At 51.6% G+C, this 63730-nt stretch overlaps 9 protein-coding genes across 9 annotated transcripts in view; 4 read left to right on the top strand and 5 right to left on the bottom strand.

Moving 5' to 3' along the window:
* Positions 1–3880: 3880 nt before the first annotated feature.
* Positions 3881–4435, bottom strand: IUM83_17929 (Secreted protein; the record flags this gene model as incomplete). Its single annotated transcript, XM_067942899.1, has 1 exon — positions 3881–4435. The coding sequence occupies one exon, from the start codon at positions 4433–4435 to the stop codon at positions 3881–3883; it is 555 nt and encodes a 184-aa protein (XP_067795925.1).
* Positions 4436–14334: 9899 nt separating this feature from the next.
* On the top strand, positions 14335–14823 carry IUM83_17930 (Tigger transposable element-derived protein 6; the record flags this gene model as incomplete). Its single annotated transcript, XM_067942900.1, has 1 exon — positions 14335–14823. One exon carries the CDS (start codon positions 14335–14337, stop codon positions 14821–14823), a length of 489 nt encoding a protein of 162 aa, XP_067795929.1.
* A 21592-nt stretch (positions 14824–36415) lies between these two features.
* IUM83_17931 (uncharacterized protein) lies at positions 36416–36655 on the top strand (the record flags this gene model as incomplete). The annotated part of the gene is made up of 1 exon (XM_067942901.1): positions 36416–36655. The coding sequence occupies one exon, from the start codon at positions 36416–36418 to the stop codon at positions 36653–36655; it is 240 nt and encodes a 79-aa protein (XP_067795935.1).
* Positions 36656–42191: 5536 nt separating this feature from the next.
* Positions 42192–43394, bottom strand: IUM83_17932 (uncharacterized protein; the record flags this gene model as incomplete). Its single annotated transcript, XM_067942902.1, has 1 exon — positions 42192–43394. One exon carries the CDS (start codon positions 43392–43394, stop codon positions 42192–42194), a length of 1203 nt encoding a protein of 400 aa, XP_067795970.1.
* Positions 43395–44605: 1211 nt separating this feature from the next.
* Positions 44606–45013, top strand: IUM83_17933 (uncharacterized protein; the record flags this gene model as incomplete). Its single annotated transcript, XM_067942903.1, has 1 exon — positions 44606–45013. The coding sequence occupies one exon, from the start codon at positions 44606–44608 to the stop codon at positions 45011–45013; it is 408 nt and encodes a 135-aa protein (XP_067795934.1).
* A 7097-nt stretch (positions 45014–52110) lies between these two features.
* On the bottom strand, positions 52111–53448 carry IUM83_17934 (uncharacterized protein; the record flags this gene model as incomplete). The annotated part of the gene is made up of 1 exon (XM_067942904.1): positions 52111–53448. One exon carries the CDS (start codon positions 53446–53448, stop codon positions 52111–52113), a length of 1338 nt encoding a protein of 445 aa, XP_067795928.1.
* Positions 53449–54233: 785 nt separating this feature from the next.
* Positions 54234–55673, top strand: IUM83_17935 (Avirulence (Avh) protein; the record flags this gene model as incomplete). The annotated part of the gene is made up of 1 exon (XM_067942905.1): positions 54234–55673. The coding sequence occupies one exon, from the start codon at positions 54234–54236 to the stop codon at positions 55671–55673; it is 1440 nt and encodes a 479-aa protein (XP_067795967.1).
* Positions 55674–55949: 276 nt separating this feature from the next.
* On the bottom strand, positions 55950–57837 carry IUM83_17936 (Pyruvate kinase; the record flags this gene model as incomplete). Its single annotated transcript, XM_067942906.1, has 3 exons — positions 55950–56010; positions 56073–56114; positions 56600–57837. 3 exons carry the CDS (start codon positions 57835–57837, stop codon positions 55950–55952), a joined length of 1341 nt encoding a protein of 446 aa, XP_067795927.1.
* A 4726-nt stretch (positions 57838–62563) lies between these two features.
* Positions 62564–63730, bottom strand: part of IUM83_17937 (E3 ubiquitin ligase) — a gene marked incomplete at both ends in the record, with an annotated part of 1182 nt that continues 15 nt past the window's right edge. The window contains one exon of the mRNA XM_067942907.1: positions 62564–63730. This exon is cut by the window's right edge and continues 15 nt beyond it. Within this exon, the coding sequence (XP_067795966.1) occupies positions 62564–63730 (1167 nt within the window).

A 63730-nucleotide genomic window follows, 5' to 3' on the forward strand; every position in this document is an offset into this window, starting at 1 on the left:
AGGGGGCATGGGAGCTGTGCACTCCCGTGCAAAGTGACCGATCCTTCCGCAACGGAAGCATCACACGTTACCTCCCCTGCTGCTGGTAACCAGCAGTTGTTGCGTTCGAGAGGTCCATTGGTTCTGGACCTCCCGTCTCGCTACCGGGCGCGATTGCGGCCTCGGTACATTACATGGAGTTTAGCCTGTCGCAGGCTAAACTCTTCTTGCATGGCAAGGGTGATTGCAGCTTCGAGAGTACTCGGGTACTCTCGGAAGAGATAGGTCTTCACGGGCCCATCTCTAAGCCCCTTGATGAACGTGACGACCTTGGTCGCCTCGTCAATCGGGTTAGTCACGATATTTGATACCAAATATCGTTCGCGCTGCGCGTAAGCATGGACGTCATGCTTACCCTGCTGAAGGTCGAGGAACTCCGCCCTCGACCGGAACTCGTTTTGCGGGGGCTCAAACGCTTGTTTGAGCTCCTCTTTGAACACTTCGTACGTGCTGAAGCACGTGGGATCGGAGAGTCGGCGTCCATACGCCCAACTCCTTGCGCGTCCGCCAAGGCAGGACATGGCGAACGCGACCTTCGACAGCGGGTCGACGATGCGTCGAGCCGCTATGGCTGTGTCGAGCTCGACAAGCCATCGGAGGAGAGGCTCGCCCTCTCTTCCCACGTAATTGCTTACGCTCAACTTTAATGGTTGAGCACGCGGTGTCGTCCCTGACGACGCCGTCACTGAGGAAGCAGCGTCACGCTGCTCCTTCATGATGAACCCCAGAGCAACACCATGTTGCTCCGTCGGCGATAGCGTACGCAGCATTGTAGCTATCGCCGCTTCTCCAATGACTGTTGACAGTCGTTGGAAGGCCTCCCACTCTGGGTCAGACAGGTGGGGGCAATCAGCGCGTACAACATGCGTTGCAGGCGTGTTGGAGCTCTCCATGGGCACCTCCGTGCTCATGGGGTTCTCGGCTCCGCGTTCGTACACCGCGTACGAACGTCAAGCAGTCGGTCGTTGGACAGACTACAAAGTGCTACCAGGTGTAGTGGGTCTAACTTGACTCACTACTTCAGCTTACACGTTGCGCAACGTGTATGATGAAGCGTAAGTACTTAGTAATTACTTAGGTTAATTATATTTGAATACACAAATATAAGTTAACTTAGACAAGACTCCAAGTAGCTAGTTTAAGGTAAAATGAGAACTGTATTGTTTGTAAATTGATCTTCCTCTAAAATCTGCTAAAAACTGTTTATCATCTATGAAAGGGTTGGCAGCGGCTGGCTGGCAGAGCCCCGCTAATATGCACGTCTCTGATTGGTAGAAAGATGCTGCTTTCTACCAATAGGATCTTTGGGTATGTGTGGACCACTCTTTGTGGTGGTCCACTTCAATGTATCCATTGGTGTGTCTTACACCAAGGCGAGGAAGTATCTAAAACTTTTAACAGATAACCTATCTGTTAAATTCACAAGTGGCTTGTAGCCACTTGTGCGTGTAACCCCGTTACAAAATTGAACTCTGTTTTGGTTATCGACTACACTATCACTTCTCTCTTCTGCACTCTTCTTCGGGCAAATGTCTTCGGTTCACTATGCTTCCGGTCGAATATCTTGGCTTCAGTATACATTGGGTTCAGAGGTCCTGACTAGTGACGACTTCGTCGTCGCACCTTCGTCGTGGGTTAACAAATGACTTGGTTTCACCATGCAGCGAGTCCGTTGTCTTGGTTACAGTATAGTGTGAGCACTCTCCTTCTTCCCTTCGAAAAAGTCGAGACGACAGGTCTTAGTGGATTCTCGACTGTTCTTCAAGCCACACATCACTTGATTGCAAACTGGCCTCAAACTGGCTCCGAACTTGCTTCGCATTCACACTCAGAATTCCACTTGGTATCTTGGGTGATTCTTGGAATCTTGGCATAACTTGGTGAATCTTGGCGTAACTTGGTGAATCTTGGATGTCGGCTTGGGAGATACTTGGTTGTTGTATAGGGCGTCTGGATTCACGGTCCAATCCCAGGATTCCATCTTGAAATCCTGGGCACTTGTCTTCACACAAGTGACTCTTGGGTTTCCGTGGTGCACTCAGGGTGCAAACTCTTCTTCATCACAGACTAGCGTGTATCTCCACAAACATCAACTTGTACGACTTCCAGCGCGTGATCATGGTGGTAGTGGGTGTTTCTTGGTACTTGATCCATCTTGTCGCTCTGGACCACAGCAAGACGAGGTGTACTCTGGGATACGTTCTCCAGAGACACTTTCCGCCAGCCTTTAGGCACTCGTTGTAAGGGAAAGTCCGGTGGCTGGACTGAATGCACTTGTTGAATCCTGGGTGTGCACGCCCAGGATTTCACACCTCCAGCCGGTTGGGCCCATCTGCGGTCAGGCGCGGGATTCCTTCCACAAGAACACGCCCCATCCCTGTCCCCACTCATATCACACGGGTACGGCCGCGCCGCATCCTCTCTCTCCACCAATCACAACTCAATACAGACTCTAAGTCAAACCAGTGACGGTTCGTCGTCAGCGAAAATCTGGGGCCGCTATGTGTCAGTCGTCGTCGAAGTCGACGACGTCGCCGTACTTCGCCTTCTGACGCTCGAAGTAGTCGTCGATGGAGAGATGACTCCCCACCGACTTCGAGGTCTTCTTCTGAGGCGCGCTCATCGTTGAATGATCGCGGATTTCTTCTCCAAACGCGGAGAATTGACGAGTGGTCAATTCCGAAGATTGACGTGCGGAGACCCCGCGCGTCTAACCTTAAGGGGGGATGGTGTAACGGGGTTACACGTACAAGTGGCTACAAGCCACTTGTGAATTTAACAGATAGGATATCTGTTAAAGTTTTAGATACTTCCTCACCTTGGTGTATGGTATGACACACCAATGGATACATTGAAGTGGACCACCACAAAGAGTGGTCCACACATACCCAAAGATCCTATTGGTAGAAAGCAGCATCTTTCTACCAATCAGAGACATGCATATTAGCGGGGCTCTGCCAGCCAGCCGCTGCCAACCCTTTCATAGATGATAAACAGTTTTTTAGCAGATTTTAGAGGAAAATCAATTTACAAAACAATACAGTTCTCATTTTACCTTAAACTAGCTACTTGGAGTCTTGTCTAAGTTTACTTATATTTATGTATTCAAATATAATTAACCTAAGTCATTACTAAGTACTTACGCTTCCTCATACACGTTGGGTAACGTGTAAGCCAAAGTAGTGAGTCAAGTTAGACCCACTACAGTCGGCGATAGCGTACGCAGCATCGTAGCTATCGCCGCTTCTCCAATGACTGTTGACAGTCGTTGGACGGCTTCCTACTCTGGGTCAGACACACTTTCCGCGCTCATGTGGTTCTCGGCTCCGCGTTCGTACACCTCGTACGAACGTCAAGCAGTCGGTCGTTGGACGGACTACAAAGTGCTACCAGGTGTAGTGGGTCTAACTTGACTCACTACTTTAGCTTACACGTTGCGCAACGTGTATGATGAAGCGTAAGTACTTAGTAATTACTTAGGTTAATTATATTTGAATACACAAATATAAGTTAACTTAGACAAGACTCCAAGTAGCTAGTTTAAGGTAAAATGAGAACTGTATTGTTTGTAAATTGATCTTCCTCTAAAATCTGCTAAAAACTGTTTATCATCAATGAAAGGGGTTGACAGCGGCTGGCTGTACGTCTCTAATTGATAGAAAGATGCTGCTTTCTACCAATAGGATCTTTGGGTATGTGTGGACAACTCATTGTGGTGGACCACTTCAATGTATCCATTGGTGTGACTTACACCAAGGTGAGGAAGTATTTAAAACTTTTAACAGATATTTTATCTGTTAAAATCACAAGTGGCTTGTAGCCACTTGTACGTGTAACCCCGTTACAGGTGCGCCTGTGGCGGGTTGTAGTCCCCCTTGGCCTTTTTCGTCCATTCCGGGAAGCTCGCAGTCGTAAACTGCCGAAGCTCCAGCGGTGGCAGCTCGCGTCGCGTGTTCGGCTCCGTGGTGGCTCCGGGGCTCACGAAGCCTCTGGCCGTCGGGTCTTGAGCTGCTACGAGCCCGCGCAGGCGACGAACCTCCTCTCTGAGTGCCTGCAGCTCCGCGGTCATATCAGGGCAAGACGATGCTGTTGGCGTGTCGCGATCGGGTCTTGAGGGCGCGTCTGCCACACCACTGCGCCCGGGCTGGTAGGACGCCATGAACGTCGTAAGGTCGAAGCCTTGGTCGGACCTGGGTGCGGCTGGACGCTTGGGCTCCGCGGCAGCTGAAGCTCTTGGGGCGGCGGCCTTCCACGTCTTCTTCGACAGCGGAGGCGCAGCTTTTTCCTCAAGGTTGCTGTCGGAGTCTCGCGCGGTGTCGCGTGTAACGGGCTTCAGCTGGAGCGGCAGTCGGTCGCTTGGCCTTCTTCTTCTTGTCCTTGCGCGCTTCTGCCGCATTCGTGTCCGCCGCGCTCCGTGCCGACACTCGCTTGCTCGATCGCAGCGGGGGAGGGTCAGACGTGCGCATCGCGGAGGTCGCTGTCCAGTGCTCTTCCTCGCCGGTCACGTCGACGACGACGACAGCGGTGTCAGCGGGTGGCTCGCTATCGGAAGGAGCTGTTGCGCCACGGGATGAAGGCGAGGTAGGGGCGCTGGCGGACTCAGGAGCTCCACGGGTGATCATGGTGTAGATTGGTGGAGTAGAGACCCCCCTTTCTTGGTCGGTTTGTTGCTTGTTCTTCTGGAAGCGAAGTGAGGGAGGAGAACGGCATACCTGACGATGTGCAACCGGTACAAGTACCGGTATATCGGTACCGCATCGCCCCTGTCCTAAGCGAACTGCAATGTATGCAGTTTACGGTACATATGTTGCCAAGTCTCAGAATTAAATGATAAAAAGTAAAAGTTATAATAATTCTTAGTACTTTGGACCAATCAAAAAGTATGGACGCGGCGGGAATTGAAACCGCGTCCATCCGCATAAAATCGCGGTGCTCTTTCCCAATTGAGCTACGTGTCCAAGCGATCTTGGTTACCTTCGCAATTAAGTCTCATCAAAGTAATGTGTTGTATTGTGCATCTAGAAAAACTTATCGTCGGAGCTGCTGGAATAATCATCATATCTACAAACCTGTTTTCCTGCTGCAATTTGGGTAGAAGAGTGCAATAGCTTCGTTTACAGAATAGCCAGCAGCCAGGAATTCGAGAAGGCGGCGCTTGTGCGTATAGTCGACTGCAATGCGGGTGTAGCGCTTTGGTTTTTTGCCGGTTCCTGTGGTGCGTGGTCTACCCATAGCACTTTGAATACTGAGACCGAATGGCTGGTGGCAGCCTATAATTAGCTGGTCAACATGGAATTTTAACTACAGACATCCGGTGTCAATGCATTGTTTTCATTGGCTAAAATAAAAATTCGCTTGGGACAAAACTTCGCCTAGGACAGGGGCGATGCGGTACTGGTATTTCATGTGGAAAACATAATTCCCTTGGCTTCGCATGGGAATAAGGGGATTTGCCAATTTAGTGCATTTTTGAAAGGGCATCAGTCAAGGCGCGGTAGCCGAAAATCTACTGTGAGTTTCAGTGTGCAATATGCATGCCCAGACAGGTGTTTGTTTACTCTCTTTCACAGATTAATTCTGGTATGGAGAGGCTTTTATTGGGTAGTTTGGATGGATTGTAGTGAATGGTCTATTTCCTGCTGATTGCCAGTTTAGTGCTCCTTTTTATCTTAGTATTTGTATGAACCAGCAATTCTCAAACTGGGACAGTGTTTCTTTCGTTCAGTGGTTAGGTAACCTATAATACACGATAAAAACGCAAGCACATCAGTATTGAAAGGATATGTATCTTGGAAATAATGTGTCATTTCGACAGTGCTGACAGCTCAGTCGGTTAACGCCGCTGGCTTAATGAGGGCTCTACGGGGAGCAGAGTTGTCGCGGGTTCGAGTCCCCTCGGACACCTTAATTCTCCGCACTGTTATAAAGGTACGATTATCTGCTCAATTGTGTGTGCAATTGACTTACAGTAACTAACATTGTTTTGCCTGTCTGTCTTATCTCTTGACTAAACTATCGCTTCAAACAGCGATTGCTCGGGTGCGCCTGGAGTATTTTCAACCTCCGTATGAACCGGTGTCAGTCGGGAACCTTTTGCCGTGCCTTTCGAGGCTTTGCTTGTAGGTTCTCTACAGTAGTAGTTCACGGGTTCGCAATCGCCCACCAACTGTCGCTGTCTTCGGCTTCCTGCCTTTCGTGCGTGGTGGTGGGAGGACGAGAAGCTGTTGTTGGACGGTTTTCTTCACGTGAAGCCAAGCGGCTTGCTTAATCGACGCCGGCGCCGCTTCATAAAGCGCCTGTACCAGCCGCTACCAACGCCAGTGCCCGTAGTCATCTCAGCGATCGTGCTGGCCTTGGCAATGATTTCCCCACGCTTGGCCGGCTTCCCGATAAGCTGTCGCCCCATTATCCACTCACAAAGGTTTTGCTCTGCCTCAGCTGTCAGGCGTGGTTGAGGGCCACGTCACTGAGACTCCATCGATTCGCCTTTCTTGCGCTTGCCTACCCACTTAATTAGCGTGCGGTAGAGTTTAGCTTGCTTTTGGTGTAGTCTCTGCGCTTCTAGGTCATGATTCTCGGGGCGAGGTCAATTTGGTAGTGATAGTCAAATAGTTAAGCTCATGCCACTAGTACTAACTGCAAAAGCAAACGAGACAAATCGGGTGGTCGAGAGTTAACCAACAGGAGCTGTATACATAATGGCAGGTTTTACGGTTTCGAATATTTCATCCAGTAATATACCAGAGCTCGTAGGGTTTTGGCGTGATTGGTCGTTTCTATTAGTGCACTAATATGCTTCTAGTGCACTAAAGTGGCAGATTCCCTTACACCTAATCGACCACGGAAATTTCGAATGGAACGCGCAATACAAACTACGCGTAGACCGATTGAAAAGGCAACACTCTACACTTCCTTACGAAAACCCGCGGCTGCTTTGCTTCATTGCCAAAATGGCAGACCCTACTACAAAAACACAGTCAACGTTTGGCAACGCTCGCTTCGTCCTGGATGCATTCGATGTCGACGCTGCTGTTGCGCTGGGGCTTCTACGAAGGGACGTTGCAATTGAAACCTCGGATCCTACCAGCTCCAAGTATGGTGTTGCGTACAATCAGCGCCGCAACATTGCAGACACTTTATTTCCGTCACAACAAGCAGCTAGGTCCGGCAGGATGCTGTGTTCACGCTGTGTGTGCAGCTACAAACGACGGAAAAAGGCTGCAGGAGCTGTACGATTCAATTCGCATGTCGATTGAACACTTCCAAGCAACATACAGCGTTCCCTATCTACCGTGGCCTACGACGGTGTCGCTTGCAATCGATAAGACAATTCGTGTACCGGCACTTGCAGCAGCTCCTGAGAGGTTGGGCAAAAGAGGGCTTAAGCCGGAACCACGCCCAAAGCACAGTCGAAAACAGGCAAAAAAAAACGCTTTGTAAATGGTAGTTACCATACTCGATATTGCACAATGCCTATTAAAAATATATCTTTGTGGGAGCTTTCAGCAAAAAGGGTAAAAACGCGTAATCTGATATTGTGATCCGATACACTTGTAGGAATGGACAACAGAAGTATATCCCCAAAAGTTCATCAAACAACTCGTTCAAACCACAGAGTAGATAGAACTCTACGCTTGTACCGAATGGATGGTACCGCAAAATCGCTTTGTGCGGTTTAAAATTCATTAAAATAAGAAATTCGAAATACAATGAAAAATGATCCTTAGAATTGCGTTTTTCATGGTTTTGTAATGCGCCAGCAAAGTAATACCTGTTGGTTTGTGTATTGGAGGCCCGCCAACGGCGAAGTTGAAGGTTGGGCCTGGGACCTGGACCAGTGGTAGGACATGCAGCAGTAGGAGATTTCAGAGTACAGTGTTTTGCCTCAATAGCGCAGCCATCACATCTAATAACCTCGCAGACTATATATAATCACCCTATTTTTCACGAACAGCAAGATTCAGCCAATCACGCCATCGACAGTATGGTTCCGCCAATCAAATTACCACAACCGAGGACATAGGGGAAAACGTCAAAACAAAAAGCGTCACACTCATGTCATTGCGCGCCAAGATCACCTTGGTCGGTCGGAGCGACCGGAGCGACTCGCTCCTCATTCTTTCATTAGCCAAGCCTAACCAAGTCTACAAGTATCGAGTCTGCAATGCCGTCTCTTCCGAAGCCTTTCCAGAAGCGCCAACGCCTCACGAAGCAGCAGGAGCTGCAGATTTGTGACCTCCGCCGCCAGCTGCCTGCCATTACCAACGTTGAGCTCGCTGTGGTGGCCAAAACCAAACTCTCCCTATTAATACCGAAGCAGCCGTCGCCCCACGTCATTGCTCGTGTATTGAAGGCGGAGACTATGCTAAGGAGCCTTCCGGTCGACTGCTTGGCGCGCAAGAAAATTCGCCCGCGCTTCCAATGCGAACTGGACCATTGCGTTGTTGAGTACGTCCTCATGTGCGAGGACATCCAAGTGTCGCTTACTGGCGAGATGATCATCATGCGGGCTCGCAAAATCGCCAGGCTTCCAGAAATTCCGCCGTCGTCACTACCAAGCTTTACCTGGTCTTGGCTACGCCACGTGCAATCTCGCTACGGGATTCGCTGGAAGAGAGCTCACGGCGAGTCGGGTGCGGTCGACTTAGAGGCTGCAGCGCCTGAAGTTGAGCGCTTGCGCGGCATCATTGCGACCTACTCCCACTCGTAGTCGACTAGTAAAACCTCTGTCACCCCATTTACTTGAGAAATTGTATACAAAGTACGACTGCGCTATTGAGGCAAAACACTGTACCAGGTTTCTGTATGAGAAAGGGGCACAGGCCATAGGAACTGGTAGTAGCTCAACCATTCTTCATTTTACCCGATGCCTTCACTAAACCCGCGACAGCGTCACGCCAGGAACTTCAACCGTCGTCTAGACGGCCCGTTTTGGGAGCTACGTCTAAACCGCGAATTGTATTTGCGCGAAAATACTGACCAAGGACGCCAAGTTGGTGGAAGCCTTCTCGAACAACGCCATTGAGGCGGTGGACTCCACGGTAGCGACGGCCGTGCTCGCCGTGGGGGGGGGGGGGGGGAGCTATTCAACGTCGAAAGAATTTGGGCAACGCGGCGGGTTAACACAAGCGTCTACTATCTGCTTCAGTGGATGGGCTACCGCGAGCTCACTTGGGAGCCTTCTCAAAACATCACATGGCAACTAAGAGTTAGCTTCGAGCGAGAAGCTGTTGACTTCATCTGGGTGTACCAGCCAACGAGAGGAAGGCGCAGGCGGCGCCGACCGCACACACTTCCAAGTAGACGAAGCACTAGGGTAAACCTACGCCGCGGCTAAATACATAACGAACTTACACGGCTAAATACGTTTTTGCTTTGATGAACGAACTTAGTAACTACTGGGACAGTACTGCATTTGTCTGCACCTGGTGGGAAACAAAACAGTAGTTTTCTACTGTATTATGGATATTCCTCCAATGCCACCCCTCCCGCACAAAAACACGACCAACATACAGTTGCAACTACTGTACATGCGAATTACGCTGTGCAAAATTACTGAGGAACAATTTTGGAGGTATTATACCTGTATCGTTAATGGCCCATGAATCACGATTTTGCTAGCAACGCCAGCGAGCGACGTATGTTGCTGTCTCACATCATCGGTAAGGCGTCGGAAATGGTGGGTAGTGACTCCATCATTAGCGGCTACAGAAAGGCAAACCATATTCCGGTGGGCCATTGCAACGTGAACGGTAGATCCAAGACGCACTTGATGTCTTTCCGCAAGATGCTGTGGGAGCCAATCAAAAAACAGGCGGAGGGATACCCGAGTAACTTCATAATACATATTTCGTCTGGTATCCATTATTTTATAGAGGTTTTATGCGCATCGGATGGTGTGTCACCCTGTGTTGCTCTCGTGGCGTATGTGACATACCGTATTTATCGGATCGAGTGAGATATACGGTCCATATGTGCACTATTGATAGGATGTGGGATGGTACTCAAGTATTCAGAAGAGAGGCTTTGGCGGGGCGATCAGGAGCATCACTCAGGGCCGTACTTAAGTTCCCGCTCCCACGTTCCGGGACTAAATAACGCATTGTGATTGGTCCACGCATCCGGTTGGCAGGGGGAGGCACCTCCCAATCCCGAGTTTTTTTCGCGTCGTTGGGAGCGGGACGAGTGGTGGGAAACAGCGTTCACCCCCCCCAACCATACAAGTTGTATTGTGGGTTTATGATATTAGTACGGTTTGTGTACAAAACACAAAATTCCCACTTGCCATCATTATTTTTCCCGGGATTCGTCCCGGGAACTTAAGAACGGCCCTCAGTGCGGTCACTAATTCTCAACACCCGCCGCTTATTAGGCGGGGGCATGTTTGCCCGAGCGAATGGAAGCGTTGCAACCCGATATTTCGTTTTAGACACCGCGTCTGGCCGAGTCGAGAACTTCTAGTGAGGCGAATGAGCAGCCCCCCTCCCGAAGAGAAGCGTGAGAGGGGGGGGGAGGGGGCACGCGTCGAAGTTCACGGACGAGAGTCAACGCGCGAGTGTTCGCCCTACATGTATTACTGTACAGCAATAAACATGTCCATTCTTTGCCAGATCTACATAAGCTGTGGCGTGATTACTTCAGTACAGAGGGACGGGGTGGCTTCAAGAAACTGTGCAGATCTACATACATGTAAGCTGTGGTGTGAATCACACCGCCGTGTGATTACGGTATTTGTTGGATCGAGTGAGACATAGGTACATGAATAGATCTGAACAGTTTCTTGAAGCCACTGTACTGAAGTAATCACGCCACAGCTTATGTAGATCTGGCAAAGAATGGACATGTTTATTGCTGTACAGTAATACATGTAGGGCGAACACTCGCGCGTTGACTCTCGTCCGTGAACTTCGACGCGTGCCCCCTCCCCCCCCCTCTCACGCTTCTCTTCGGGAGGGGGGCTGCTCATTCGCCTCACTAGAAGTTCTCGACTCGGCCAGACGCGGTGTCTAAAACGAAATATCGGGTTGCAACGCTTCCATTCGCTCGGGCAAACATGCCCCCGCCTGATAAGCGGCGGGTGTTGAGAATTAGTGACCGCACTGAGGGCCGTTCTTAAGTTCCCGCTCCCACGTCCCGAGACTAAATAACGCATTGTGATTGACTAATCACCCAATCACAACGCGTTATTTAGTCTCGGAACGTGGGAGCGGGAACTTAAGAACGGCCCTGAGTGATGCTCCTGATCGCCCCGCCAAAGCCTCTCTTCTGAATACTTGAGTACCATCCCACATCCTATCAATAGTGCACATATCGACCTTTGTCCCATACAGACTGTATGGGGCAGATGTACAGTTGCCTATGTTTACTGTGCATGAAGCGTTGTGGTGCACAATCATATTGTCTTCTAAAGGTAGTACTCAAAAGTACTCAAAAGCATATAGAATACGAACAGCAAGCGTAGCGATTGCATCTGATTGGCTCCCAGGATGACTTACTGTAAATGTGCAAGGTTTTTTGCGTTGCCGGTTCAATCCGTCGTTATCTATTATAGCACTGAACACCGTTCAATGAGCAAATTTATTAGTGTACGCGTTCGGGGCTCGAAAACACCGTACTGTAAACATGATAAATACTCGTACGGTCTCTGGATTCTAATACCCTATAGCGGCCAGATCGTAAACGGTCTATCATAAGGCTAAACAGTACCGCAGTGCTGAATTACCATGATACATGTAGGAGGAATTTCCATAAATCAGTGACTTTCCGTGAGATTTGTCAAAACGATTGTGATAATTGTCTGGTACTACAGATGTGTACTTGACTAACTCCAGGATTGGACAGACATACACATTCAAGTTAATCCGGTATCAGTAGTATAGCACGCCAAAAGTAATTAGTTGGTTCTTGTCTTCGCGATTTATACTAGTGATGACATGTTGCGACATTACGTTAAATTTTGAATATCAGGAATATGATAGAACTGCTACAGTACTACTGTAATACTTCCTCCCTAACCACAGAGGGGAGTTCTTAACAGAGGAAGTTTGGTAGATTTTGGTATTTTCCGCGACCATAAAGCCAGAATATCGTCCGTGATACCTGCGAGCATAAAGCCAAAATTATGTACTAGTATTATCTGTGTGCTGCCAGAGCCAGGTGCAGCATGACATAGCCAGGCATGAGGAGTCACGAATTGCCCGTTTTACGGTATCACGCAGGCAAAGCCGGAATTTTGTCGTTGAATTCCCTCCATGAAGATCCCAGTTACGCCATCATTTCACGCGCTATCTACATGCAGCATGAACTCTTCTTGGTATCACGGTGGTACCGATCTACGTCTGTTAATAACGCCTCTGAGTACTTTTCCATTGTCATATCTCAGTGAAAATCACTGATTTATAGAAATTCCTCTGCATGTACAGCAACGGACAGAATGTAACTGCCAGCCAGTGACGAAAGTGCATAGAACCCTATTGGTTAAAATGTTTCTTTCAAGATTTGACAATCCTAAAAATTAGGATTCGAATTAAAGCAAAATAAGGAGGCAGCTGTATTTTGCTAAAAGTTAGTCAGAAGGGCTTTGTTAAAAGCCCTCGTAACCGTAGTAGAATCGATAGACTCCCACGCCTTGATGGCACGCTTGATGGTTTCCAGCCTTTTCTCGCTTCGTCAGCACTACACCTGCCGATATCAGTTCCGATACAGCTACAAGCTGCGAGGGCGAGGCATTAGCCGTGTCCGGGGGCTCCTGCGTCGTGCTGGCTGCCTCCATTTTACTGACTGGTCTCCACAAATTTACATTTTTCAAGACCAACGACTATTGGTTAAAAATATTATTTAGGAATCGTTTCATTGGCTAAATATTTTGTTGCGCTGTATCTCTGTTCATAGCAGTGACAGGTGGCAGTTAGGTTGTCGGCAGTTGCATTCTGTCCGTTGCTGTAGTGTAGATGTAGCATTCTCTGGGAGGCGTAGTGCGTAGTACGTACTACGCACCGCGTAGTGTGCGGCTTCGGCGACCTTACCAAGTTCTGCGTTCTATGTTTCCTCCAAACATACGGATGGAATTGCCGGGTTACTGTATACATACGTGTATATGTAGGTACGGTACATCTAGATGTACGTGTCGTAATCTGTAAGTAAACTCTGTGAGAGCAATGCTCTCTAAGAGCATAGTCCAGAACGGCAACGCTAGGTAGTGCTGCTTGAGCAAAGTCCCATTCCGAATTTCCCCCTCTGCGAATCACACTGGCAAGACAATGCGCCTCGGCTACTTGCTGCTTACAACAGCAGTCGCTCCTCTTTTGATTAACGGTGCGGCCTCGGAGGGTACAACCCCCGAACAAGTTGAGAGTTTCTCTACGAACATCGTGCAGAACAATAAGCACGGTGCGAGACTCCTGAGAAGAGAAGAAGTCGATGCTGACGACGAAGAGAGGGTTACCGTTGTCCTTGACGGACTTATCAAAACCAAGGCGGAATCCAAGGCGTTGATATCGTCATGGGTGAATAGTGGGTTTTCCGTGGAAAACGTCGCTGCGCGTCTAAGGGTTAACCCTGCCCTGCCGCCCGAACAAGCAGTTCATCAGTGGAACTGGGCGGCCTTCAAGAGGTTCGAGCGACTGAAGGGCGTAAAAGAAACTGGTCTGATGCAGTGGTACGCTTATTTTGGCTCGGGCTGGCAAACCAAGGAGAAGACGAAGGAATTCCTCACTGGAGCGCTCGCGGGGGACAATTCTGTGGAGGACGTGGGTAAATTCCTGGGTGTATGGGGCCTATCCAAACACGAGCAAATTCTCCACCCGAACTGGCGCGCGTTCAAGCAGTACGAGAAAATGCACGCGCAGTACCAAGAGATGCTGAAGCCGATTCAGTTCTCCTATTTCGGCTCGGGTTACCACACTGAAGAGAAGACAAAGGAGATATTTGACAAGTGGGCGATGCAAGGGACCCCAGTAAAGGATGTCGAAAAGACATTAGGACTCAAGGGCTTGAGTGGAGAAGAGCTTACAGGACACGTGAACTACGATGCGTTCCTGCTTTATCAGAAGGTATACAATGACTGGGAGCAGATTCGAGCCATCCATGCGGCAGGCAGAGCTGGAAACGTTTGATGAGCACCACAGTAATACATTGGGGGGGGGGGGGGGGCTGCTGTCTATTTGGGGATTATTTTTTCCGTAGTAGCCTGATAAAACAACAGCAATACATGAAGGTACCCTTCATTCTTTGTTATGTGTTGCTCATAATTTTCTAAGTCTGCGGCAAAACCCCCTGTCAAAATCGAACGAGGGCATGGAGCGCCAGCCGCTGAAGGAGGGCGGCGGGCGCAAGGAGCGCAAGAATGTGCGCACGTCCACGACGTTCGAGACGCGGCTGGCGGTGATCAAGTACTTCGAGGAGAGCGCCGACATGTCGGCCACCGTGGAGCGCTTCTTCCCAGCCCTGTCGGTGCAGGCCAAGTGCAGCAAGAAACTCGTCATCTACGGCTGGATCAAGGACCGCGACAAAATCGAGAAGGCCTGCGACTCGGTGGGCACGGCCAAGGCGCACCGCCTGCGCAAGCCCGGCGTCGGCCTCACGCTCAGCGACGACGCCGAGAAGTGCATTGTGGTGTGGCTGCGCTCCATGCAGAAGCTGGGCGTGCCCGTGACGGGCACCATGCTGTCCGAGCACGCGCTGGACGTGGCCAAGGAGCTGGGCATCGACAGCGCGCTCTTCACGGCGTCCGTGACCTGGAGGAAGAGCTTCCTCAAGAGACACAACTTGGCCATGAAGCAATAGGTGACCGGGGGCTGCGCTGCCTGCACGTGCGCGCGCTGTGTGTATCTAGGGCTTACCAGTGTTTGCGCCGTTGGCGTGAGAAGGAACTGTACTTTGTTGAATACTTGTGTTGGTACTTGGTGGCTACGAGTGCATTGGAGGCGGTCACGCGCGTTGAAACAGTGTACGACATGTACTACTGTAGTAGTAGGAACGTTTCGTCCGAGTTACAATGAAAATGCGCGCGCCACTGTGGTGACCAACTCCAACGCCTGGTAAATGTACGCGCAATGCAGCGGTGCAGAAGCCAACGTTGTCTGAATCGATCTCTCATCGGCAACGAAGAATGAGCAACAGTCGCCATCGCGCTCTGTGAATGCTACTCGGACTCGACCGTCTCGGAATGCATGGAATCGCCCGTGTTCATTTTCAGACTCCTTGTATGCAGGGGTGTATTCCCCTGCCTGTGTGACACGAGCAACGTCGCGTCCTCCCCCGCGACCTCCGCCACAACGAGATGGCGCAGCATCTTCGAATGATGTGTCGCCACTCGCAGTACCTCCACCAACGTCAAAGCGTTCTCACGTCCTCCTCCTCCACCTCCGGTAACACCGCCGTTACTCGTAGCGACGACCGAAAAGACCGGTCGAGCAGCGAACGCGCCATTCTTCGGCAGCTGCGACACAGTTCCACCCACGCCCTCCTCCCCGTCCAGTGCAGCAAGCTCAATCTCCGCCTCTCGGCCTTTACCCCCACACTGTTTTTGGCGCTAGTAATGTCCTCACCGGCAGCTCAAAGCTCGGCGGCGTGTGACGCACAGCGAACGTCTGACGCAGCGTCGCGTAGTTTGCGTGGCTGCTGGCCTCCACTCGGTCGTGCGAGACCTTCACCTTCGCCACGTACTGCAGCTCCACCAGCTTCCCACTCGTTAATCCTTGAAAAGCTACATTCGACCACAGTTTTGAACAAACTACACCTTTTCACCTTCAAAACGGCAAATTGCTACGGTTGTTCAAAACAAAAAAAGTATTACTGTAAGATCAAAACAGCAATACTCTATGATTGTATATTATAAACCAGTGATGGCCAAAAATGCATTGCTGGGAATTGTAAAAAAGTAAAAAGCACGCAATGTCTACTGCAACTACTCTCCGGTCCTGCAGTAAGTACTGCAATACCTGGTTTGTTTGCAATAATATTGCAATACTACCCCTCAACACTAGCGTCGCTGCTGCCGTTGCCCCCCCCCCCCCCCCCTTCATCGCCTGGGATACCATGTCGGCGCTCCAAAGAAACCGGTTACGCTTAAGAAACAGGATTTTCTCGAAGCTCACGGGCGTCAGGCGCTTCCTGGTGAATCGAAGAACATGTTTCGCGCTGCTGAATAGGCATTCAGCTGAAGCAGATGGTCCTGCAATGAATCGCAGATCAACATACTCTTCAGATTGCTCCAGACGCTGCCGTTTTCGCTCGCGGAGCCTTTCGGCATAGTTGCGTCGGGTAGTGGCCCCAGTCTCCTCCTGTATCGGCTTGTTGATGACAAAGCGTTTTACCAACGTTCCTTCTTCCAATGTCAGGCTGTCCTTCTTGCTATCCAAAATCTTCACGACAGCGGATTCAAATAGATGAGAGTGTGAGATGTTGGCATCCGCTGCGATATAGTCCTTCAGTTAGGGATAATCTTCAGTCATCCCCTGGAAAATGCCGTGGACGTCGCCGATGTGTTGTCCTACCTTTTGTAGATCGGTCATCACGCTCCGGAAATCAGATAGTGTAGGCATGATACTGCGAATCCTCTCTGAAATCTGCACGGCGGACATTGTCGACGTCATCAAGCTGCTTAGCTTCCTTTTCAATGCGGAGAAAACGTACGTACTCCAGAAGGGCGTAGTGCTCCGCACCCGTGTACTCCTTCTCATTGAGAGGTGGGGAACACCCCAAAAGCACTTCCCGATACACGCCTTCGTCCATGAACCTGGCAATGACTCCGATGAAGTGGATTGCTCCGTCCGACCAACCATCAAACATGATGCCATAGTGCTCTGGGATCATCTCGCGAACACGTGCTTCAACAAGCACAACCAATCGAGTGATGTAGAGCATCATGCTGTTGCTGCACACAGGCTCCAGCTTAGAGATGCCTCTCGTCAAAGGATTGTCCAACTCTGATAGAGGCATGTCACGCATAATGATCCATTCCGGCCACCTAAATACGCCCAACGCCTTCCCGGACAGGCACTGCTCACGGACTAATCCCAGTGGATTAGGTTGAGCACGAATACTCTGCTCGTATCTCTCCATGTAATCATCTCCAATGCAGCTCGCGAAATGCTTCCGCACGTTCGAGTATCTAGACTTCCAAGACTGTTTCGGTCTGGTGGGGCACTTTCGGCATTGATACGAGACCACGCCGTCGGCGAGAGAGATGTTGTATTAGAAGCGGACGTCGCCAGGAACGCTGTAGATCGAAAGTGGGCTGGGGTGGAGGGCCATGGCGTCTGCTGGTTAGAAGGCAAAAACCAAAGTGAGACCTGCTCACAGCTCCAGCTAACGAGTTCGCGCCCAAATTTGGATGCCGAGCTCACGCCTCGCAGTTCGCGCCAAAAGCGCTCGATGGGTAAATCAGCGGGACCTTTGGATATCACCTTGAAAAGGGATCCCGGAATCGCTTGAAAATAAGTACTACAATATTTGGCGGCGCTGCAATACGTATTGCAATACAGTAACGGACAGAATGTAACTGCCAGCCAGTGACGAAAGTGCATAGAACCCTATTGGTTAAAATGTTTCTTTCAAGATTTGACAATCCTAAAAATTAGGATTCGAATTAAAGCAAAATAAGGAGGCAGCTATATTTTGCTAAAAGTTAGTCAGAAGGGCTTTGTTAAAAGCCCTCGTAACCGTAGTAGAATCGATAGACTCCCACGCCTTGATGGCACGCTTGATGGTTTCCAGCCTTTTCTTGCTTCGTCAGCACTACACCTGCCGATATCAGTTCCGATACAGCTACAAGCTGCGAGGGCGAGGCATTAGCCGTGTCCGGGGGCTCCTGCGTCGTGCTGGCTGCCTCCATTTTACTGACTGGTCTCCACAAATTTACATTTTTCAAGACCAACGACTATTGGTTAAAAATATTATTTAGGAATCGTTTCATTGGCTAAATATTTTGTTGCGCTGTATCTCTGTTCATAGCAGTGACAGGTGGCAGTTAGGTTGTCGGCAGTTGCATTCTGCCTGTTGTTGTACCCCAGAGCGCTTGCAATAAAGTATTTCTACTGGTATTGCAAAATGCCAATACTCGCAATACATTTTTGGGCATCACTGTTATAAACTGTATGATACATGTATATTTCGGTACGAAGAGTGCGATTTTCAGGCATCGTTGCTACAGGATTTGGGGGCGTGCCATGAAATGGCACGGATTATGAAGCTTGCATTGAAGCTCCTCCGCTGCCAGGGAGTGGCGTGGAGGAGGCCCGTCTAGATTGCTTCAGGGCAGGCTTCGCAAGCATTTGGGCTGCCATATCCGCTGCGAGACGTCCGCTTAATAGTGTGAAGCGCTCGACAGCATCCGATCTCCATCTTCCAAACATTTTGACTGCTAAACCATCGTAACCAGCATTGAAGAGTGCCGTAGCGCCACCGCTCCGTAACGAGTGCGACCCGTAATGCTCTGGGTTGAGTCCAGAGCGTTGAACGGCGGGTTTTATTGCGTCGACAACTTGACGCACTTGCAAGTTGCTCGTCGAGTCCACCTTGCACAGTAGCGTGTTTTTCTCCACGCCGAGTGCCTTGTGGTGGTTTACTAAGTACCATACAGCGAGGACCGGGCAACACCAATTAGCACCTGACTGTTCAAGCCTGCACCTGGCATCTTTTTCCAAATTGGTCGGCCTTACTTCCCCTGAAGTGAATTACTGCCGCGGACACTTCCGACAGATTTTCTACCTCTCTCTCGTCGTTGTTCACAAATTTGATGAATTGCGTACAATATTACCTTCGAGCCTTGGGCCAGGTATTCCGACCGGGTTAACAGAAAGTAGAAGCCCTGTACCGAAGCCCCCATAAGACTCGGTGCTGGGTTTTTGAGAAATCGAGGTGTTCGTGTAGATGTTTGAGGATCGATGTTGTAATTGGGGATTTTGGTGTGCTGGGAGGGTCCGACCGTCGCATTCCGGAGATTGCGTGCTGGTGGCCCGGCAGTAATTTAACGTTGTATCCGAGCATCTTCCGATAATGCCACGAGATATGGCTGAGTTTTGATAGCACGGTGCTGGCAGTATTTCCGTTGCCTGTGTTGCTCCAGCCATATCGCCCGCAGTATACGGCGAAAAGAGCGAGCTGGTACGAGTGGCTATTAGGGTTTGCAGGAATCCATCTTGAAAAGGTGAGCCACTCGCACCACTGACACTATTACTCCCGTGTGTTGTTGTATTTTGTTGCTGATGTCGAGGCCAATGAGCGGGACTGAAGTTCCTCGAGAAGCTTGTGTAGAGTACTCTGCAGTGTAGTGACACTGATATCTGCATCCAACATGACGAGAAGTTAGCCCACCGAGAGCGATGTGATTTCGTCCAAGTACATGAAGCTGAATCTGCCATCCAGTTGCTTGATCCTGCAATATGGGCAACTGACATTCCTAGGTTGAAATATGCCTCCGCGAAACCAATGCACCTATTTATTTCCTGGCTGAACATGTTTTTCGAGTGAATCCTATTGCACCACGTGACCGTTGAACTGTTGTCACTCCAGCATTTTATGTGAACCATCCGACCGACGGCTTGTCGATTCCACTTTTCGCCCCACGTCCAGAGGACTTGCGCTATACGCAGGTACTCTCGAACGTTAATCGAAAATTCAGATTCACTTGTTAAATTATGCTGCATCAATTGTAGCTCTTGGTCGTCAAACTTGATCTGAAAGAATTCGTTAGAGGCAGGATCCAGTACAGCTAGACCACTTTGTCGATGCGTCCATGTACAGTTCTACGTGGGGAGGAACTATGTCACCGAAAATTACCAAGGGTAATTCTGCGAGAGAACCGTACTTGTCGTAGGTCTAACTTGACTCACTACTTTAGCTTACACGTTGCGCAACGTGTATGAGGAAGCGTAAGTACTTAGTAATTACTTAGGTTATTTATTTTTGAATACACAAATATAAGTTAAGTAAGATAGGATTCCAAGTGGCTTAGATCAGGTAAAATGAGAACTGTATTGTTTGTAAATTGATCTTTGTAACGGGGTTACACGCACAAGTGGCTGCAAGCCACTTGTGATTTTAACAGATAGATTATCTGTTAAAAGTTTTAGATACTTCCTCGCCTTGGTGTAAGACACACCAATGGATACATTGAAGTGGACCACCACAATGAGTGGTCCACACATACCCAAAAGATCCTATTGGTAGAAAGCAGCATCTTTCTACCAATCAGAGACATGCATATTAGCGGGGCTCTGACAGCCAGCCGCTGCCAACCCTTTCATAGATGATAAACAGTTTTTAGCAGATTTTAGAGGAAGATCAATTTACAAACAATACAGTTCTCATTTTACCTTAAACTAGCTACTTGGAGTCTTGTCTAAGTTAACTTATATTTGTGTATTCAAATATAATTAACCTAAGTAATTACTAAGTACTTACGCTTCCTCATACACGTTGCGCAACGTGTAAGCTAAAGTAGTGAGTCAAGTTAGACCCACTACACCTGGTAGCACTTTGTAGTCCGTCCAACGACCGACTGCTTGACGTTCGTACGCGGTGTACGAACGCGGAGCCGAGAACCACATGAGCACGGAGGTGCCCATGGAGAGCTCAACACGCCTGCAACGCATGTTGCACGCGCTGACTGCCCCCACCTGTCTGACCCAGAGTGGAGGCCCTCCAACGACTGTCAACAGTCATTGGAGAAGCGGCGATAGCTACAATGCTGCGTACGCTATCGCCGACGGAGCAACATGGTGTTGCTCTGGGGTTCATCATGAAGGAGCAGCGTGATGCTGCTTCCTCAGTGACGGCGTCGTCAGGGACGACACCGCGTGCTCAACCATTAAAGTTGAGCGTAAGTAATTACGTGGGAAGAGAGGGCGAGCCTCTCCTCCGATGACTTGTCGAGCTCGACACAGCCATAGCGGCTCGACGCATCGTCGACCCGCTGTCGAAGGTCGCGTTCGCCATGTCCTGCCTTGGCGGACGCGCAAGGAGTTGGGCGTATGGACGCCGACTCTCCGATCCTACGTGCTTCAGCACGTACGAAGTGTTCAAAGAGGAGCTCAAACAAGCGTTTGAGCCCCCGCAAAAACGAGTTCCGGTCGAGGGTGGAGTTCCTCGACCTTCAGCAGGGTAAGCATGACGTCCATGCTTACGCGCAGCGCGCACGATATTTGGTATCAAATATCGTGACTAATCTAATTGACGAGGCGACTAAGGTCGTCACGTTCATGAAAGGACTTAGAGATGGGCCTGTGAAGACCTATCTCTTCCGAGAGTACCCGAGTACTCTCGAAGCTGCAATCACTCTTGCCATGCAAGAAGAGTTTAGCCTGCGACAGGCTAAACTGCATGTGAACGTGCCGAGGCCGCAACCGCGCCCGGTAGCGAGGCCGGGAGGTCCAGAACCAATGGACCTCTCGAACGCAACGACCGCTGGTTACCAGCAGCAGGGAGGTAACGTGCGATGCTTCCGTTGTGGAAGGATCGGTCACTTTGCACGGGAGTGCACAGCTCCCATGCCCCCTGGAGGTGGCCGTCGTGGCGATGCTAGGCATCGCCGCGGTCCAACAAAAAACGCGAACATCCAGTAGGCGCGGGGCGCCCTACTGGTAATGCAGTCGCGCGTGCCGACATCGGGCACGCGACACTGAGGACTGCAGCCCCCAGTGAGACCAGCTCTCACTGCAAGAAACAAGATGACAGGCCGAACCTAGTCATCTTGAAGGTTTACTCGAAGAGAGCGAGTGACTCTCTTCGAGCTTTGGTAGATTCAGGCGCGTCGAACAACTTTGTTCGACTACGAAGCCTGTCGAGACTTGACTTCGAGGAAGTAAATGTACCTCGAAGTCTTCTGGAGGTACGACTGGCAACAGGTGCCATCGGGAAGACCGAGAAGCGCGTCGTGAACGTGCGTTTCTTGTACAAACAACGAGTGTTTGTCGAACACTTTATCGTCCTGGACCTGGACGATAAGTTCGACGTGGTAATGGGCTTGCACGACATGATCCGGTGATAGACTGGAAGAAGCGCACGCTCGTACGGTTCGGTCGCGACAGCAGAACAGAGAGCGATGGCCCTGTTACCGCAGCGCACGCACCAGCAGGTGCGCACGGCTCACCAGTCGAGACAGCGCTTAATGCTGCTGTCCCGGAGTGCCCAGGAAGTGAGCGAGGGCGCGCACAAGTGAGACCCACGTCGGCAATGCTGCCGACGTCGGAAGAAGAAGATGTGTTGGTTCCGGGAACCAACACCCACCTTCAAGCGTGTAAGGGACAGTCCCTGACCCGAAGAGGTCAGGTCGACAAAGAGGCGTCGGCTCCGGGAGCCGACGCACCCTCGGTCATGAGGGGCTCCGCCAATGAATGGCGTCGAGGTGACGAAGGCGTGTCAACTCCGGGAGTTGACGCTGCAAACAGTGCGGACGGTTGCAAACGTACCGCACTGACGCAATTTGCATGCTGTCGTGCAGCCGGGCTGCACGACGAAGTGCCATGCGATCAAGCCGGGCTTGATATCGCGCGCCCGCGGACAGGGTCCGCCGGCGAACAATTATCCACGGCCGGGCCTGGACCAGAAGAACAACTGTGCGGAGCCCGGCTCCGCACAACAAGAAGACGGCGCAAGAGGAGAACGCTGCGCAAGTCTCGGTCCGGGACCGAGACGCCACAAGAGCAGTCTGCCGGGCAGACTGAGGCGGTGAGGCCGGACGTCGAGACGCTGAGCGTCTTGACGCGCACCAATTCTGGGTTCCAGTATCGTGAAATGGAGATCGCTAATCCTCCGACGACGGCGTCGGAGTTGACTTCGCTTCCAGCCATGAGCTGGAAGCGCTTCACGCGCGACTTGCACGATGGACGCATCGAGCAAGTCTGCGTTCTTTCGGACAGCGAAAGAACGGCGAGCGAGAGCGAAGAGCTGAGGCAGCTCTTCATGGGAAGTACCACTGAGAGTGAAGACACTCTCAGTGCGAAGACGAAGCGAGAGCGCTTCGAGGAACAAGGTTGGGACTCGCCTTCAGCGAGTCCCTATTACGAATTGTTGAGGGAGTACAAAGACGTACTCCCGGAAGAGATTCCTGCGGAGCTTCAGCAGGGTAAGGGCATTCAGCACGAGATTGATCTCGTGCCGGGCACTTAGTACTGTGTCACGCGGCAGTGGCCACTGCCGCGAGAGCAAGTGAAAGCGATCGACGACTTCTTTGAATGTTGTCGTAAAGCAGGACAAGTGCGGGAATCAAAGTCCCCGCACAGTGCTCCGACGTTCTGTGTCAAACCGCCACAGGGCGGATGGCGCATCGTTCATGCCTACAACAAGCTGAACGATGCGACGGTACCGGCGCAGACGCCGATACCGCGAAAAGATGTTATCATCGATTCGATGGCCGGGAGCACCGTTTATAGTGCTCTCGACTTGCGAGATGGATTCTAACAAATCCTAATGCGTGAGAGTGATATCCCTCTCACGGCAGTGAGCTCGCCAAGCGGCATGCTCTGGGAATGGCTAGTAATGCCACAGGGGCTTAAGAACGCCCCTGCGACTTTCAACAGGTGCGTGACGCACTTGTTGCGCTCGGTGCGCGACTTCGCACCGAGCTACTTCGATGATGTGTTCATCCACAGCCGGGCTGTGGACGGGAAGACCGACATTGAGATGCACAGGGTGCATCTCCGGAAGCTACTTGAGCTTATGAGAACACATAAGCTCTACGCGAACCTGAAGAAGTGTATCTTCGAGGCGAGCGAGATACCCGTTCTCGGGTGTCTCGTAGGGAAGAATGGTGTTCGCCCTGACCCGGAAAAGGTCAGAGTGATCAATGAATGGCCAACGCCTTCAAGTGTCAAGGAACTGAGGCAGTTCCTTGGCTTGGCCACGTACTTGTGCAAGTACGTGGAGGATTATGCGGGCAAAATCCGCCCGCTGTCACAACTTCTTAAGAAAGAAGCTGTGTGGAATTGGACACCCGATTGCCAAAAGGCATTCGATGCAGTCAAGCGGGGCTTGACTGAGGCACCGATCTTGGCAGTAGCCGACCAAGATCGTCCATTTCACGTCGTATGTGACGCATCCGACTTTGCAATCGGATGCGCGTTGATGCAGCACGATCACGAGGGCCGTGATCGTGGCGTCTACTACCAATCGCGTCAGCTGAAGCTAGCTGAGCGCAACTATCCGGTGCATGACAAGGAACTCCTTGCCATGAAGTACGCACTCGCAAAGTTCCGAGTGTATTTGCTTGGAAGTAGACCGTTTGTGGTCTACACCGACCATGCTTCACTGCGCACCGCAGTGAAGTCGATAAACATATCACAAAGAATGGCGAGATGGCTCTCATTCTTTGCGGAGTATAACTTCCGGGTCGAATACAAACCCGGAAGATTGAATGTAGTGGCCGACGCGTTATCACGTCGGCCGGACTACGCGGAAGCTGCTGACGTCAATGCCATTGACGCCATGCGATCGAGCAAACCCACATCATCTCTGTTGGATGATGGGAAGGCCGCGGACGCGCACGACGCGGACGCGAAGCTCTTGCTGGCCTATGGCACAGCGCCTTCTGACAAGTCCCGTCAGAAGCTGCCCAAGCACCTTCGAGCGCGTGCACACCGCTTTCGTGTGCACGACGGACTACTGCTTTACAATGCAGTCGACGACAACGCGGATCGCGTTGTCGTGCCGAATGACCATGACCTGCGACTCAGGATCATGTACGAGTATCATGATGCCCCGACTGCGGGACATCTCGGACGTGAGAAGACTTACGTCCTTCTCACGCGCGACTTCTACTGGCACCACCAGTATAAGTGGGTGCGCAAGTACATCCGTGCTTGCGAGGTATGTCAACACGTAAAGCCTGCGCCATTCGCGCAGGCCCCACTGCAATCACTACCGACTCCGTCGGAGTGTTGGAAGTCCATGTCTTTGGACTTCATCTTTGGTCTTCCCCCGGATAGCGGAGGGAACACCGGTGTTGTGGTCTTTGTAGACCGTTTCAGCAAGATGGTACATCTTGCTGCGGTGCCAGCAGAGGTGACCGCGAAGCAGACGGCCCGTCTGCTCGTCGACATGGTGTTCAAACACCATGGCATGCCGTCCGACATCGTGTCGGACAGAAACCCGCGCACATGTGGCAAGAAGTGTTTACACGTCTTGGGAGCCAGCTTTCCATGTCGACTGCGGATCATCCGCAGACGGACGGTCAAACCGAGCGCGTGAATCGCGTGCTCGTCGAAGAGCTACGCTCACTCGTTCCAATACTGGAGCGAGTGCTTATCGATGGCAGAGTTTGCCATCAATAACTCAGTGCATGCCTCGACCGGGCATACACCGTTCTACGTGAATGCCATGCGGCATCCACGTCTACCGAGTTTACTCGGAGTGATGGCTCCCACTTTAAGTGGGGGAGGATCTACGACTGCAATACAGCAGCTGCAGAAAACCGCTGACACTTGCACAGTGTCAGCTGCAACAATGGACAAACCACATGAGTCTGCGCAGGGCGCAGACTCCCCCAACAACAAGGCCAACGGCCACGGGTCTGCGCAGGGCGCAGACACCGCAAAAGAACCACGCAGAGGCCGGGCCTCTAGCGGAGAGCGAGCTGAATGACTTCAGCTCGGGTGCAATCAGTTTCATCACCAAAAGACAAGCCGTGATTCGGTTTGTCCAAGATGCAATAGCAGCTTCTGTCGATCAACAGAAGCTGAACGCAGACAATGTGGGCAGAGGCAACACAAATGAGTTCACAGTTAGTTCATTGGTTTTGTTAGCTACTCAAAACCTGCCTAAACATGCAGTTTCGGATTTCGGAGCAAGTAAGCTTGCTCTGCGCTTCATCGGGCCGTTCACTGTGTTGGCACGGCACGGCAACGCATACACGCTAGACATACCGTCTAGCATGCGCCTCCATCCGACCTTTTACGTCGGACGGCTGAAGCCATACCTGCAGCACGAGCCATCTAGCTCGGCTGACCCGAAGCCTCGGCAGGAGCCGAGGCAGAAGCGGAGGACTTGGCCTCGGCGACGAGCAGCCTCTCCTCCAGCGCGCGGACGCGCTGGAGCAACCCCTTCATCTGGGTCCCCAGCTCGACCTGGATATTCGAGGCGGTCTGCGAGACCGCCGCGACTTGGGCCTTCTGGTTCGCCAGCTCCTGCTTCAGGGCGGCGAACTCAGCGCCCTGCAGACGCTCCACGACGGTCACCCGGTCGTGGAGAGACGCATACGGATCAGCCCGGGGCTGATCATACCCGGGGCGTGTTCCCACCCCCGCCACCGCCGATCCGTGACGCCCGCGGCTCAACCCGCTGGATTGTTGAGCGGATTGTTGACCATAGTATCCCGAAAACGAACCCTCAAGGGGCTCGTTTTCGTATTCGTTGGAGAGGATTTCCTCCCCATCGAGATACATGGGAGCCGCGGAACGTCTTGCGGGAGGACGTTCCGGAAATGGTGAGGGCGTACGAAGAGCAGTACGCGCTGGCGCAGCGGAAGTAACACGAGCGCTGCGATCATCGCTAGCGCCCGAACCCTCGCGTTCTAAGAGCTTAGCACGGAGCTCTTTGAGACTCTCGGGCACACGGAACGACGTGTACCCGTTCAGGTCGCGGTCGCTCAAGCGGACCGCGCCTGGGAAACACTTCGTGCACTGAAAGCCCTCGGGCACAGCGCACGGCACATTTGCCTCCTCGGCAGCAACATGAAGTTGCTCCAGCTTTCCACGCTTCGAGTACGTCTCGAAGCGATCACGCGCTTGCTTAATCCGATCACGGTAAGCACTCGGCCTCTTGTTGAAGTTCTCAACAAAGGCGTTCCAGCTTTGACAAAGTGCCTGCCATTCGGGCACTTTGCTGCGAGAAGAGGTCTTCTTGCTTTGAAACTATCGGAGCTCATGAAAGAGTCCGATGTAGTAATCGCGCCTTTGATGCGTTTCCGCATCAAAGTGCAGCTCGGCAGCCACAGCGTCATCTTTGATGGCGCTGCATACGTACAGCGGTACCTCATTCGGAGGTACCGAGTTCCCATACCGGTCCGCGATCTCGGATGCGGACGGCATCCACGGATCGCGCGTTGCAGGCCCAGCGCGCGGAGAGCCTTGAGCTTTGGAATCACGCGCTGCAGCAGCAGCGCGCGGAGTACTGAGAGCCTCAGCGGAAGCGAGTGGGGTATCACTCTCAGTTCTGGAACGCTTCGAACTCGAAGCGTCCGATTCGTTCCCTTCACGCTGGCGAACGATCTTGGCGTGAGGGTCGAGCGATTCGCTCGACACTGAGTCTTTACGCTTTGAGGGCGAGTCCTCCTCGCCCTCCATGTCTTCATCGTCGTCGTCGAAGTCGACGACGTCGCCGTACTTCGCCTTCTGGCGTTCGAAGTAGTCGCCGATGGAGTGATGACCCCCCCATCGACTTTGCGGACTTCTTCTGAGGCGCGCTCATCGTTGAATGAGCGCGGATTTCTTCTCCAAACGCGGAGAATTGACGAATGGTCAATTCCAAAGATTGACGTGCGGGGACCCCGCGCGTCTAACCTTAAGGGGGGGATGGTGTAACGGGGTTACACGTACAAGTGGCTGCAAGCCACTTGTGAATTTAACAGATAGGTTATCTGTTAAACGTTTTGGATACTTCCTCACCTTGGTGTAAGACACACCGATGGATACATTGAAGTGGACCACCACAGTGAGTGGTCCACATATACCCAAAGATCCTATTGGTAGAAAGCAGCATCTTTCTACCAATCAGAGACATGCATATTAGCGGGGCTCTGACAGCCAGCCGCCGCCAATCCTTTCATAGATGATAAATAGTTTTAGCAGATTTTAGAGGAAGATCAATTTCCAAATAATACAGTTCTCATTTTACCTTAAACTAGCTACTTGGAGTCTTGTCTAAGTTAAATTATATTTGTGTATTCAAATATAATTAACCTAAGTAATTACTAAGTACTTACGCTTCCTCATACACGTTGCGCAATGTGTAAGTTAAAGTATTGAGTCAAGTTAGACCCACTACACATACAGCCGTAGTCCGTCGTGCACCTGATAGCGGTGTGCATGCGCACGAAGGTGCTTGGGCAACTTCTGACAAGCCTTGTCAGAAGGTGGTGTGCCATAGGCCAGCAAGAGTTTCGTGTCCGCGTCGTGCGCGTACGCGGCCTTCACATCGCCCAACAGAGACGATGTGGGTTTGCTTGATCGCATGACGTTAATAGCATTGACGTCAGCAGCTTCCGCGTAGTCCGGCCGACGTGATAACGCGTCGGCCACTACATTCAATCTTCCGGGTTTGCATTCGACCCGGAAGTTATACACCACAAAGAATGAGAGCCATCTCGCCATTCTTTGTGATATGTGTGGCGACTTCACCGCGGTGCGCAGTGAAGCATAGTCGGTGTAGACCACAAATGGTCTACGTCCAAGCAAATACACTCGGAACTTTGCGAGTGCGTACTTCATGGCAAGGAGTTCCTTGTCATGCACCGGATAGTTGCGCTCAGCTAGCTTCAGCTGACGCGATTGGTAGTAGACGACACGATCACGGCCCTCGTGATCGTGCTGCATCAACGCGCATCCGATTGCAAAGTCGGATGCGTCACATACGACGTGAAATGGACGATCTTGGTCGGCTACTGCCAAGATCGGTGCCTCAGTCAAGCCCCGCTTGACTGCATCGAATGCCTTTTGGCAATCGAGTGTCCAAATCCACACAGCTTCCTTCTTAAGAAGCTGTGACAGCGGGCGGATTTTGCCCGCATAATCCTCCACGTACTTGCACAAGTACGTGGCCAAGCCAAGGAACTGCCTCAGTTCCTTGACACTTGAAGGCGTTGGCCATTCATTGATCACTCTGACCTTTTCCGGGTCAGGGCGAACGCCATTTTCCCCTACGAGACACCCGAGAACGGGTATCTCGCTCGCCCCGAAGATACACTTCTTCAGGTTCGCGTAGAGCTTATGTGTTCTCATAAGCTCAAGTAGCTTCCGGAGATGCACCCTGTGCATCTCAATGTCGGTCTTCCCGTCCACAGCCCGGCTGTGGATGAACACATCATCGAAGTAGCTCGGCGCGAAGTCGCGCACTGAGCGCAACAAGTGCGTCACGCACCTGTTGAAAGTCGCAGGGGCGTTCTTAAGCCCCTGTGGAATTAATAGTCATTCCCAGAGCATGCCGCTTGGCGTGCTCACTGCCGTGAGAGCGATATCACTCTCACACATTAGGAATTTGATAAAATTCATCTCGCAAGTCGAGAGCACTATAAACGGTGCTCCCGGCCATCGAATCGATGATAACATCTTTTCGCGGTATCGGCGTCTGCGCCGGTACCGTCGCATCGTCCAGCTTGTTGTAGGCATGAACGATGCACCATCCGCCCTGTGGCTTTTTGACACAGAACGTCGGAGCACTGTGCGGGGACTTTGATTCCCGCGCTTGTCCAGCTTTGCGACGACTTTCAAAGCAGTCGTCGATTGCTTTTACTTGCTCTCGCGGCAGTGGCCACTGCCGCGTGACACAGTACTTCGTGCCCGGCATGAGATCAATCTCGTGCTGAATGCCCTTACCCTGCTGAAGCTCCGCAGGAATCTCTTCCGGGAGTACGACTTTGTACTCCCTAAACAGTTCGTAATAGGGACTCGACTTCAGCGAGTCCCAACCTTGTTCCTCGAAGCGCTCTCGCTTCGTCTTCGCACTGAGAGTGTCTTCACTCTCAGTGGTACTTCCCATGAAGAGCTGCCTCAGCGCTTCGCTCTCGCTCTCCGTTCTTTCGCTGTCCGAAAGAACGCAGACTTGCTCGATGCGTCCATCGTGCAAGTCGCGCGTGTAGGGCTTCCAGCTCATGGCTGGAAGCGAAGTCAACTCCGACGCCGTCGTCGGAGGATTAGCGATCTCCATTTCACGATACTGGAACCCAGAATTGGTGCGCGTCAAGACGCTCAGCGTCTCGACGTCCGCCTCACCGCCTCAGTCTGCCCGGCAGTCTGCTCTTGTGGCGTCTCGGTCCCGGACCGAGACTTGCGCAGCGTTCTCCTCTTGCGCCGTCTTCTTGTTGTGCGGAGCCGGGCTCCGCACAGTTGTTCTTCTGGTCCAGGCCCGGCCGTGGATAATTGTTCGCCGGCGGACCCTGTCTGCGGGCGCGCGATATCAAGCCCGGCTTGATCGCATGGCGCTTCGTCGTGCAGCCCGGCTGCACGACAGCATGCAAATTGCGTCAGTGCGGTACGTTTGCAACCGTCCGCACTGTTTGCAGCGTCAACTCCCGGAGTTGACACGCCTTCGTCACCTCGACGCCATTCATTGGCGGAGCCCCTCATGACCGAGGGTGCGTCGGCTCCCGGAGCCGACGCCTCTTTGTCGACCTGACCGCTTCGGGTCAGGGATTGTCCCTTGCACGCTTGAATGTGGGTGTTGGTTCCCGGAACCAACACATCTTCTTCTTCCGACGTCGGCAGCATTGCCGACGTGGGTCTCACTTGTGCGCGCCCTCGCTCACTTCCTGGGCACTCCGGGACAGCAGCATTAAGCGCTGTCTCGACTGGTGAGCCGTGCGCACCTGCTGGTGCGTGCGCTGCGGTAACAGGGCCATCGCTCTCTGTTCTGCTGTCGCGACCGAACCGTACGAGCGTGCGCTTCTTCCAGTCTATCACCGGATCATGTCGTGCAAGCCCATTACCACGTCGAACTTATCGTCCAGGTCCAGGACGATAAAGTGTTCGACAAACACTCGTTGTTTGTACGAGAAGCGCACGTTCACGACGCGCTTCTCGGTCTTCCCGATGGCACCTGTTGCCAGTCGTACCTCCAGAAGACTTCGAGGTACATTTACTTCCTCGAAGTCAAGTCTCGACAGGCTTCGTAGTCGAACAAAGTTGTTCGACGCGCCTGAATCTACCAAAACTCGAAGAGAGTCACTCGCTCTCTTCGAGTAAACCTTCAAGATGACTAGGTTCGGCCTGTCATCTTGTTTCTTGCAGTGAGAGCTGGTCTCACTGGGGGCTGCAGTCCTCAGTGTCGCGTGCCCGATGTCGGCACGCGCGACTGCATTACCAGTAGGGCGCCCCGCGCCTACTGGATGTTCGCGGTTTTTGTTGGTCCGCGGCGATGCCTAGCATCGCCACGACGGCCACCTCCAGGGGGCATGGGAGCTGTGCACTCCCGTGCAAAGTGACCGATCCTTCCGCAACGGAAGCATCGCACGTTACCTCCCTGCTGCTGGTAACCAGCGGTCGTTGCGTTCGAGAGGTCCATTGGTTCTGGACCTCCCGGCCTCGCTACCGGGCGCGGTTGCGGCCTCGGCACGTTCACATGCAGTTTAGCCTGTCGCAGGCTAAACTCTTCTTGCATGGCAAGAGTGATTGCAGCTTCGAGAGTACTCGGGTACTCTCGGAAGAGATAGGTCTTCACAGGCCCATCTCTAAGTCCTTTCATGAACGTGACGACCTTAGTCGCCTCGTCAATTAGATTAGTCACGATATTTGATACCAAATATCGTGCGCGCTGCGCGTAAGCATGGACGTCATGCTTACCCTGCTGAAGGTCGAGGAACTCCACCCTCGACCGGAACTCGTTTTGCGGGGGCTCAAACGCTTGTTTGAGCTCCTCTTTGAACACTTCGTACGTGCTGAAGCACGTAGGATCGGAGAGTCGGCGTCCATACGCCCAACTCCTTGCGCGTCCGCCAAGGCAGGACATGGCGAACGCGACCTTCGACAGCGGGTCGACGATGCGTCGAGCCGCTATGGCTGTGTCGAGCTCGACAAGTCATCGGAGGAGAGGCTCGCCCTCTCTTCCCACGTAATTACTTACGCTCAACTTTAATGGTTGAGCACGCGGTGTCGTCCCTGACGACGCCGTCACTGAGGAAGCAGCATCACGCTGCTCCTTCATGATGAACCCCAGAGCAACACCATGTTGCTTCGTCGGCGATAGCGTACGCAGCATCGTAGCTATCGCCGCTTCTCCAATGACTGTTGACAGTCGTTGGAGGGCTTCCCACTCTGAGTCAGACAGGTCGGGGCAGTCAGCGCGTGCAACATGCGTTGCAGGCGTGTTGGAGCTCTCCATGGGCACCTCCGTGCTCATGTGGTTCTCGGCTCCGCGTTCGTACACCGCGTACGAACGTCAAGCAGTCGGTCGTTGGACGGACTACAAAGTGCTACCAGGTGTAGTGGGTCTAACTTGACTCACTACTTTAGCTTACACGTTGCGCAACGTGTATGAGGAAGCGTAAGTACTTAGTAATTACTTAGGTTAATTATATTTGAATACACAAATATAATTTAACTTAGACAAGACTCCAAGTAGCTAGTTTAAGGTAAAATGAGAACTGTATTGTTTGTAAATTGATCTTCCTTCTAAATATGCTAAAAGTGTTTATCATCTATGAAAGGGGTTGACAGCGGCTGGCTGTCAGAGCCCCACTAATATGCATGTATCTGATTGGTAGAAAGATGCTGCTTTCTACCAATAGGATCTTTGGGTATGTGTGGACCACTCATTGTGGTGGTCCACTTCAATGCATCCATTGGTGTGACTTACACCAAGGTGAGGAAGTATCTAAAACTTTTAACAGATAATCTATCTGTTAAAATCACAAGTGGCTTGCAGCCACTTGTACGTGTAACCCCGATACATTATGATGCAGTCGACGGCGACGCGGATCGCGTTGTCGTGCCGAATGACCATGACCTGCGACTCAGGATCAGGTACGAGTATCATGATGCCCCGACTGCGGGACATCTCGGACGAGAGACGACATACGTCCTTCTCGCGCGTGACTTCTACTGGCATCACCAGTACAAGTGGGTGCGCAAGTACGTCCGTGCTTGCGAGGTGTGCCAACGCGTAAAGCCTGCGCCGTTTGTGCAGGCTCCACTGCAATCACTACCGACTCCGTCGGAGTGTTGGAAGTCCATGTCTTTGGACTTCATCTTTGGTCTTCCCCCGGATAGCGGAGGGAACACCGGTGTTGTGGTCTTTGTAGACCGTTTCAGCAAGATGGTACATCTTGCTGCGGTGCCAGCAGAGGTGACCGCGAAGCAGACGGCCCGTCTGCTCGTCGACATGGTGTTCAAACACCATGGCATGCCGTCCGACATCGTGTCGGACAGAAACCCGCGCACATGTGGCAAGAAGTGTTTACACGTCTTGGGAGCCAGCTTTCCATGTCGACTGCGGATCATCCGCAGACGGACGGTCAAACCGAGCGCGTGAATCGCGTGCTCGTCGATATGTTGAAGAGCTACGCTCACTCGTTCCAATACTGGAGCGAGTGCTTATCGATGGCAGAGTTTGCCATCAATAACTCAGTGCATGCCTCGACAGGGCATACACCGTTCTACGTGAATGCCATGCGACATCCACGTCTACCGAGTTTACTCGGAGTGATGGCTCCCACTTTAAGTGGGGGAGGATCTACGACTGCAATACAGCAGCCGCAGAAAACCGCTGACACTTGTACAGTGTCAGCTGCAACAATGGACAAACCACATGAGTCTGCGCAGGGTGCAGACTCCTCCACTGACAAGGACAACGATCACGGGTTTGCGCAGGGCGCAGACACCGCAAAGAACTACGCAGAGGCAGGGCCTCTAGCGGAGAACGAGCTGAATGACTTCAGCTCGGATGCAATCAATTTCATCAGAAAAAGACAAGCCGTGATTCGGTTTGTCCAAGATGCAATAGCAGCTCCTGTCGATCAACAGAAGCCGAACGCAGACAATGTGGGCAGAGGCAACACAAATGAGTTCACAGTTAGTTCATTGGTTTTGTTAACTACTCAAAACCTGCCTAAACATGCCGTTTCGGATTTCGGAGCAAGTAAGCTTGCTCCGCGCTTCATCGGGCCGTTCACTTTGTTGGCACGGCACGGCACGGCAACGCTTACACGCTAGACATACCGTCTAACATGCGCCTCCATCCGACCTTTTACGTCGGACGACTGAAGCCATACCTGCAGCACGAGCCATCTAGCTCGGCTGACCCGAAGCCTCGGCAGGAGCCGAGGCAGAAGCGGAGGCCTTGGCCTCGGCGACGAGCAGCCTCTCCTCCAGCGCGCGGACGCGCTGGAGCAACCCCTTCATCTGGGTCCCCAGCTCGACCTGGATGTTCGAGGCGGTCTGCGAGACCGCCGCGACTTGGGCCTTCTGGTTCGCCAGCTCCTGCGTCAGGGCGACGAACTCAGCGCGCTGCAGACGCTCCACGGCGGTCACCCGGTCGTGGAGAGGCGCGTACTGATCAGCCCGGGGCTGATCATACCCGGGGCGTGTTCCCACCCCCGCCGCCGCCGATCCGTGACGCCCGTGGCTCAACCCGCTGGATTATTGAGCGGATTGTTGACCATAGTATCCCAAAAACGAACCCTCAAGGGGCTCGTTTTCGTATTCGTTGGAGAGGATTTCCTCCCCATCAAGATACATGGGAGCCGCGGAACGTCTTGGTGGAGGACGTTCAGGAAATGGTGAGGGCGTACGAAGAGCAGTACGCGCTGGTGCAGCGGAAGCAGTGCGAGCGCTGCGGTCATCGCTAGCGCCCGAACCCTCACGTTCTAAGAACTTAGCACGGAGCTCTTTGAGACTTTCGGGCACACGGAATGACGTGTACCCGTTCAGGTCGCGGTCGCTCAAGCGGACCGCGCCTGGGAAGCACTTCGTGCACTGAAAGCCCTCGGGCACAGCGCACGGCACATTAGCCTCCTCCGCAGCAACGTGGAGTTGCTCCAACTTTCCACGCCTCGAGTACGTCTCGAAGCGATCACGCGCTTACTTAATCCGATCACGGTAAGCACTCGGCTTCTTGTTGAAGTTCTCAACAAAAGCATTCCAACTTTGACAAAGTGCCTGCCACTCGGGCACTTTGCTGCGCGAAGATGTCGTTTTGCTTTGAAACCATCGGAGCTCATGAAAGAGTCCGATGTAGTAATCGCGCCTTTGATGCGTCTCCGCATCAAAGTGCAACTTGGCAGCCACATCGTCATCTTTGATGGCGCTGCATACGTATAGCGGCACCTCATTCGGAGGTACCGAGTTCCCATACCGGTCCGCGATCTCGGACGCGGACGGCATCCACGGATCGCGCGCTGCAGGCGCAGCGCGCGGAGAGCCTTGAGCTTTGGAATCACGCGGAGTACTGAGAGCCCCAGCGGAAGCGAGTGGGTATCGCTCTCAGTTCTCGAACGCTTCGAACTCGAAGCGTCCGATTCGTCCCCTTCACGCTGGCGAATGTTCTTAGAGTGGGGGTCGAGCGACTCGCTCGACACCGAGTCTCTACGCCTTGAGGACGACTCCCTCTCGTCCTCTAGGTCTTCATCGACGTCGACTTCGGCCACGATGTCGCCATACTTCGCCTTCTGGCGCTTGAAGTAGTCATCGATGGAGAGATGACTCTCCACCGCCATGGGTTCTTTTTCTCTTGGGGCCCGCTCATCGTTGAATGAGCGCGGGTTTCTTCTCCAAACGCGGAGAATTGACGAATGGTCAATTCAGAGATTGACGTACGGGGACCGCGCGCGTCTAACCTTAAGGGGGGGGATGGTGTAATGGGGTTATACGCACACGTGGCTACGAGCCACTTGTGATTTTAACAGCAAAAATACCTGTTAAAAGTTTTAGATACTTCCTCACCTTGGTGTTAGTCACAGCAATGGATACATTGAAGTGGGCCACCACAATGAGTGGTCCACACCTATCCAAAGATCCTATTGGTAGAAAGCAGCATCTTTCTACCAATTAGAGACGTGCATATCGGTGGGGTTCTGACAGCCAGCCGCTGCCAACCCCTTTCATAGATGATAAACAGTTTTAGCAGATTTTAGAGGAAGATCAATTTACAAACAATACAGTTCTCATTTTACCTAATCTAAGTAACTTGGAATTCTATCTTACGTAACTTATACTTGTGCACTCAAGTATAATTAACGCAAGTTATTACTAAGTACTTACGCTTCCTCATACACGTAGCGCGACGTGTAAGCAAAAGTAGTGTCAAGTTAGACCCACTACACATCCGGATACGGAGGCGGACAGCCGGGACTCCACCCATGATGGCACACCTTGGGGATTGCTAAGGAGGGCCCTCATGGAGGACCCTCGTTATAATCAGGGCACATGGGTCAACAGGTGGCAAATAGTAACGCCCCGAAATGGGAAATTTGCAAACTGAAGTACACTGACCCACTTTCGCTGATTCGGGTCACGAGCGTTCTTGACGTGGCTACGGCTTGGAAACACAGTAAGACTCCTACTCTGTTTCAATGTACGTTACTATCATTAGCTCTAAGCTTCTAACTCGTCTCACATTCCAAGGAAAGTACACGAGACAGCGAGGTTCTTGTCAGGACGTAGGAAGAAACAACCTTCGCTGTTTAATAGAGGGCATCATTTTGAAAATTGTTCAGTCTTCCCGCACACACACTATGAAACTCTACGAAGATGGATTCCAGGTTATCAAGAAGGCGATCACGAATCAACAAGCGGCCGCTATTCGACTCAAGGCTAACGATATCGAGAAGTGGGCCACCGTTTTCAGCATTGGAACAACCCAAGACGGGTTCCGATTGCAGGCGTATGTCCCTGCATGGGATCAATCCGATAGCCCACTTTCGCCAGTCGAGGCCGCTGTGAAGAATTATGCGGCCGCATACAAGGAGCACTGAATCATCCGAACCGGCTCGTGGGTATTCCTGAAATCTTTTCCAGGTGGCCCACAACAGCAAGTTCACAGGGACTTTCTCAACAGCGAAACTGTGGATGCTGACGTGGAAGAATTACCTGCATTTGTTTTAATTACTTCACAGGACGGAACTAGACTGGCAACTTACGGGTGGAATAATCGCAGGCCCCTGAAAGACAATGAAAAGATTACATCTCTCGAGAAAGGTGATTTGGTAATTTGTCGTGGCGATCTCGCTCACTGTGGTGTATACTACGACTGCATCAACATCAGGCTACACTGCTATTTAGATGTTGATTTACCTGGAGTTAGCTACCGCTACAACATGACACAGCTTTGCCGATTCCACATGTACCAGTGCCGTACATGTTCGGTTGCAACTTTCGACATGAAGGCTGCCCGTCGAGAACACGAGCGGGGTTGCACCCAGTTTTTCTGTCGTATTTGCAAGAAAACATTTGAACATAAGGAGACGTTGAGATCACATCGTCGTGTGCGCCATTCGTACGTGCGGCTTTAGAAAAAAAATATTTGCTTTCCTTACTGTTATATTTTCTGTTTTCTTTCGGATTATTCTGTAACTCTATTCCGATAAATTTAACGGATCATATACTTGTCTGAGTTTTCATGAAAGGTTTCTTCGGTATTATTTTCCTAGATAACATATTTTCATTTTATTGAGTATTGAATAATTTTATTTTACTAACGTTATTGTCCTTGTCATTTAGAGCAAACTCCTAGTAAATTATCACTATTTCCAATATGATTCAAACGTTTTATAAAATAGATTATAAACTTCTGTAAGTTTTCGTGATATGTTTAATTCAAATACGACTCAATCTTCAAAGCTTCCATGTTTAGTTTTCCTTGTGTATTATATTCCATTTACTTTCGCATTATTCTACAATGCTATTCGACTTTAAGGCCCGTGTCTTTAAGAGCGAATGCCAATAAAAAAAATTAACTAGTAATCCAGTCTTACCAATTTGGGTCAACTTCAATTTATTACATGATGTAGTCGAATTGAAGATCCACGCTGTGTCTACGCAGTGGCATAACACTAGGCTATCCGAGCTTGTGCGGTAGATGAAAGTAAAACTAAAACGTTTTAGCAGTTGTGGTGTTTTTGAATGTACGTATGCAGTATCTAAAACAGACTACTATGGTTTTCTGTTAGCATACCCCCAGGATCTAGGGGGAGCACGAGTTGAGTGGTACGTACTAACTTGGTCCATCTCAACACGTTCTTGAGACATTGCAATCTGGTACACAACTGCTTGGTGGGGTGTCTCTAACGTAGAATTAGTGGATGGGTGGTTGCGATCAACTCGCTCAGCCAATGTTGGGAGTCGTGCGGTCCCAGTGGCACCATGGTTAGCCGTATGAGATCGAGCAACACGACGCGTTTTACGTAAACTTGCCGGCTCGCGGATTCTAGGACGCCAACTGTGGATACGATCGCGATAAATCTTCCAGTGTGCTTCAAAATGACTAGGCAATAACTTCAATTTCCCATTAGATTTGATGATAGCGATAATTTCATGAACGCAGGGCCTCCCATTGACAGTTCGGAAATTTCCGGAACAGGTTCGGGTCGGTTTAGCCTCGGTAATGACGTCCATGGCTTCTTTCCAAAGATCGTCTGTAGCACGAAGGGCCCAAACTGTAACTACGCGAGCCAACTGTGTTTATTTGTCATGTTGAAGCCGGTATGGTAATATTGTAGCATCACGCGCAGCGCGTTCAGTAACCGCACTTGCACACGAAACCCACCAGGGCAACAGCCGCTTAAACACCATGTACATGTCACCATTACAGTCGTGCAGCCAACGTTTACATTGTGGATGCGTTCCTTCCACTGCTGACGTATCTCGATATCTATAGTGACGATATCGATTCGTCCAACAACGGACGAGCTTTGTTTTATATTTCCACCAATATTCGTCCAAATACGAAGCAATCACCGGAGACAGTAAATGCAGCTGCGCGAGATGAAGATCAAATTCTTGTTCCGTTTTAGAGTCCACAGTCGTGTAGAAGAATTCCATGAAAACTGGAGTCTCCCAGGTATTCTCATATTTATCGTGCCCAGGGAGTGGATTGGATACAGCGACCTGGCCCAACACGCTCCGTGTTTTCGCTTGGACATTCTGGTTAAAGTGCCACCTACAAATCATCGAGGGAATGGAGGAGAAAAAATTGCGAGAGCATTCATACATGCAAGTTCACGGTCTGTAAGAATTACAGTATGGAGCGGAATTCCTTGCTCTTCTATCATCGCCCGAAGTGTCTTGAGAAATCAACTGAAATTTATCTCTTTCTGTCCAGGGAGAAAGCACTGTTCTACCGGAAGAACCGTGTTCATACCTGTCAAAGATATGACGTTCACAAGCGGGAGATCGTACTTGTTCGTCTTAAACGTGCCATCCATAATTAATACATCGCAATGAGTAACATAAAGACGTATGGTTTCTGGATGTTCCCACAGTAGATACGGCAATTCGTTAGATACGGGGTCCACTTCGAATCGGTAGAAAAACTTGTGAGTTTCTAGTAACGCGAACATAGCCTCTATCGGTGTCTTGGTCGCCATAGCTATATGGCGGGTTTTGAGCTTGGAATTACTGATGTCCTTTGGGAGGACTAAAGACTCCGGATCATTATGTAAAATCGACGCTCGAATGTTCACCACTGGTATTCCAGCAGCCAATTGGCTGTCAAAAACTCGTGCATATTGTCAGCTGGAGCGAGGGCAAGTCTGCTCGCCGCCCGGCGTCGATGAGCTGCATGAACCCAAATATCTTCTGATGGGGGGGGGGAGGTTGTGAACCTCACTTTGGCGAGTGTGAACATTTTTTCCAAGGTCCTAGAACGTTGGTTTTAGAGACCGCACAAATTTTAAGGCGCATCGGGCAACCACTGCGTTTAGATCAGCGCATATCCCGCTTTCTTTCACTGTCTGTCAGACGTTGCGTGCACTTAGGCTAACCAGCTCGATCACATTCGTAATTTCTTGCCCAAAAATCTGTTTTTGACCCATTCAGCTAGCGTACCCGACGCCGCGACACGGTAAATCCATGGCGCAAAGTCCGTTCATGAACCTTTTTTTTTCAGCTTCGTCATTGTTTTCATACAGATATTCTGGTGGAGGTTGAATTACATACAACTCGTCTCCAAATAATTTGGTAGGAACAAAAACGTTCCCACCATTGGTTCCCGCATAACCACATGAAACATCTTCTCAAATACGACATGCAGATTTTCCCTCTTGCTCGAGATAGTGCGCGCAAACAGGGGCGAAAATTTCATCATCTACCCACTCCAATTCGTCTGAGTCTTCAGAATAATTATCCGAATTACAATCAGGGAAGTCATACTCGAATAGCAACATTTCATTTTCAGAATTGGATAAACCGAAATCATCACATAACGAATCCTCATCACGGATACTTTTCGCATCGTCACTTCCTAAATTCATGTCTTCATTGCTGCTATCATTCATGAGTTCGTCACTGGCATCCCTACGTTCGACCCACGATTCCAACTCCCCGGAAACATTCAGAGCGACATTATCTCCACCTGTATCGCGCTGTTAAAGCAGATGCCGCATAGTAGATTTCCGAAGGCTGCTCATTATCCAATTGTGTCGCAACATGAGTCGACTCCCGATCGTGCAAATTGCCTGCACACGCTGACAAAGCCTGGCGATTGCGAGGGTTATCACCTCGATAGAACGTGGCTTATTTGCCAACCAGGTGGTCGCATCTCGTATCAATCGATAACTCTTTGATAGATCGTGTAGGCTTTTTCAAGTAGAGACGAGAAGCCGGGGGGGGGGGGGGGGGGGGGGGTCGAAGCAGGTACTAGCTGAGGGAACTCACTAACGGATGATCTCTAGGGCCGACACTACGGTCGAATTGTTGGCAAATTCAGTTGCTATAAATGTACGTCAAATCGGACGATTCAGTATTGTTGACTCACACAGACTAATTTGGGCCATTCGCTAATGCGTGACTCTCAAAACGCATATACGACCACTGACCCACAACAGTGAAGTTGGGTTAATAGTGCAGTTGACCCCCAACAACGAAATCGGGTCAATCCGCTTAGACGGGGGTTGACCCACAACAGCCAAAATGGGGCAGCACGTTTGGTATTGTGTGTTGTCCATTTTGGGGCGTTACTATCTGCCATTTGTTTGCTCAAATGCCCTGGTTGTAACGAGGGCCCTCCTTAGCAATCCCCCACACCTTAGGTGCAATGCATATGCTGGTACCGAGCGTAACCAGCACAGCGTTCAGTGATTAAGTCGCGCCGGATGACGGGCATTAGCTGGTCGTTAGGAATCGTAGAACGAAGTGACTGTAATGGACCTCACTTCAAAACAAAACACAAGACTTGTGTCTAAAAGTACGAAATAGCTTTGTCTCTATTCTACGCAATGCCATTTGAGACCCCGCCAAACAAAATGACGCTTATCTACATTTGGTTCATTTTGTAACCAGCCATATCACGTTAGAGCCCGATGTTTTGTGGTCATTTTGAGCTATCGGTTGCCCAAAAATACGTAGTGGAAGTATTTGTAATGGCCAGTCGAAAAACGTATCTCCAGAGAAAATTAAAAGTGCAAAATATTTTTTTGATTTTTTATACTTGGACGCTGCTTCAATGGACGAACTTTTGGCCTCCAACACATTTTATAAGCCCCGCAAAATTTAATTGTTGCACTAAGTGTCATTTTGATTCACTAAATTTTTATGTGTGACATAAGTGTCAATTCGTTTTGCTGACCTATTTATCTTTCTTGGCTCTTTTTCTTTGGGTTGGTTGAGTAGTTGTAGACTTGGACTGTGCATCATCGACATTTCGATGCGCTCGTGACTCTACGATATCTGCCACTGCCCCCTCCAGTTGCTCGACAAACGAAGGCGCGATCTCTCGTTCATCCTGGTATCTCTTTGCCTCAAGGGCCATGTCAGTACGCAGTTGTAGACGAGCTCCGCATCTTCGACTGACGGTGCACGGGCGCCCACGCTGGAAGCTGGCTTCTCCTGCCTTCCCTCCATATTTGCTAATCTTGGACTGCGTGAGCTCCAGTCAAGTATTTTATCGGTCATAAAAACTAAAAAGCCCATTTCTCCGATATTCATTTAAGTGCGAAAATGAATGGCACATCTTTAAACGCCGATATCTCGAAAACGTCAAAATGTAAATAAGCGTCAATTTGTTTGGCGGGGTCTCATTTTAATCTTATATTTTGCAGTATTGAACTTGGAATTTGCCGTTTTGAAGGTAAAAAGGTGTAGATGCTATGTAGCGAGCGAATTTATTGTGAAAAACGCATATTGCCCATCGACGCTGTTCACGTCAAGCATACCTCAAATACAACTAAAACTGGACGCTGTTGGTTCACCAAAAAAAACTGATGAATAACATTAATAACTTAGGACGATAGTAAACGGCACTATCGCTCTTCTTTCGAGCGATAACAATGATATTCAGCACTGTTGGCCACCCCTCTACCCATCGAGTGATGACATTGACGAGTCGATGTACGTGCACACAGAGGAGGAGGCCGTGAAGGCGTCAAAGCCATTCGCTTGGTCCGAAACAGGCTCCGTAGCATCCATAGTTGTTCCGGCGCTCACACAAATACCACAGAATACAATCTTGCGCTGCAGTAGTCGACCACACGTCGAGTTGAAACTCAGTCGCTGGTTGATCTTGCAGGAATAGCACACCGACCCGCTGCATAACTTGCACGTGCTCCCCGCAATGCTCCCCATGACACCGCGGGTACTCTTCCTGCAAACGATGCACTTCTTGCTGTGCCGTTCCTTCCCGGACAATAGGAAGGCCCCGCGTCGGTGCTTCAGCATCCACGCCAGCTTCTTCATCTGGCCGCAGTACACATAGTTCGTCGCAGCCAGAAAGAAGTTCGCCACCACCGAGGCCAACAGCGCGCGGATCACGCCGCGGCCGGGATCAATGGTAGCACAGCTAAACGTGTCGATGGTGTTGCGACTGATTTGTCGAAAGCACGAAAACACGGACAAGTTCCCTCGGATTTTGTTTGGCAGCGATTCTGTCTGCGGTAAGTCAATGGAGTGAAGGAAGCGGTAACCCACTCGGACGCCGTTCGGCAAGTTTACGATGCCAGTTGCCTCGATGTACACGAAGTCCCGGCTTCTGACGAGGTTGGACGCCTGCAGCGGTGAGTCGATCGCCATCCACTTGATAACCAGCGAGCGGAAAGGGTCGTCCTTGCTAGGTTCCACAACGGTGGCCAGCACCGCGCCGTCGTTGATGTGCTGTACGTACGAAGCGTTGATCCGCATGTCGTCCAGCGTCGGGCTAAAGACTCCAAACATCAGATCTTCCAGTTCACCGGACACTGTGCCCACCCCCAGCAGCACCGACAGATCCTTTTCATCCGTGACAGCGTTCATCCGTTGAGTGCAGCTCAGCGAGTTTTCAAGCGTTGTGCCCCGACGGCCGAGGGCCTTCCGAGAGCGCTCACCGTACACGTGCAAATTGTCCCGGGACTTGACATGCTGCCACCGTCGTTTGTTCACCCCGCGCCGGTCAATGAGGACGTAGTCCTTATATTTCTGGATGTAGTCCTCCACATAAACCTCGGCTAGGTTGATCAGTTCTTTCCGCTCTACCTCACTCACCCGCAAGTCGGGGAAGGGGCTGCCGATGAAGCGCTCTATTGTCATAGCTGCAGGTGTTCGTGTGCTTTCACCAGCGCAGTTTCGCGACTGACCGAAGCGAAAGCTCAGCTCAACCGTGACCAGTAGCGAGCTGTCTACCAGATGATGGCGATGTCACCTGGAGCGTAACGCGATGCTGTTTACAAACCACGGCTGAATGGTAGAAAGCTGGGTCGCAAGTCTGCGGGCGTTGTCCACACATGGACTAAGAGAGATAAGACACTATAATCTCGAGGCCATCAAAATGGACACCTGCCACAAGCTGCACGTGGAAATGTTGACTCACAGATGGGCCTCGTTGCGTATGCTTTCCTGTAGAGAGTATCCACCTTAGATACTGCCCTGCATTGATAACACCTTATCCGGTCGCACATGGACGCCTTGACCATAATCGATGTGTTCAATAGGGCAAATCACGCGAAGCCAACCAATCGGTGATAATGCCCACAGAAATCTATGGGGGTGGTCGCTTTCGATGCCACAGGTCTTCAACTACAGTGATGTACACCTCCAGTACGTAAGCCTCTTCTTATCGCCACGACCACTTTTGCGTCTGTAGAGGACACGCTATCGGCTGTGGTTCGGCATGCCGCTAAGCCACTGCGACATCTACATTGTCCACTGTTTGTTCAATTAATTACTGGCGCACACAATGCTTATTGCGTGTGGTGGAGGCTCATCGTGGCGAACCAGGCTTCAATCTGTCCTGCAAGAGCCGCGAAATCAGTCCCGATTTTGGGATATCGCCTACCAGGATTCCATTGAGCTGGTGGGGTTCCGCCAGTGGCAAGCATCGTCTAATAAATCTCTAAGCCTACTTCATACCCGCATAGCTGCAATACTCGTATTCTCCGTCCGACATCTAATAGCCACTATCCATCAGCTGGCACCACTGACGATCTCGGCAGATTACAAACAAAGTCATAATAAAGAATAACGAAGATCACCCTAAGTTGGAGACACCTTTGGCCAGCACGCTGGCAGCGCTAGTAGTACTTGCAGTCCTTGTCCTAGGTATGTGCGATTTTTGCTTCCTGGGGCTCATGACAAGGATCCAAGACAAAGAATTAAAGTCCACTATGGCCACAGCCACCCTACATGATTTGCCCACGCTGCGTGGCCTTCCACCCGAAGTCCATCCACGACGCGCTCGTGCTGGACACGACCACGGTGGTCCTGGACTGTGCGCTGGAACTGGCGCTGAGCGACGCCTACAAATGGCGGTCCATGGCGCTGCTCGAGCGCATCTGGAACACTTCCACGCACTAGACGCCGGCAACGGCGGGCTCTGGTCCAGAAGGAAATACTTGCGCACAGACAAGCACTACAACTGCTATCAATTCCGCTCGGTGCTGGGGGCCGCCCGCTTCCAGGACGCGGAGCTGACCCTGGCCATGGTCCGGTGGCTCTACGCGCACTTCCGCGGCTGTGTGGTGCCCTTCGAGGCCGTTCACCAGGTCGCGGGGACGGCAACCTCAAGCTGCTCCAGTTCTTCAAGCAGCACCAGGTGCCGCCCCGCGCGAGCAGAGAGACGAGATCCGCACGGCCACGTGGTGCACTGGGGCCGCCACGACGTGGCGTGGGTCAAGTTCGCCCGGCAGAGGCAGACCGACGTGGTCCACTAGCTGCACGACAACACTAGACCAAGACGGCGCTGCTTAATGCGGCGCACAACGGAGACATCGAGCTTCTCGCACAACAATTCGCCCGTCAGCAGTTGAATAATCGCATTGGTCCAGCACCGAGCAGCTCAACCTCCGAGTTGAACGTTGTGAACAACGATCGCACAAGCTTGAGCTTTCTGCCTTGAACCGCCGATGCCATTGTATCGCTAGAAATCCATAGTGGCGGGTCTTCGTGCAATGGGTGGAGCGGCCACTTGGAGGTTGTGAAGTGGCTCCATGAGGAGGGTTGCACGACTGCCGCGATGGATAATGTAGCAACAAAATGTAAGCATGTTGAAATCGTCAAGCGGCTCAGTGAGATTCGAAACGAAGGTAGCACCACCAAGGCGAATGATTTCCCGGCGCGTTTCGGCAATTTGGAAGTTGCTAAGTGGCTCCATTGAAACCGCATGGAAGGCTGCCCAACCAAAGCTATGGATGTTATAGCTGCTGACGGGCATTTAGAAGTGGTTCAGTGGCTGAGCGAGAATCGGACGGTAGGCTGCACAACCACCGTTATGGTCAACATGGCGATGGGGTGGAACGGGAATTTCGATATGATTCTGTTCCTGCACTCGCAGCGCCGCAAGGGCTGTACGGAACCGATAGCTGATGACACGGCCAAACTTGACTTGTTCACAGACATACACGAGTCGGATGCAGACTACACATGCGACAATATCCACGACTGGCTGATCCAGTACTACCCATCCATGCAACCTCAGCGAACGTACGTGATGGAGGCTTGCACGTGATTGTTGTGATGTGGCTTTCCTGGTGTTGCATTTTACTTTGGACACATAGTTTTTGTTCTTTTGGTGTTGTCGTTGTTAGTAAAACAAAACAAGGCTTTGGCTACTGTTGGAAATGCTTTCCGGTATTAAGAGACAGGAGACAGTCTCACCGATCAGGCGGGATTTCCGGTGCGAAAAGTTGGGTATTGCTCCCTAATCCAATCGATAATCTCGGGGGGAGTCCACTCAAACGTCCATGACAACACGTCCACGTGCATTCCAGTTGGTATTGCGAATGCAAAAACAGAAACGTTTCAAAGTGTCCATTTCTGGCTGCGTGGTCAACATACAGCTACACAGCCCTCAAAACCATGGGACCGGAGCCATTGCAAAACATGCAACTGGTTATGCCATAACTTGGTGGCCTTGATGATGTTGCCGTAGTCGAAACGTCGATGTAAGGGTCTTTCCCGGACTCTGTGTCGAGCCACTGCATGACATCGAGATACCCAGTTTTCGCGGCCTCTGTCATCGTTGTCCCCATCACATGAGCCGCTTTGATACAGAGTTGTTCATTTAGCACTACGATCTGATTTCGCTGGAACTCAACTTCGTGTTCTCTTCCCAACGCGGACGTCGGTATTTTCACTTTAGTACGAAGGCACTTGGCAATCTCAAGGTGTCCATTGATAGCAGCAGGATGGATCAACAGGCTCCCCTCTCCTCCAAGCTCCATCAGTTGTTGACCCTCTTCATCATTCTCAACCAACCAGCGCACAACCTCAAAATGTCCATTTTAGCAGACTCACTGCCCCCTCCAACTTCTCGTTTTGATCCATCCACTGCAGCGCGTCAAGTCGTCCCTGTCCGGCAACTTCATGGACGCAAATATCTCCACCTAAATGATCCGGCCACTCGGCGCCATTCCACACCAGCCAGTGCACAACCATGATCTCCCCGGTTTTCAACGCCGACGCCATCGCTGCCTTCAGATCGAATTCTGCATCTGGAAAGTGGTGATGCAGCCAGCACACGACGGCGCTCCGATGGGCAGAGATCGCAGCCGCCATGCTGTCGCCTTCCCACTCTGCAGCATGACCCCCTCCATGGATCCTCTTCGTTTCCAGTACCTGACTATCATTTTCGTAGAAAAACTGAAGTATCTCCATCGCGCCTATTTCACAGGCTTCAACTACCACTTATGACGGAATTTTGCATTCTGGAAACTTGGACGTTGACCATTTCAAGATCTTTACGGGAGGCTGCTTCAGTCATACTTAGTCTGAATTGGTATTGTCGGTAGTGTTTGTATGCGAAGCGCCCATGATTTTTCTAGACATTTGAGTTCGTTTTCCTCAAAACTCTGGCTGCTATCCCAGATTCGGTCCTGGAGCTTTGTCGAGCCGAATTTGCTCGCGCTCCAGAGAGGCAACTCCACTGAGGAGTCTAGGAAGGCGGAGCCTTCGTTCAAGACGTACGGGAGGCCGATGAACTTGGAAAGACGACACTCACAGCGAGCAGCAGCGCGGGGAGAGTTTCCTGCATTTTGGTGCGTTGAACACAATTTTTTTTAGTACACTAAATTTTGGGTTTTTGTCATACAGAGTGTTGACCCAACACTGTTGGGGGTCTTTCACGTCTCCAGGATCGAGCCATGAGAGAATCGACGCTGTGAGTAGGATGGGAGCAGACGGAAAGGAGACTTGATTGAGAGAGGGAGAAAGAAAAAGTAGATTGAGATGTTAGTGGTTGAGAATCTAGTGGCCTCGTACACTCTAGCGTACACTATAGTATAGTTAAAGCCAGTAAAATCAGGTATGATCATCTTAGAGAGGGTTCAAGTACCTCGGGTACAGTGTACCACAATAGAAAGAGGCCTTATCTCTAACATCCTCCCTGCATCTTTCTATGGTTATGGTCATCTGTAATAAAACAGGATTGTGCAGGTTATGATCATTGCACATCTCAAAAATTGAAATTGCCAATCGTCCGTATGGTTTGTCGAAGATCTTAGCCTAAGTACGAATGCGTTGTTAAACCCAGTTTGCTTTTGGCTGATATAGCTCAATTACCGGGTTAGCTGATCTTCGACTTTGCCTGCGTGGTTTTGCAACGTTTGGAAGTCTGGACGACGGTAGAGTTCATATAGCTGCGACGAAGTTAATATTTAAAAATTACATCGCAACCAATGCATTGGCTTTATGCGCGCATGGAAATATTGTGAAAAGCACTCAGAATGTCTAATCGGATACAAAATCGGCTGATTTAGTGCCTTATTTAGAGACTGGAACCCTTATTTATTTCGATCCATCCCTTATTTAGAACTGGGTATCCCAAATTATAATCGGTCTTATGCAGCATCGCGTCAAAGCTATTTTAGAGTCGTAAGATTTGGTCTCTAAATAGGTTGAAATGTCAGCTCCAACCTCGGCATTCCGAGGAAGTCCGCACAAATAAATCCACCGAGCAAGCGGCTATGCAATCACTAGCCGAGATGTCAGTCAAAAGAGGAGGAATCAACATGACGAGCAGAACCAGCGTCCGTGTCGAGGACGCGGAGTTTCGCTTCGACCCAGAGGGTAGCTTTGATGAATGACCTCTACGCGAGAGCGGATGAGCACATCGTAGCCGCGCTGGCTGCTTTCGATATTAGAACGTTGCGCCCTGATACTAATCTCTACGCTAAGCCAAGTCAAGGCGCCACTCAGCAGGGCTGGGTGGATTTAACCACAGCTCTCCATCGAAATTCTGCGGCATACATCGTGTCTCCGCTGTCTCTCTCCCTCACCACTGTTCTGACAAGATGCCTTTAGAGCCCAGTTCCTAACTCCTATTTAAGCCGACTTACTCAGATTAGTACCCAAATTAACTTCCTATTCAGTACAAATTACCACGTATCGTTTTTGCTCACAGCCCTGATTTACAGAGCTATATGGAGTGACAAAATCGCCGGTTTTCACAATAATTCATATGCCTAAGGAATTCGGTACTAGACCAGGGAAACCTCAATGAGGGAAAACCTTTATGTGCGAACAAAAGATAAAAACCCAGTGGGAAAAATAAAAGATCGCAAGAGTAGGCATGCTTCATGCATTTAGTGTTATTCTCGTCACTAATCGGAATGACCAGCCAGGGATTGCATCCTGAGCTTGGCCCTTAGTTCTCTGAACTGATGCTTGTCTAAAGCTTTCGTAAAGATGTCAGCCACCATCTCTTTGGTATTGCAATAGGCGACGGTGAACTCACGCCGCTCGACTTTTTCTTGCACAAAACAGTATCGAACATGAATGTGCTTTGACCTCCCGTGGAGTTCGGGGTTGTAGCAAATTTTGATGCAGCTCTGGTTTTCCTCATGGATAATGTTGGCTTGCGTCGTGGCAAAACCTAACTCTTGGAGGAGCAGTTTGAGGAATATCATCTCTTGCATGCAGTGGCACAGGGCGATATATTCTGCCTCTGTTGTTGAGAGAACCACAGTGTGGTGCTTGCGCGAAAGCCATGAGATTGGACTGCTTGCTAGCATAGTCACATATCCACCGACGGAGCGTCTCGTGTCGGGGCAGTTGGCATAGTCAGAGTCACTGTAAGCTGTCAGGGTGTCAGCGAGGTTCTCGGGTGTGATGCCGAGTGAACCACCGAGGAGAAGACCATAGTCCTTCGTTCCCGATAGATATTTTAGACCTCTTACGACTGCTTTCCAGTGCTCCATTCCCGGATTAGCTAGAAATTGGCTAACCTCACGCATGTAGAACGCCATGTCGGGTCGAGTGCCTACCATGAGATACATGATACTGCCAACGGCTTCGCGATACGGAATATTTTTCATCGCATCTTTCTCTGCCTTGCTGCTAGGCTGGCTGCTTACGGAGAGTTTAACGTTCCGTTCTGCTGGAGTTGCAATAGGGTATGGAATATAGTCGCTGAAATGGTCAAAGATCTTCGTAGCGTACTTGTGTTGGTGGATAAATATCGTTCGGTTCTTACGGTCACGTTGAATGGACCAGCCGAGTAAGTACTTCACCTCCCCTAAATCTGTCATGGAAAATCGCTTTTGCAGGGCTGATTTCAGCTCACTGACGAGGGCTGGAGTTGGCGCAATGATCAAAAGGTCATCGACGTACACTGCAATGTAGCAAGTGACACCGTCAACCGTGCGTTTGAAGACACAACTGTCCTTTATGAGTTTTTGGAACCCGATACTCTCTAGGAAGGCAGACAACGTTTTGTACCACACACCGGGAGCTTGTTTCAACCCGTACAAGCTCTTCAGGAGTTTGCACACTAAGTGTTCCTTACCCGGGATTTTGAAACCTTCCGGTTGAGCCATGAATATCTCCTCCTCGAGCAATCCGTTAAGAAACACCGTCTTTACATCCATCTGGTGGATCTCAAGATCGAGCAATGCTGCGATTGTGAGAAGGAGTCTGAGTACCTCCATCCTGATAACAGGTGAGAAAATCTCGTTGTAATCAATGCCATGTTCCTGAAGGAAACCTTTGATCACTAGACGCGGTCAATTTCGCCTGTGCCGGTATACTTTACAACAAAGACCCATCGGCAGGTTAAAATCTTCCTTCCTTTCGGAGGGGGTACCAGCACCCATGTTTTGTTTTCCATGTGGGATTTGTATTCCGATTTGGCTGCTTTATGCCACCGATTAGGGTGAATCGACTTCATTGCCGCTCGATACGTGGTGGGCTCTGTCACATACCGAATAGCTAGTAATGTGTACAGCAATTTCCTTCGCTGCTCTTGCTCCTGTAAATCTTCCTCTGCGTTGAGGGTTACATCCGCGTCGGTCGAGCCGAGTCGGGGTTTCTTAGGCGTAGGAGCTGATGGAGGATCATTTGTCGTCTCCGCGCAAACGTGTATTGCGAGCGTTTAAGAGCCTCCCTGAGTGGGGGCAGTGTAGGCAGCGCTGCAGCAGGTGTCATTGCAGGTAAGGGTGCGAGATGTTCCGTTCGCATATTGAGCTGTTGCTCTTGTGATGATTGCTCAGGGTTTGTAAGGTTCGCTAAACGAGGGAATTCGTCCTCTTTGAAAAGCACATGAGGCGGTATCCTTTTTTGTGTTCAGGTAGACCGAGGTACATGCATAGGTGGGCACGTGCGTCAAGTTTATCACGGTATTGTTCTGTGATGTGCACGTAAGCACTGCATCCGAAAACTTTGATGTAATCCATGGATGGTATGCGGTTGTACCATCGCTCGTAAGGCGTACGGCCATTTGTCTTTGAGCTCGGTGTCATATTGATCAGAGTGGTCACATGACAGACGCACTCCGCCCATAGTTGCTTGGGTAGGTTGCCATCAAGCAAGAGGGCTTGAACGCGCTCCATGATGGTTCGGTTGCGTCGTTCGGCTACACCGTTCTGTTGAGGAGTGTATGCATTCGTAAATTGCGTGTGTGCTCCGTATTTCTGGAAGATTTGGCGCCCGAGTTTTTCATACTCCTTTGCATTGTCAGCCTGCAGATGGTGGATATCACAGTTCTCATCAGGTCGCGGATACATGTACTCAAGGACATGAACATCGCGCCTGAAAATGTTCAGGGATTTCTTCCTGAAGTCCTCATAGCACTCATAGAGTTCGCTTCGGTTTGTGATCGGATACGTGAACATGTACCGAGAGAAGTCATCAATAAAGATGAGAAAGTAACGACGTCCAGTAAGACTGGGGGTAGGCATGGGACCACAAATATATGTATGCACTTTTCCAAAGCATATTTGGCACGTTCAACAATTCTATTAGAATTAAATGGAGAGCGGTGAGACTTCGCTAACGTGCATGCAGTACAGAAGAAGTGCGCTCGTGGGTCGACAGATGCATCGTTGTCTAGTCCACGAATGGCTTGGCTCCTAGATAGATCATGCAGTATGCGAACGTTAGGATGACCGAGTCGTTTGTGTAGAAGCAGATTGGATCGTTGCTTACCTGAGTGGGCGATAAGAGCCTCGTGTTTCGTCACAGGTTTGGCCTGAAATTGGTACAGATCAGCATGGGTTGCCATCATTGCCTTGATCTTGAATTTTACAGCGGTCTGCACGACGCACAGCTAGCGATCAAAGCTGAAGCGAAAATCGTGCTTCACAGCTGCCGGAACCGAGAGTAAGCTGAATTTCAGCTCAGGAGCGTACAGCACGTCATGGAGGGTAAGCGTCCTCTTGGTGCCTTTGGAGTCAATGACTTCCAGCTCCACTTTGCCAATTCCTTCGATGGGGATTTCGTTCTTCCCACCAACGGTGATTGAACCGTCGCTCGCGGTGATGGTCGAGAACCACTGGGATTCATGCGTAACGTGACGCGTGCATCCAGAGTCGATCGTTCAGGTGGGTTCGGGGCTCACAGTAGCTTGGGCAGTCAGGCTGATGGCGGGATTGACAGTCGCCACTACAGCGATGAGACCAGTTTCGCGGCGCTCTTGGTTGTATACCTTGCGCTCGTTGCCGGAATCTCGCTTGTCATTGTCATTGTCCTTGCCCTTGTCGGATCGGTTATCACGTCGGTCCTTGTTGCCACGTCTGCCGTTGTTGCGTCCACGACTGGAGTTCTTGTTGTTGCGGTAGGGATGGCTGCGATTCGAGTCGCCTCCCTTGAATGCGAAGTTCGCATGGAGCACCGTTCCCGCTTTCACACGTCCTTCGCGAAGATCCTTCAGCAGTGAGCGGCACTGGCGAATGTTGTGGCGCGGTCGCTCACAGTACGAGCACACACCAGGCGAAGAGTGGCCTCCCGGATGTAACTTGGGTGTAGCGACAAGAGCTCGTTCATTCTTGGTCGCTTGGCTCTCCAGCGTGCCTTTGGCTAGCGTGTAGCGCTCTTCAGCTTGAATCTCGCGAACCTTTTGTTCGATGTTGGTCTTCAGTTCTCCATACGGGATATACTTCCGCTGACCCTTCCAAACACGGAGATCATCCTTCCATGACTTGGGTAACGCGTGGAACAGGTAGATAGACTTCTGTCCTCCCGTCATCACCGATTCGGTGGCTTCCGATGTCGCATTCATCGCGTTTTCCAGCTTGAGAAAGAAATCGTCAAGATCTCCTCCCTCCTCGTACTTGAGTTCCATGAAGTAGTGCCGGATGAAGTACGGATCGCCATGAAAGGCGGCACCTTCGTACTTCGCACAGATCGCTTGGAAGATCTCGTAGGAAGTCTTGAGATCCTTCACGAGGCGCACATGGGTGTTGTCCATGGTTTTCATCAGAAATGCCTTCGTCTTCGCCTCTTGGCAGCGTCGATCGCGGGGATTGAGCGGTTTCGGCTTCGTACGAGCCTCGCGCTTGGATGCACGCTTCGCATCACTGCGGTTGAAGGGACGGATGACGGGTAGTTTCTTCGTCTTCGTCGTCGTGTCGCTGTCTCCGGATTCTTCGTCAGAGCCGGACGGAGGTTTCAGCTCGTCGTCGCTGTCCTCGTAGTCCACAGCGTCAGAATCGATCTCCTCAGCCGGCTTGGTCTTCGGCGAGTCGTCTACGTCGGACATGTCGCTCCCGCTGTCTTCGCTCTCTTCCTCGGATACACCATCGAAGTCGGGCTTTGTCACGAATCCGAGCAGGTGTTTGCCGTCGAGGGCTGCGCACACGCGGGTCTTCCAGACATCGAAATTCTCTGCGCCGATGAGACGCGGGAAGTCGTCGCTTGAGGCTTGGCTTGAGCTCATAACCTGTTGAGGTGAGCGGATGGGAGCAGACGGGAAAGGAGACTTGATTGAGAGAGGGAGAAAGAAAAAGTAGATTGAGATGTTAGTGGTTGAGAATCTAGTGGCCTCGTACACTCTAGCGTACTCTATAGTATAGTTAAAGCCAGTAAAATCAGGTATGATCCTCTTAGAGAGGGTTCAAGTACCTCGGGTACAGTGTACCACAATAGAAAGAGGCACTATCTTTAACAGATTGGTACTCGTCACTTCCAAGGAAACCTGATATGTACAGTTCGTGCTATAACGCTCTACGTGATGACCGTTCGGGGAAGATGAAGCTTAAGATTGGATGTGAGCCCTGTATAGTGTAGTGACTTGCTTTCCGCGATTTATTTTGTTTTGTCTGTGAGAATCAGGTTATGGGCCTTGCCTGGTGCACACCTGTTTCAATTCTCAAGTTGGTCTCGGGCAGTGAAGTCCTGTCAGTAATGTGGCTCTATGGTATCGTGCTGCTGATTGCCGCCGTGTTTAATGGCATCGAAGCAGACTCAGTTGTCGAACGCGCGGGGCCGGTCGCCTCCGCGCGTTTGGGGGGAACAAAGTTGCTTCCTTTTGGTGGAAACGAAGTCGCTGCCAAGAGATTCTTGAGAACAACCGACACGGATCAAGAAACCGAAGAAAGAGCGGGGACTTTTGGTTCGATCGTTGAGACGCCCGCAGGCTTATTTTCCTCTTCGAAAAGCACCACAGAATTACTACAGAAGTGGGGTAATGAGGGGAGGTCTGCAAGCAAAGTGTTCTCGAAGTTGGGCCTCGCTAAGTCAGGCGACGAATTGTTCGGGAATCCGCTGCTTACCGATTGGGTGAGGTACGTGGACGACCTCAAAGAGGTAAACCCAACTGCGAAGACGTCGGCTATCCCGACACTGATCCGTCAATATGGAGATGACCATTTATTCGAGCTGATCGAAGCGGCGACGAAGATCTCGAGTACGACGGAAGTCGCAATCAAACTACGAGGCAAGCAGCTCGAATACTGGGCGGCGATCGGGAAAGCCCCCGAAGACATCTTTTTCCACAACTTCATGCTCGCAAGAGCTGGTGAGAACATCTTTACGAACCCTGACTTCGCCGCTTGGACCAAGTATGTGGACGACTTCAACCTCAAGAATCCGCAGAAGGCAACGTCGCCGATCCCAATTCTAATGAAGTACTATGCGGACGGCAGAGTGCCCGAGATGATTGTGCTGGCGAAGAAAGCTGAAACAACGAAAGCTATCGCCACGAAGATGGACGCTGCGCAAATGAATTACTGGCTGAACAGTGGAAAATCTGCGGGTGACGTCTTCACGCTGTTAAAACTAGACAAAGCAGAAGATAATTTCTTCAAGAACCCACTGTACGAAACCTGGACCACTTACTTGCAGCTATTCAACAAGCAAAATCCCGAACAGAAGACCGACCTGTTCACGACGTTAAGGGAGCAGTACAGAAGCAAACCTTTCCTGAAGATTCTTGAACAAGCCAAGGCGTATCCGAGTTGGGAGGCCACTGCCACCGAATTGCAGGCTAAGAAGATCCAGGAGTATCTCAGCAGGAAGGTCTCTCCAAGTGAAGTATTTTATCAACTCGGACTCGAGGAGTCGAAGAACGTGTTCACGAACCCGCTCTTCAACACTTGGCTCACGTACCTGAACACCTTCAATAAGCAAAACCCGAAGAAGCGAGAATTTTTGTACATGACGCTCGAGAGACATCTCAACAACAACCTGGGAGCAATGCTCCGTGAAGCTATGAAAACCCCGAGCACGCAAAAGATCGTTCGCGCGATGCAGGATTCACGGATGACTTTGTGGTTGCGCAGAGAATCTATCCCACAAAGTGTATTTAAGTGGCTGGGGCTTCAAACACAAGGTGATGGTCTTGTTGCGAACCCATTTTTCGAATTCTTCTCTAAGTACATGGACAAATTCAACCAACGCTATCCCCAAAAGAAAACGGCTGTTATCGACATCATGTCAGCCTACTACACGGACAACTCGCTGTTCCAAATCCTTGAGAAGGCCAAGCAGGTCTCCAGCACGAAGAAAACGGCAACAACGCTACAGCTTGCGCTGCTTAACAAATTAGTGCGTGCTAAGCGGACGCCAGAAGATGTAGCCAAGATGCTGAATGTCGAGCTTACGGGCCCTCTAATGAAGACGTACGCCCTGAAATTCACGCGGGCGTGGGGAAACAACGCTTGAGCACTAATTCTGAAGTATACGTTTGTTCACACGTGAATCGACAAGAAATTAAATGTTGCGCCTGTAGTCTAGCATGGGTGATGGAATTACTCGTGAACTCGGCTGGAATATACACCGTTTTGAAGTTCGCTAGGACCTCCTTCGCTGACACCATCCAAGTGTCTGCTGCAACTGCTTAGCCCAGAGACCAAGAGTTCAGCCGACCCAACGACGTGGTACGAGAACACTATTGCTGCTGGGAATTGCTCCAATATGCCCGGGTCCGAGGCGCAAGATTCAGCCGAGCGATCCCTTTTTCCCTGCTTGCAGCTGGTGAGGACTAACGAAGGCCTTCAACCTGTGGACGCGCGCGTGATTCAGCGAAAATCAGGACTGCTTCAACCAAGAAACGTCGCTTACATTATGTTGGCGTTGTATGACTTGGTTGGTCGGCCTTCACAGCTGTGTAAAGAGCGCCATGACTCGAATACGTCCCACCTTTGGTTTTTTACCTGGTGAAAGCGAACGTTCCTCATCCATCACGCTGCAACGACTACGTCCGGGTGGACAGCTCGACCTCGGTGATGACGGGCACTCGTTTCTCGTCACTGGTCTTGACTCAAGTTCACATTTCCGATCGTGATGTTGTAGCGCTCTAGGCCACCGGGGAAATGGTGCAAGGTTTTGGTGGTGGTCGGCGGCAGCAACATGCGCGTGTTGACGTCTTCACGCGTAGCAGACGCATCAATCGCTGGCCATGAGCATGCAAAGCTTCTCGCAGAGGTCAACTGCAACGTTCAGAGTGCTGATCGAGGCTTTGATTGCGAATGTTCATACATTTTCGATACGTTATCCTATACAGCGTCGGCACTAAAGAACCGACGAAGGTTGGTCTCCGATGTGTGCGGTCGTGGGGCGTCCTGGCCTATACTGTCGCCTTGGCGTACCGACTTCGACTCCAAGCCGTCGGAGACACCGAGAGATCGGAGCTCGTCTCGGACAAGCACGTGGCGAATGCACTACCCATTGCAGGCCCGAAGAGCTGGTCTCGAGCTGCTCTAGACGCACTGACATGCAGTCCTTCCAGCATGCACGAGGTGCACACCGATACCTTGCAACGAACTAGTGAGCTCTCCGGCGACAGAAAGCTCAGACGTTTCTTGATAGAGCACGACATGCACAAGTCCCCGAGACATATGCAGCACTTGCTGCTGAACAGGCCGCCCGCCTTCGACCGGCAGGTGACACAGATCCGCTCGGGTGTCAGCAGCTTTGACGGTTTATCGCCTGCCCGCCACTCCTCGCGCTTCTGCTGCAGCATCCACGTGAGCTTCTTCATCTGGCCGCAGTACGCGTAGCGCAGCGACGCCAGCATCTGACTAGCGGTTGCCCGGACCAGCAACGCGCGCGGGATGACGCCTCCCGGGTCGATGGTGCCGGACGAGTAGTGCTCGACGATGTCGGGGCTGGTCTGTCGGAAGAAGCTGCAGAGCGAGAGGCGGCCGCGCACCTTGTGGGGGAGATCCACCGTCTGCGGGAAGTGCACCGAGTGCATGAGGTGGTAGCCGATGCGGTCACCGCCGTGGCCGAGCTGCACGATGCCCGTGGCCTCCATGTACACGAAGTCGCGGTTCTTGACGAGTCCGGCCCTGCTCAGCGGCAGATCCAGCTCCATCCACTTGATGACCAGCGAACAGAACGGGTCGTCCAAGGTGGGCTCCGTCACGGTGGCCAGCACCGCCGCAGCGCCCATGTCGTCCACGTACGAGGACTTGATGCGCATGAGCTCCAGCGTCGGGCTCACGACGCCGAACATGACGTCGTCGAGCTCACCGACCAGTGTGCCGGCGCTGAACATGACCGGCAGCTCGGAGACCGAGTACTCGGCCTCGTCGTCTTCCGTGCAGGTACGACTAGCCTGGGCAGCGAGGTGTTTCCTTGCTCGTCGAGCCATGTCGCGCTGTGAGCGCTCCGAGTAAACTCGTAAGGTTTCCTTGGTCTTGACGACCTTCCAGCGGCGGTCGTCCACCTTGTCGAGACCCATGGCCGAGTGGATCAGATACTGCCGCAAGTTGTCGGAGACGAAGGTCTGCGCCAGAGCCTCGAGCTGAGACCGGTCGCCCATGGTGAGCGCCACCGCGTCGAACGGGCTGGCGGTGAACCGCTCGCTCCGCTTCTGGCACATTGAGTTTGAGTGACTACGGTGCCGGCGGGCGATTCGGAAATGGAGGAATGGGTGGTGGAGTTGTATCGTGTCGGTGCTGGTGTTGCAGGCAGATATTCCGAAAACGTGTGACGGTGGTGCGCCGCGCAATGCATTGCGATGCAGAGCAATGCTGGGTGAGATCTTGTCTTTGGCGCTGGTCACGATTGACTCAGTGGTCGCCAGCGAGTGCAAACGGGTCAAGCTGAAGCTTCAACGACGAAAGCGGTCTGTCTCGCGCCCAGCTGGCACCTCAGCCCACCGGAGCTTTCGGACGAACTCTGGGCGCATTGTTGTTGTTTTTGTTGTTGGGTGTTGCCTCGGAGCTCGTTTCGTTCGTGCTGCTCAGCGAGGGCTTGCAAATCCTTGCTCGTGCTGGTCATGACCGCAATCTGCGGTTAAAAAACAGGTAAATTTGCGATTTGCACTGCAAGAAAAGATTAATTCGCGAAAATTCATAGAGGTCGTGCTGATTAGAGTTTGTATCGGATTGTAACTTTATCGACCGCATTTGATTTAACAGGTGTATATTTCCTACTTTAACCAAGTCTAAATTCCGGCTATTGAGCTTTTGGTGGGGAGGTCTCTGAACTGACTACAGCAACGGCAGCTGGTGCGGCCGCGCCAAATGATAGATCGTCAGGACGGCGGAAGACCGACGCAGCGCTTGGCTGGCTCAGCCTCGATCGTGACAGGGCCGCGTGGCCGCCTTCCCGTCGAAAACCTCAGCGCAGGAAGAAAGTGGATGCAAGCCCGCACTTTCGTGCAAGTATCTGAAGACTTCAGACTGAAGTTACCGCGGCCATCAGAGAGCGTCGAGCTTCAACGATCCCCGTGACCTGCTAACTGTAGATCTTTGAAGGTCGTGTGTTTGCAGTCCGCGGTGCTTAACGCACTGCGGAGGCTACGTATTCTGAAGTATGGTATTTCTTGATTTACGGGTGGAGATTACGAAACGGAGACCTGGGTATCGGTCTACATTGGCAGTCGTTGGTACAACTTGGTAACTGGATGGTTGCTCGATTGCTTGGCAGTTCAGCTGAGCTTAGGGAACTGTCGTGCTCCCTTCGGCCTGAAGACCGCGTTGCCTTCCCGCGTCGGACACCTCTTCGCTTTAGCGTCGCAATGTCAGCTGTGGGCAGCGAAGGTAACCTCGCCAGTATAGCGGAGCTCCTGGTCATCGCAGGGAGGCGACTGCTATCTGGCCAGTGACAAATTGCTGCACTTACAACGCAATGCGATGATCAGTGCGCGGGGTTCAAGAGAATCACACGGCATCCTTTCTTATGTATGTTACTTCGACTTGCACGATGTATCTAGTCAACTTCAACTACTGCTGCTCGTCTCGGACGTTGCCATGGATGAGTGGTGGTTGGCTGGGTAATTCTCTAAGACCTGGGCTCGCGCCGCTGCGGACGCGTCGGACTTGTTCACTTCAGCGAGGCAGAGCCCGCAGAACGTCACGTTCCGCTTGACCAGCAGCAGGTCCGGTGTGATGAAGCTGATCTTCTTGTGGATCTTGCAGCTGTGGCACACGAAGCAGAAGCACAGCTTGCACGTGGCGTCGGTCTTGCCAAAGTCGCCGAGTTTCCGCCCAGTTATCGATGCCCTGCAGGTCACACACTGGGCCTTTTTGTTGGGTTTACCGAGCAGCCGGGACTCCTTATACCTCTTCTCGAGCATCCACGCGAGCTTCTTCATCTGGCCACAATGAGCGTACTTGAGCGACGACAAGAAGGTGTTCGCCATGTTGGGGATCACCAGGTGACGGACTAGACCTCCCGCTGGGTCCATGATACCCGAGACGTAAATCTCTGTAATGCCTTCCGAGATCTGCCGGAAGAAGCCACAGATCGACAGGTTGCCGCGAATCCGATTCGGCAGCTCGTGAGTCTGCGGGAAATTGATGGAGTGCAGCAAGTGGTAGCCGACGCGGTCGCCGCTCGGGAGCGTGACAATGTCCGTCGCCTCCGCGTAGATGTAATCGCGGTTCTTGACCAGGCTGGTCGAGTGCAGCGGGATGTCGAGCTCCATCCACTTGACCACGAGCGACTTGAACGGCTCGTCCAGCGTTGGCTCTTCGACCGTCGCGAGCACCGCCGCGCCGCTCAGATCGTCCACGTACGAGGCCTTGATGCGCATCACCTCCAACGTCGGGTTGACGACTCCGAACATCAGATCCTCCAACTGTCCTGGCGTCGTGCCAACGCACAACAGCGACGGCAGGTCCTGCGTCTCCTGGTTGCTACCACCAGGAACATGCTTCTCCACGAAAACCCTCGCGGTCTCCCGGGACTTGACCAGCTTCCACCGCGATAAATCGACCTGGCGCTGGTCGTTCTCGACGAACGCAGTGTACCGCTCCATGCCGGCCTTCACCAGCGAAATGGCCAAGTCATGGAGCTGCGATTGGTCCGAAGGGGCCAGCGGCACAGTCGGGAACGGATTCACCACGAATCGCCCCTTCATGACGGACTTTGAGTTGACTGACCAACGCTGGTTGCTATCTCGGTGGCAAGATGAATAATGAGCCGGAAGAGTTCACCCGTTGCTGCTCTTGATTTCTGTCGATGGGGGGGTCTTGACTCAGTGAAGACACTACGTCGAGCCTATGGTGACTGTCCCAGCTCTGACGTTGTGCCATGTGCGCCACGAACGCATGACACTCTCCGCATCGCACCGCACTTGAGTCCGGTGATCCCTTGGATTTTTGTCCAGCGACAGGATGGTGACAGATGAGGGGGTGGCATCACGAAGACAGGCAAACACTAGACGCCCTGAACACCAGGCTGAAGGCACGAGCAGCAACATAGTTCACAGATATACCCACCAAGATTCTATTGCGGTTTGTAAGACGACAGGTTAGGTAGCATTACAACATAGGTACTCAAACGTAGAATTCCGACAAACTTACAACAACTTACGCAAGGGCTGAACTAATTACATAGAGATGCTGGACATACTTGACGAGGTGCTTGCTGTCGACGACAAGGAGTTCTGGAAGTGCGAGTGGGTGGCCGGAGACTTTTTGCTGAGCAGCATGGCTCGAACCGCGTCGGTGGAGCTCAGACACATCAGCTCACCGATGCACCCCGTGCAGAACGTCACCTTCCTCTGTGAGAGCAACAGGTCCGGGTCCACGAAGCTCAACTTGCGGACAATCTTGCACGCGCGGCACACGAAGCCGAAGCACAACTTGCACGTGCTGTTGCTCTTGCCAAAGTCTCCGATGCGGCGGCCGGAGATCGGTGCGTAGCAGGTGACACACTCGCTCTTCTTGTTGGGCGCGCCGTGCTGCTTGGACTCCTCGTAGCGCCGCTCGAGCATCCACGCCAGCTTCTTCATCTGGCCGCAGAAGCCATACTTGACACTGGACATGAAGGCGCCGACCATGGCCGGCACGATGATCATGCGGATCATGTCACCGCCTGGGTCCATCACGGTGGTGCCCCACATGTCCAGCGTGTTGGGGCCGGTCTGCTGCCAAAAGGCGAGCGCCGAGATGTTGCCGCGGATGTGGTTCGGTAGGTCGTGGGTCTGCGGAAAGTTGACGGAATGCATGACATGGTAGCCGAGCCGCTCGCCGTTGGGGTCCTGCACGTGGCCCGTGCCTTCCAGGTAAACGTAGTCGCGGTTCTTGACAAGACTCGTCGATGCGAACGGGATATCGACCTCCATCCATTTGAGGACGAGTGTCTGGAAAGGGTCTTCCAGGGACGGTTCCACGATGGTATCGAGCACGGCTGCTCCGTCGAAGTCCTCGACATACGAAGCCTTAATTCGCATCGACTCCAGTGTGGGGCTGATACCACCGTGCATCAGGTCGTCCAGCTTGCCTTGCAGCGTACCGACGGCCAGGATGATTGGAAGACCATTGCCGGTGATCAGCTCGCCAGAATTCCCGGCCGACGATCGCTCCGTGTACATGCGGATGTTCTGGCGCTCCTTGACCAGCTTCCACCGGGACGGGTCCACTTGCCGCTTCTCCGCCTTGTAGGTCGCCCACTTGTCGAGGTTGGCCATGATGATCGAGTTGGCGAGGTCTTGTAATTGAACATGGTCGTTCTCGGTCAGAGCCAACTCCGAGAACGGGTTGACGATGAATCGGCCTTTGACCATGCTTGGGGCCGTAGGGTTCGACGATCGGTTGGCGCAGTGAAAGTTGGTGGATCGATGCAAATCCGAAAGTGAACCTGTCAATTGATTCGGGATATCGCTTCTCGCCCGTGGCATGGCAATACTTTGCTAGATGCAGGATCAGCATTGTGTGTTTGTCATCTGTCCTCAGATTTCTCGGGCACGTCATTGCATCCAGTTGGTCTCTTTTCAAGCTAGCAAAGACTAACTTCACAGGAAAGATCAGGCTGAATAGGCTTTCCATCGCATTGACTGGAGATCCATAAGTCCCCCTTCACGCAAGCAACAGCTAACGTTAACCAAATATTCTACACGTCACTAGCGTTGAGTAAAGCGAACGAAATTGGTAATCAGCTGGAAACGCAGTTGCATTCCTCCAAGGCGATCTTGCGTTTACTTGACAGTATTGCTGACCAGATCCACCAAACCTCAAGCTCGTATTCTTTTTTATTTTTTCAAGAAATACATAAGTACTTGAATTCTTCTCGTCTAGCTTTATGAAGTAGTAGTAACAGAGTAAAAGTCTAGTTGGGTCTGCTACGCAGATGGACGCCTCGAATGATATCTACCCTCAGTAGTCTGACACCATACTGTTCGTACTAAAACCATCCGACGATACAGAGGACTGAAAGCCCGAAGGTGGCCTGAAAGCCTTTCCAGTGGCCAGCAACTGCGCGCGGGCGACGTCGATGGAGCTCATACTTGTCACTTCGCTGATACATGCAGTGCAGAACGTTACCTTGCGCTGCGAGAGCAACAGATCTGGGTCCACGAAGCTCAATTTGCGGACAATTTTGCACGCGTGGCATACGAAGCCGAAGCACAGTTTGCACGTGCTATTGCTCTTGCCGAAGTCACCGAGTCTCCTACCGCTGATGGGGGAAGAGCAAGTCACGCAGATATTCTTACGGTTCGGAGCACCGTGCAGCTTCGATTCAGCGTACTTCTTGTCCAGCATGAAGGCGAGCTTCTTCATCTGACCGCAGTAGGCGTACTTCAACGTGCAGAAGAAGACTCCTGCCATGTTGGGGACTGCGATCCGCTTGATCATATCACCACCAGGGTCCATGACGGCAGTGCCAAAGAGCTCCATCGTATTTGGGCCAACTTGGCGCCAGAACGCAGCCGCGGACATGTTGCCGCGGATGCGGTTGGGAAGATCGGGCGTCTTCGGGAAGCTCACCGAGTGCATGAGGTGATACGCCAAGCGCTCGCCGTCTCTCCAGCGAATGAAGCCGGTGGCATCGATGTACACGTAGTCGCGGTTTTTGACGAGGTTCGTCGAGGCGAAGGGGATATCGACCTCCATCCACTTCACGATCAAAGCTTGGAAAGGCTCGTCCAAGGATGGCTCAACGATACTGTCAAGAACAGCAGCTCCACTGAAGTCGTCGACGTACGAGGCCTTGACGCGCATCGCCTCCAGCGTGGGGCTCACCAGGCCATACATCAAGTCGTCGAGCTTGCCTTCCTTGTTTCCAATGCCCCAAATCAGTGGCAAGCCGTTGCCGGTGATGTTCTCGCCCGCCGCGGCAGTTCCTTGACGCTCGACGTACATTTTGATTCCTTGGCGCTGCTTGCACAGCTTCCAGCGTCGCGTGTCCACTCCTTTCTTCTTCTCGTCCTGGTACTTGGTGTACTTCTCGAGGTTGGCCAGGATGAGCGAGTTCGCTAGTTCCTTGAGCTGTGCGTGGTCTTGCTCAGTCAGGGCGAGCTCGGTGAACGGGTTGACGATGAA

Source organism: Phytophthora cinnamomi (assembly GCF_018691715.1).
Source record: "Phytophthora cinnamomi strain GKB4 chromosome Unknown Contig18, whole genome shotgun sequence".
NCBI lineage: Eukaryota > Oomycota > Peronosporomycetes > Peronosporales > Peronosporaceae > Phytophthora > Phytophthora cinnamomi.